General features: G+C 40.8%; 3 protein-coding genes across 8 annotated transcripts in view; all 3 read right to left on the bottom strand.

Moving 5' to 3' along the window:
* Positions 1-13763: 13763 nt before the first annotated feature.
* On the bottom strand, positions 13764-34843 carry LOC104560594 (coagulation factor XI). The gene is made up of 14 exons (XM_061992310.1): positions 34786-34843; positions 30653-30815; positions 29931-30037; positions 28244-28403; positions 27570-27679; positions 24300-24459; positions 23431-23540; positions 23183-23342; positions 22939-23054; positions 22595-22769; positions 17078-17253; positions 16676-16771; positions 15306-15445; positions 13764-13919 (listed from the first exon to the last, which is right to left on the bottom strand). The coding sequence occupies exons 1-14, from the start codon at positions 34841-34843 to the stop codon at positions 13764-13766; spliced, it is 1887 nt and encodes a 628-aa protein (XP_061848294.1).
* Positions 34844-49578: 14735 nt separating this feature from the next.
* Positions 49579-64612, bottom strand: LOC104564114 (cytochrome P450 4V2). The gene is made up of 11 exons (XM_010210805.2): positions 64351-64612; positions 61238-61350; positions 60268-60353; positions 58782-58972; positions 58300-58369; positions 56955-57081; positions 53911-54102; positions 52845-52947; positions 52356-52490; positions 51998-52177; positions 49579-49898 (listed from the first exon to the last, which is right to left on the bottom strand). Exons 1-11 carry the CDS (start codon positions 64559-64561, stop codon positions 49723-49725), a joined length of 1584 nt encoding a protein of 527 aa, XP_010209107.1. The 5' UTR covers positions 64562-64612; the 3' UTR covers positions 49579-49722.
* A 2632-nt stretch (positions 64613-67244) lies between these two features.
* Positions 67245-72089, bottom strand: part of FAM149A (family with sequence similarity 149 member A) — a 19306-nt gene continuing 14461 nt past the window's right edge. For 4 of the 6 annotated variants that reach the window (XM_061992303.1, XM_061992307.1, XM_061992308.1 and 1 more), the window contains 3 exons: positions 69717-69857; positions 69271-69349; positions 67245-68467 (listed from right to left, as the gene is read on the bottom strand). In XM_061992303.1, coding sequence (XP_061848287.1) covers positions 68394-68467; positions 69271-69349; positions 69717-69857 — 294 coding nt within the window. In that variant the 3' untranslated portion in view covers positions 67245-68393. The remainder of the gene's footprint in view (positions 68468-69270; positions 69350-69716; positions 69858-72089) is intronic. The other 2 variants (XM_061992305.1, XM_061992304.1) reach the window with 2 other exon arrangements.

Genomic DNA, 72089 nt, shown 5'->3' with positions numbered 1-72089 from the left:
ACAGAAGATACAAAAAATGTGTATCTAAGGACATATGTTGTATCACCCAGGAACAGATTTAATGTATATCTCTCTGAATTCTTCAAAATGTTTTCTATATTTAAATGTATTTAAACAGCAAACAAATAGTCATTCACTAAATGAACGTCTCAGTCAACACAGACAAGGTCACATGAAAGACAGAATCGCTGCTCAACAAATAGTGATAACAAAGTTCTTGAGCTGAGAATGACAACTGATAAAACCACTGAGGAATGAAGAGAGACACAAAGCTTAGCTCCTGGTTACTTTTGTAGGCAGTGGGAAGGGTTCTGCTTTGTAGACATGCCCATAAGGTTCAATTTGGCACCATGAATAAGCACCCAAGCTCTGAGTAAGCAACCAAGCTCTGAATAAGTACCAACACAAACAAAATAAACAGCAAAAACTCTGCTGTATCAAGACTATGCTGAACCTAGGCTAATTAGCCTTGCTATTCAGCAGAGCTAATTTACTCTGGAAGAGCACAAAATTAATCCTGGACCCCTGCTACAGTACACTGGACAGCCCATGACACCAGCTCACATGCCACTCACACTGACCTTGTTTGGGGATCACTTGCAGGAACACAGCCTGCAGCCCTCTGTTGTGATACAGCAGAGCTTTTACAAATCATTCTATTGACACCACTTTGCAGTACTGAAGGTACAGTATAAAGATACAGGATGATAGCCTGCAGAGAGGAGCTCTGGCCTCACTAAAGAGAGAGGTGAACTACTCGCCTGACTCAAGCCCCAAGCTGTTCAACTTAGCATCAGCTACTTTTGTAGGCATAAGTCTTTAACTCTGAGTTCACTCTGGCTGGAATTTTTTTCCTTAATGTGCATGGATCATCTCAGCCACGTCTGAAATGCTCTGACCCTCAGAGTCAAGAGGCCATGGCATCCATTTCATTCTTGCAACATCCCAAGGCTGTTTTTCAGACAGGAAAGAAAAGGAAAATTCTTCAAAAGAAACTGCAAGTGAAAGGTGGATGAGGAGAATGTAAATGTTGTCCTGGCTGAAATATATAGCTGGGACAGTTCAAGTTGGCATCTGTATATTTCAAAAAAGTGCCAGAGTAATCGTGAACAGTGGTACTCCTTATTCTGCCTCCTTGAACTTTGAACATCCACCAGCAAAGTGTAACTTGTATAGCTACTCTTTCATTTTCTCTCTGTATTATATATTTATATATATATTACATTGTGGTGCTGGTGGACAAAATTAGGCCTTTGTATTTCCTCTCTCTTTAAAGTATTGCTTTTTCTTGTGCTTATGGAACAGTTCAAAGTCCAAAAGTCAGTGGAACTCCATTTTCTCCTTTTACTTGCCTTGTATGTTGGTATGCTTCAGCTGCCAAAGTATATTCAGCTCTCTCAAACTACTCCCATTCTTTTTTCTCATTAGTAATTTTTTTGTGTAAGCTCTTTCATCAATCTTCCCCTGAGCCATAAATTTTAATCTTACAGTTTAAAATTGCACTGGAAGGGTTAGTCTTTCTATGTGTACTGCTTAGCACCAGCATATCCTTCAGTTTCTTCTCACTCTTTTCCTGATGTCAAAGAGTTTTCTGACCTCCCACTTTATCTTTAACAAAAAATTATTCCAGCAGATATTTGTTTAATCCTCTCACAATAAGATTTTTGCTGCACTGTTTACTTTCTCTGTAAACTCCTACAGTAGGGGGAAAGCAACTTAACGTTTCTAGTATAAGGAATTGTTCTGGTAACACAAAAAGTGCTATTTGAGATGAGGCTGCTGGTGCCAGGGGATGAAGTGATGATAATTAACAGCATAGAAGAATGAAAGATAATGTAATGTGATTATCTGGGCCTGTATGTTTATAATTGCATGCAAAGTAGGATGGAGAAGTTTATCAGAGACCAAAAAGGCTTAAAAAGTCTATTTTCCTTTTATAAAAAAAGGTACGTAGTCAAAGCTGAAACTTGATGGACACACTGAGAATCTGATTTTCCATGTAAATCACCCAAGTCTGGGGTTTTTTTTTCTTTTTCTAGAAGTCAGATGCCAATGGCATCACTGTCTGCACCTTACGTGCCCTAGAGGAGACCTGTTCTCAAGCAGGCTGTGAGAGAATTGGCAAGAGAGAGGCCTACCCCCATCAATGAGCAGCTGCTTCATGGTAAGGATTTCAGAAAATTTTGGCATCTATATGTGCCTTGTTGTGACTGAAAATTCAGGGTTTCTTGTTGCACCTTAAATAGCTCATATGTATGCCAGATGTGTGCACCTGACACTTATAGATACAACGAGGAAAAGAAACATCCAAGTAATGATGGAAATTTGACAAGGTGGATTTGAAGCAAGATTTGGATGACATTTTCAAAATGTCAAGTATTTCCTACACTAGAAAGTACGCAGTTAGGAGATACATTTTTTTTCTTATTTCTTTTTTTAATGGAGAGGGAGGATTGAATCCAACCAATTGCTTCAGCCAAAAAACCTAGAGTAAAATGGATAAGGGGTGTTTTTAACAAACAATAATTCACATTTATGAATGAAAATACTCCAGTTTCTCTTTACTTAGAATCTTTGTACAAGTAAAATTGCATTTAATAATGAGAAATGAATGAATGACATTGACATTTTAAAAAATAATTAAAATGTTATGCTTTTTTAATAGTTTTATTTATCCAGTGGCCTAGGAAAAATAAAACTTGTTAAAATACACTGAACCCAGATGTTAAGAAACCCAATATCTTACCAAATTAGTATTTTCTTAATATATTTAATGAAAATATCATAATCTTTACTAAAAATGTTTGCACTCTGTAAATAAAGAGTAACCAAAAATCCCCTTTGTGTTATGTTTGTTTGCTTTCTACCTTACTAGTGTAACTGTGGAATACAACAGTAAAATCTCTTACAATGCCCCCATACTTCTCATGTGAGTATAAATTTAATAAGATAGTCTCTCAAAGAAAAGTAGTCCATAGTTGTTATAAAGTTGTCTAGGTTATGCATTAACTCTACAAATTGCCAGTAAATCCTTTTTTTCTCTCTGCCATGCCTAGAAAAGCCTTCGATTCATGGGAAACACTCCACACTCTAAACATTAATGAAGTAGAAAAAAATGGATTGATGCAACCAGTTAAAAATGTCTGTTGACTGAACATGACAAAGAGGATGCATAAGCAACACTGAACAACAAATCACAGCATTCGAAACACAAGTCTATTGCCTATTTTATGATCACCTAAAAAATGTACTTCTTTCTTTTGTTCCTGCAATCTATCTTAAGGAGATATAATTGCACCTCTGTTTGAAACATCATTTTTACCTCATCAAAAGCCCTCTATTGCCCATTCAGCTGGCCCTAAAACATTTTGCAATGTTTGTAACTAGAGGTGAACAAAATAAGAATAAAAGTTAAAGTGAGCTTTATTCATGGAGTACCCAAGTAAGGTTCAGATACAGACTTCTTCAGATATGGGGTTAGGTCCACTGTAGTCCAACAGTTAAGTTTAGTCCATTCACAATGGTTATGGTTATGGTTATTCATAATTAATTACTGGTTATCCTGTAACACTTAGTACTACTGAGATATTATGTTCTTAACAGCATACTAAATCCTTTCTGTTAAATGCAGAAAGTATAATCTAGATTTTAGGTTGAATAAATCAAATACCATGTGTTAAATTTTTTATATAGTAAACTTTCACTCTGCATCAAAATATACACCAAAAACCAGGCTGCTTTGATGCTACATATGACTGCAAGTAATAAGGTTCTGAAATAAATTAGTTGAAAAAGAAATGTCTCACTTACCAGGCAGGCATGAGTCATTTCACTGTGGGTATCCCTGGTGTTCAGACAATGCGTTTAGGAAACATGAGTTATCTTTCTATAATCTTGTCTGTCCTAAAGTATTGTTGATGGCTATCATAGTGTTAAGTGTGCTGGTGAAACACCACAACTGGGAGTCTCTCCATTAATCAAAGCACAGAAACAGCAGTCAAAAGCATTGCTATAATTTCCTAATGATAAAACAATATTATTGTTCTTTTCTTTGGAGTCCTTCCCCATTCAAGCCAGAGCAAAGAAATGTAGAAAGGCATCATAAGTGATAAATTTAAACAAAGAAAGAATAAGTGACATGCTTCAAATAATCATCTCTTTCAAATTTTATCTGAAAATGGAGGTTTGGATAGTGTTGATACAGAGAGTTCACTTCCAGAATGGAAAATAATACCAAGTCCTGGCATACCACTTCTGGCTTGGCTACCAAAACTGCTCTCAGGTTTGGAGTATTTCTGTAGGGCACATTGAGGAAACAATGTCAGTGAAATACTTTTACAAAAGTCTATGCAATAGTTAAAAGGGAATGCAAGAAGCTCAGGTCAGATTTTGATGAACTTAAATACTGGTGGAATATCTGGCCTACATTTTTAGCTCAGGAGATCTACCTTTCATCTTGTCTGAAGGTTTAACTATTATTGTCAATGCTACACATGTGACATTGAGTCAGATCTCTGAAAATAATGAAAAAAGTTTTAAAATCAGGAAAGTTTTGTTCAGAAAACCTACTTACAAATACTAAAGGTAAGCCTCTGGCATGGCCATAGGTCATCTTTTTCAGCTTTTTTCCCTGCAACCACAAGAGGCAGAAATGTTCTTTCCATATATAAAGGTCACCTTTCTAACCAGCCCTATGAATCAAGAAGCTTCAGCTTTAAAAGGAACATCCAATACATAAAATTCTGTAGAAAATTAAAAAATAATCCATACTAAACGCGTACAAAATCTTTACATGTCAATATCAGCTGTATTTATGAGGATACTATGAGTTATTTATTTTATCAACATTTTTTCATTAGACAGTGCCTGGAGACCAAATGAGATGAGTTTCCATTGTATTATGCAGAGTAATATGAGAGTTCAGAAGCAACAGAAAGACTCAAAAAATGAGTGATTTTCTTGTTTTTCAATCAATGGAAAATACTCCAAACTGAAGTTCTGATATCCCCTGGAGATGGTTTTGTACTCTTTTTTTTGAATGCCCCTATAATCCAAGGTAAATCTCTATTTACCTTATGTCACACTGAAAAAAAATCTGCTTGTGGCCAAAAGAGAATGTATATACATGTACATTCAAAATGTATTGCCAGTCTAGTTGATGTTCTATCAGCTCAATAATCCATGTTGTACATTTAACACAGATAAGCTGTAATACAATACCAATACATTGGTAATACAGGAAAAATAGCTACAGAAAGAAAATAGCCCTTCCTACTACATACCCTTTTTTCTGCTGTGTGCTTGTCCTCCCTATGTTCCCTTGAGCCCTAAGGTCAATGGTTTCAGGCTTCCTTGAGAAGCTATCAGGAGGACAGGGTGGAGGGGTGCTGTGTACAGCAACAGTCAGCATCCTCAGTTCTTCACTGGAAGCTGTACGATGTTCACAGTTGGGAACTCAAAGTCATCTTTTTATGCTTTTTGCTTTTTTGTCTGTTTCTTCCTCATTGCTTCCCAGTTGAACTTTGGAAGATGCCCCTCCCAGCCCTGTTACCCTTGGGCCCCGTTGTTTGTTGCACAGTGATTCCCTGGGGCTCTTTGGCCTTTACCGCATACAGTTTCCCATTGCTTAAGCTAAGGCAGATCAGGCAGCAGTTGTGAGGCCTGATGCCTTCTCCTGGTAAAGATCACACTTACTGGGCTGGCACGACAATCTCATGTCTTTGTATTAGTCATGCTTAGGCCTATTTTCTATTCTATTTTTTATTATTATTCCTTCTTATTTTAAATAGACATGAGCTTTCTAAACAAACAAAGCTGCAGGAAAGGAAAATAAGTCTATAAAAAAATCCTATTTGCAGGAGAGTGAAAGAACTGAACCAGCTAAAGAATGGGTAAGGAAAGCAAAAAAAATATTCTGATGATGATATTTCCAGTTCAAAAACCCCCATATATTACAGGAAAAAAATGTATCACTGCTGGTGATCACAGGCAGCAGCTGAAAGGAAGATTGTCCACTCCATCTCCCCTTTGCAAGGCAGGGCCAGTCCCATCATGGTGTAACTTAGCCCTGAATACTTCCAGTGATGGAAGCTCCACAGTATCCTCAATTGCTCCCTAACCCATTGCTTCACTCTCTTTACCCTAGACAGTTTTTCTCAGCATCCTTCTTGTTGCATATTAAGACCATTAGTTTTTCTCTAATCTACAAACATCTCTGAAATTTTGTTTTGTTCACTGATGCATACAAAGAACATCTCTCTCTTCCTGCCTTGCTGGTGCACATTTTACTAAGACCAATGATCACTTTGAAATGATAGAGCTCAAGATGTTATTTATCCTTCTGCTTCTCAGGAACCTATAGTGCCTGGGATGTGATTCTGCATGGTCTACAAGAAATATTGGAGACTAACAATTCAGATTTTCATCTCTACTGAATCTTGAGGAGTTTATCCATTTCAGATAATCTCGCTGCAGATTGTTCCAGACATGAAAGTCTGACAAAGGAATTTTTGACAGCTATGTTTCTTTTTGGTGGTAAGAACCAGTGATGTATTATTAAAGTTTGCTTTAAGATTACATTGTGCAGTAATTTGTAAGAGGCAGGCTCACACAAAGGTCTTGAAACCGAGGTTTCCCCCTATTCTGTCTTTCCCAGCTCCCTGATTCAGCACTACACAACTGCACTGTCCAAAACTGGCCTCAAGCCAGGTATCCCAGAGGGAGGAGATGTGCTCAGGGCCTTGAATCTCGTTTCCCATGGTTTTGATGTCTACTTATTAAAATGCAAAATCTTACGGGATTCCGTAGGCAGGGAGCTGTAGGCAAACAGTGCTTCCTTAGCTGAATTTTGTTATCTTTAATGTCCTACCCTCTCTTACTGTCCCTGTGCTGTGCAGAAAAGTAGAGATAAACGTATCTACTGGCTTGAATTCTCCGCGTTCTACAAATGAAGATGTTAATTTAACTATTAAATATTCTTTATCAGCTATAAGAATGAAAATATCCTTTTTAGATTTAGTAAACACACTTATTGTAATGAAACCTGTACCAGGAACAGGTTCATTTTCTCACTACAGCTATTAAACACAAGACAAATTAGAGCACAAGTGCCACCTAGTGACAAAACTGTTGAAAGTTATTTTAGAAAGCTTGAAAATGCTTCTCCTTTTTCCCTGAAATTTTAGCTGAACATACAGTGAATATTAAAGAAATCAGAGGCTTACTGAGGCACACACAAAGTTTTTTGTAGGTAAGCAGAATACCTTTACTGGAAAGAAATATGCAACCTCTTTATTTCATTTCATCACCTGTTAACAAGCCAGAATATCAATACCTTCCTATCTCCTCGGATAATTCAAATCATATAATTCTTCACATCACCATACATGACCTTTAGGGCAAAAAATGAGGGAGGATGTAAGTGGGAGACAAAATCTCCCAGACAGTAAAACCAGTGGGAAAAGATGTGGAAGTACAGACATGAGGCTGACAATTTGAACTGGTACATCCATGTAGAGTAGTGAATTACAGCAGAGATGTGTGTCAATACGCTCAGTCCGTGCACAGCACAGTCATTTTAGGGCAACACTGCACTTTGGATGATGCTACAACTTCCTAGCATACAAAGAGCTTATAAGTCCATTTCTGCATTATAACTCATTAATCTGCAAGTCCTGGCGTATTGTTGCATGGAGCTGGAAGAGATAACTAAGTGCTCCATCATGGTTTTTAGTTCCAGATGCCCACACGAGCACTTACCATCTGAGTTGGTCTTTCTTCAATATGCATTAATTCTTTTTTTGTCTGTTCCAGACCTTCTGTCAATAATTTCCCTTCAGCTTTAGTTCCTATCAGCTAGTTTTAATCTCCTCTTGCCTGTCCTGTGTGTATAGTCCTCTTTTTTCTGTCATCAAGCTCCCTTCCTGGTCTTCACAAACAAATCAGCTACTGAAAATGTGGGAACTGGCTCAACATTGGCTAACTACATTGTGATGTGAAGAGTATCAAGTGTATGATGGGTGACTACAAAAAATGAAACACAGAGTTGAGCAACAAAACCCAACCTTCCCTCTCCCATCCTCCATTTCCATGGCAGATAGCACAAGAAATACAAGAATTAAACTGCAGGAAAGGTTATTTAATTCGGTGCCAAGGAAAAGCTTTGCAGTGGTAAAAATCATTGAGTGTTGGAATAGCTTGTGCAAGGTCTGTAGAACCTCTGTACCTGGAGGCTAGAGAAACTCTAGTCATACAGAGGACCTTAATCATGCATGAGGGCAGGATGGCACCCTAGTTAATCTATAAAGACCTTAAGAAACATCAAGAAGATGCATAACAACTGTTTTACATCTCCAATTCATAACTCTCATGGAGAAAACTTGTTGTAACATACTACATTCCAGAGCAATTCTGATACATCTATAAATATCTATACCGTGATTTAAAATATAAACCACAGGAAAATCAATTAATTTACTATTCCAGGAAATGCTTGACTATAAATATGTAACATTTCAGATCAGCTATGACTGTTCAGAGGTAAATTAATGTTGCTCTCTATTAGAAGTGGAAATGCATTTTTAATATATTGTAATGCAGCTATTTCATAAACAAAATGAGCCAGCAACAATTTTCCAAAGAATCCTGCTTATATACCGGAAATTAGTCAGAGGATGAGAATTCACATTTTAATTTACTGAGTTTTCCTACTGTGAAGACCACCACCATGAATTATTTTTGTTCCATCTAATACCTTATTTTTCACCATCTGAGATGCACTTTTGATCACAGTAGAATAATCATTTTTATGGAATAAATAAATCTTATACTAGAATCTTATACCAAGTTTTTCCCTTCCACTCTTCTGGGGAAGCAAAGAAAATGGACATACTTGGTGATCCCTGTGGATGTCCACTGTAAGAATTTTTAATTCTCCTGGGCAGAAGAAATGAAAAGCTTCTTGTCCTCTTATCCCCAGCTCAGGTCATTTTCAAGAAGACATATACTTCAGCCTCAGATATTTAGGCAAAGCATCAATGGTGATAGGAAACATGATGCAATGATGGCTTATATGGGACGTTGGTTTTGTCTTGTTTACACTTACATTACAATGACTTCAGATAAGGCTATTACAAGCTAAAGCATCCTCTTGAGCAGCACCACAGTATGCCTTACTCTGATGAACTAATCACTTCCCAGACTACCACAGCACATACAAAGTGTTTCGTCGGTGCCTGAATGAGACTATAAATTTCTGGGATCCGGGACCTTACAAAAAGTCGGGACTGACTAATGCTGCCATTTAATAACAGCAGTGCTTGTCCCTTGCAAGATTTCTGCCCATCTAGTGTAAGTAAGATTATGAGCTTTATTGATTTTCAGTATAACTAAATAGCAGGATATAAGATAACCAACAGAGATGCTCACTATTAATCAAAGTAACTGCTAAAGTGCTGATTTTTATGTTCTGCACCAACACTAAACACAGGCAGATTTAGTATAAGGTCAAAGTTTTCTTTAATGTGATTGAGGTATGTTTTGTGGTTGTTTTCCAAAAATTATTTTTCCCCAGGGAGACAGAGGAGAAGGGAGAATAAAGAGAAGTCATAAATTTCATTTAGTGTAAGTTACCTATTGATACCAGAAAGCCTAAGCAACATGACACTTTATAACACCAATATCTTTGTATCTATGTGTGTAAAGGTACCAATGGATTACGTACTATGCTAGCGTAGAAATCCACAGAAAGGTCAAACATTCCCTCATGTAGTTGTTCATATATGGAGTCAAAAATACTTTGCATTGCTACCAGAAACTCCTACATTCTCCATATAGTATCTGTTCCTGTTACTCACTTTTAGCTATCAGGAATTTCCTATGGATGAACAGACAATGAAAAACTTCACTGATATATATCTGCTCTAGCTGAAAATATACTGCAATAAGATACTTTATCAGGCCAACAGCTGCTTGTGAAGGATGTGTGCAGTCACTGAGATAGCTATTCCCATGGAAAGGATAAGGGAAGTTCCTTTTGGCATATTGTTGTCACCAGAGAAACAAAATACAGCTCCAGAGGCCTACAGAGCACTGCTCAGCTGCCATTCCTCTTCTCTGGCAGGGGAGTTGGACTAGATGATCTTTTGAGGTCACTTCCAATCCTTAAGATTCTGTGATTCTATGATTCACTACTCCAGCAGTCACAACCTGGGAAGTCTCATGGAAAAAAACAACAAACACACACACACATTTAAAAATAAATGAAAAATAAATAAAGAAAAGCAACAGCATTTTGTGTGCATTTGAAAGAAGTTGATGATAGGATTATTATGAGAAAGCATGAAAAGTAATGACGCTGATGAGCTCCTTAGCAAATACACAGCTTGAGTACTGGTAGATTCAGATGGTCTCCTGATGATTCTTCTTTAGTTTCAGTCTACTTTCATACTAAAGCAATTCCTTTGTCTCTTCAGCAGCTCTTTTCCAGTTGTCTTCATTCCTGCCCCATGAGGACAGAACCACATTTGATTGCTAGGATTCTTTCTCTTCTTTTTTTTTTCCCTGTGTTTTCTATTTTTTCCTATTCTTTCTCAGTCTCTAGGTTTTTGAAAGTATATCTGAGGTTTGCTGATGTTTTAAACCAGCTGTGGATTAAACAGAGCATGAAAGGATATAAGTCCGTACTTTTATCTCCTATTCTGCCTCTGCAGTGCTGGCAAAGCCCCAGCACAGTGATATGTCTTTCCTCTCTCCCTCACTGCATGTCAGACTTTGTTTGTTGGCTCTCTGAACACCTACAGCCACAGGGATTCCCAAAGCAGGAGGCCTTCAGCACTGTGCCTCATTAGCAATGCAAGCCCTCTCCCAGGAGCCCACTGCAGGCCAGAGGAAAGGCATCATCCTTCTTTCCCAAGGTGTGCAAGAAGCAGCACCATTCCACCTCTCCTCCAGTTACATTTGGACTGTTCTCATCCCTGCTTTGAATTTTTATTTGTAAAAACAAACAAAACAAAACCCTCTTTCTTTGAATAAAGCGTTGGAGTTTTAGGTGTGTTGAGTGCAATCAGCTTAGCACTGCATATCTTGAGAAGCACTCTGACCCCTGGGCCAATCTGGACATAGGCACAGACACAAGCTTGTATGCTTGTAGTTGTGGAATTTCATTTTTCCTCAGTGTTATTTGCTATTTGTGTCATGGTTTCACATGACAGCCTTTTCTAGTAAGGGGGAAGGGGCTGTAAAGGTGGCTCCTGTAAGAAGTTGCTCACAACTCTCCCCAGCTCTGAGCCAGACCCACTTCTAGGGCTGAGACAATTAGACACCTCCACAATCATTTTTTAAGAAGAAGATGGAAGAGGAGGTTTCTTCCTCCTCCTTCTTCTTCTTCCTGTTTCTTCCTTCTTTTGTCCCTTCTTCTTCTGGCTGGTGGTGGTGCAAGGAGTAGGAACAGTGAGAGAAACAACCATGTGGACTCCAAGGTCAGTGATGAAAGAGAGGAGGAGGTGTGCTGGAGCAGAGACTCCCCTGCATTCTATGGAGAGAACTGGTGAAGCTGAGATTTGTTTGCATTTCTTTAAAGACCCAGCATCAGCGGTAGAGACTCATTTTGATAATGAGCCCATATCAGGGGCAGAGACTCATTTTGCTAAGGCTGGCCCCAGACCAGGGGCAGCGATTCACTTTATTAAAGGCCCCAAGCCAGGGACAGTGACTATGACCAGAGGAGGCTGTGTCCTGTGGGAGGGACCCAATCACTTCACTACAGACCCCGAGCCAGGGGCAGTGATTTTCTTCTTTAAAACCATGGCCAAAAGAGGCCGTGTCCCGAGGGATGGACCCAATATCCACAGTTGTAACTGTGGGAAGGAATCCACGACAAAGCAGTTCATTAAACTTATGCCCAGAAGAGGCCTTGTCCTGAGAGAGGGATCCTATAACCGCAGAAACTGCAAGCATGGCAAAGAAACCAAGCCAGAGATATTCACCAAGGACTGCATCCCATGTGAGGGACCATGTATCAGCAGAAGCCGCAGCTGCTGGGAACAACCCACACCAGAGAAGTTCATTAAGGACTGTGTCCCCGGGGAAGAACCCCGTGTTGGAGCAGGGGAAGAATGCCAGGAGTCAACGTCACCTGAGAACAGAGAAGCAGCGGCAGAGCCCATCTGTGAGAGACTGACCACATTCCTCATTCCCTGCCCCCCTGAGCCATTGAGAGGGGAGGAGGTAGAGATATCAGGAGCAGTGAACTGGGCCTGGAAAGAAAGGAGGGATGGGGGAGGGAGATCTTAAAGTGCTGGTTGTAGTTTACTCATCATCCTACTCCCTTTTTGCTTTTGTTCTGTTCTGTTTCTTGTAGGTAGTAGAATAAACTTTCCTACTTTCCTCTCTAAGTAAAGTACTGGAGTCTGTTTTGCCCAGAACTGTAACTGGCAGCGAGCCCTCCCTGCCCTTGTCTCAATTCACAACTTATCTTGCTTATCTTTCTCCTCCCATTTTGCTGAGGCCTCTGCCATCCTAACACAGGTCAGGGTGAATGGGGGCATCAAGCGAGAGACTGTCGTGGTGCTGCTGTGCTAGCTGGGCCAAACCATGACAATTTGCAAGTTAAGTACAAAGAAATTAGAGAAGGCATTTTCACCAGCTTGATTGTTTTCTCCTATAAATTTGACATTTAATTTCTAATTTTCACTCTCTCATTTACTCGTAAAGCCACTCCTCACACCCAGTGGGAGTGAGTGGCAATTATGAGTAGTGCTCTAGAACATATTTTCAGCAATTAAGGTAACAGATGAACAGGAAGCAGGCTTATGAAGTGTGTCCTCTGCTTAGCCCTGTGCCTGCCTTCCTTTCTGATTCAGTGTGAAATGCTGCTTCTTATTATGAGTAAGCAATATATTTTTGACTGCTGTTTGTCATGCTAGTGTTAATTTTGACCATGAAATATGTTTGCTACTCGACACAAAATAAGCAGAAAGGTTCCAAGGAAGAAAGGAGAAAAGTGAAAAGGAGAAAGCATTTTCTTTAATCAAGGAGAACAGGAATCTAGGAAATAAAATGGATTGTGCTAATTTTTATATATTCCTTTATCGTATTTCTGGATATTTTGCTTCAAGGGAAGCAGACCCACATTATTGTTCTCATCACAAGGCTTTCTACGTAAATTAGAATAAGTGAAAGAATGCTGCTACCATACTCCCAAAATTGTTCCTGAAGAGCTTTCCAAGGCCCCTGGTTTTGTTTACTCTATTACTGCTAACACATTTTTGGCTTATTCCCTAAGGAAACAAGGTTTACACAACAGTCTCCCTGGCCGAAGTTCCCTTCCCCGAACCTCTTAGTAAGTTTGTAGCCAGTTGGCGTACTTCAACCAAATTCAGACAAGAGAGGGAAATCTCCATTTAGAGGTACAAACCTCAGAAATCAGAAGCACTTCCCAGCTCCCAAGTCTATACATGCCCTGCAACCTCATTCACTCCTATTTTATGCTGGGAAGGACAACAGAAATCAATGATTCACATATATTCTTTTTTTCTTCTGCCAAATCAGTGACCATAGAGCTTATTTTTATTATTGCTTTTTATTTATTAATGGCAAAGATCGTTCTTTTCTACATTTTTTAAATGAGTTTTTTACAGTCCAGGTTAACAAGAAACCCCATTTAAAACCAAAAACAAGTAAACCACCAAAAAAACATCAGTACAGTTCATCACATTGGGTTATTATTCCACGATAACACTTTGAAGCAGTAGGTAACTCTCATGCTATGTAGTTTTTTCTAGAATCCAGTCCAAATAGTCAGCAACTTTTGTGTAGACACCTGGCTGTCTGGGGCGAGCACAGCCTTCTCCCCAGCTGGTGATGCCCACCAGATACCACACTTCCTCATGCTTACATGACAATGGCCCTCCAGAATCTCCCTGTGTCACAGAAGAAAAAGAGTTTGCAAGGAAGAGTTCTCAATATTTCTCTCTCAAAGAAATCCTTCATTAAAGTTAGCATCATTCACTATTAATAGTAGCATCACAGGCTAGATTTCAATCACTCTCAATTAAAGCTAATTAATTGAGTGCTGAAGCAGGTTTTCTGTTTTTCTAGTAAATTAACTTTCCAGTTCCCATAAAGGTCCATAAGTAGTGGCTTTTGGTTTTGTTCTTTTTAAATCTTTCTACACACACTGATTTAATACTCAATGAAGATTATACGTGCAAGTGAGAAAACAGTAACTTTGCCAACATCTTCTCTTACAACTTTGGTCTTAGTATGCAAACCTCAGGTTTCTATTTGGCCTATCTTGTCTGAGTGACTCTTTTCTCCTCAGGATAAAACACCTTGTTTTCTTATGACTAACTGATCTTTCTGAACATAACAGTGTAGCTGTTTGGAGTTGTTGAGACAACAGCAAGCATGTCATTTTTATAAAAGAGCATCTCCACGTTGTGGTACACTGTATCAGGTAAAGAAAACGTGATTGTCATAAAAGTTCCCAGCTCCAAGTATTTTGACTCCTAATTAGTCAATACTAATACTAACACTAAATGGTGGTAACAGTAACATTTTAACAGAAAAATATAAACTGTTAAATGCTTAAAGTGAAAATATTGTATTTGGTAGAGAATTTAGTATTAATATTCACAATATTTCTTCTTCCATAAATTAACTCAGACTATTTACAGTAATGGAAGTGCATGAGTTTACACCCAAGCAGATAATTTGGCTCACAAAACTCATCCTGTTTTGACATTTTCAGTTCTAATAATGAACAGACCGGTTTGTTCAAGTTGTTTTTAGCCTTCTATTATCCATGCATTTTAATAGCATTTCTAACAGCGCCCCCCACCCCCCCGCCCCCCCCGACTCCCCCTTCTGGTTTGTACACAATAGATGCTTTAAAATAAACTTTTGTGCACTGTATTTCCTGTCAAAAAATGAAAACATAGAAAACCTGCTTGTATTGGAGAAATACTTTGAGATACTATACTGTCTTTCTTTGGATTTCTGATACTCCAAACAAACACTGTTTTATTCCCTAACTAGATGAGATATATGTACATACACACACACATTTAGAGTTTCTTATCCCTAGAATCTATCTCTAAAGATTTTAATGTCAAGCACCTGATTTTCAGTGCTTTTGATGTGCAAAAGTGACAAGTTAATCAACAGCTCTATTGATAACCACAAGGGCAGTTAAAAAATAATGGCAGTTAACTTCTAATTGCAGTTAAAAAATAATCAGAGCGTTTAATTATATACTTGAAAAAAATGGTTGGAATATATGATTGTCTACTAGTTCTTTTTATTACCTTACAAGCATCCCTTCCACCTTCATCATAGCCAGCACAGACCACTTTGTCACCTATTCTGCGCTTCCGGTACCTTGCCTGGCATTCCTCTTTTGACATGAGGGGAACAGCAGCCTTCTGAAGAATATCTTGTACACGACCTATATCATAGGCAGTATGAACAGAGAAGTGTTTGCTTCTAGCAAAATAAAAGTTAAAATTAAACTCTAGAAATCCCCATACAGTGATAATTATGCAATTGGAGGCAGCTGCTTTCAGAATGTTGTTAGATATGCCAAACACTTATGTTCTTTTTTTATGTCTTAGTAAACGACAGGAATTGTTTGCTAATTTGAATGTTTTTTATAATGCCATTTTATGTCTCATGACTGAGCAAGCTCCAAAACTCTCTTACGATTTGCAATGAACTTTCACATGAATACAGCTTTCAGGACATTGATCCTCAGACCCTGTCATCCCATTAAGAGCATTGTTTTGTGTTATTAACAATTACATCTTACATGTTACAATAAGTTTGGAATTTCCCAGTTACCAAATCTGTGCTGCTCTATGCCCTGATAGTTTACAGGATGGAGAAATTTGCACATAGAGCAAATAAGAGTATTTGAGAGCAGTCTTTTCTTAGAAATTAACTGAAGAAATTAACCTATACACTATCTGCCTAAATTTATTAGCTTTCACAAGTTCTAACCTTCAAATAGGAAGGTGTATAAAAGGTCACTGTTTAAATAGGTGTGTAGCTATATATACACATACATACAAATATCACATATACAAAAATGCAAACAAATACATGTAAAACCAGACTTTGATAATTAACAGCTATTTGTCCTTCCTGCATTTAAAAACAGAGGAGTTCAAATCCCATCTACTATCAAAACACAAACATCATTGGCATTTTATACAACCAATCTTCGGAATCATAAAAGCAACATTAGTTCAATCTCAGGTTTCTAAAGTCATATGATTACAATCAGGTTTAAAAAAAAGAGGAAAGAAAGAAAGAAAGAAAGAAAGAAAGAAAGAAAGAAAGAAAGAAAGAAAGAAAGAAAGAAAGAAAGAAAGAAAAGAGAAAGCATAGGTTTATATGTAGAGCATAATTCAAACCCTCACAGTTCAGTGTTAAGTCTGTTGGCTTTTTTCTGCTGGGAGCATGAAAAGGAGGATTCATTCTAGATATATACTAGGTTTTGCCAGTAGATTATTGAGAATCTAGGGAAAAGTATTGGAGGGATGTACAGGATATATTTAAGGTTAAATTCTTATATATTTCAAATTATTTAATAAAAAAAAAAGAGGAGGGAGAGGTGGGGTTTTTTAACACGGATTTTACAAATACAAGAACTCACTGTTTAAATATTTATCTGTACCTTTTTCTTTTCTGTAACCCCATCCAATTACCCAACAGTCAGTATAAAGTATGTTAGCATCTTCTTTTGATGGCAGGCAAATGGGTAGTTGAAGATCTAAAATGTGATTAAAGATATTAGTTTGACCACCAGAGTCAACTGCAATGTTACAGTTTTGTGGGCAACTACAAGACCCCTGATAATAGCCTCTGTGTTACGCTTTGTCCACTACACAATATATGTTTCCAGTTACATAGTAAAGGCCACTCACTCTCTTTTAAAAGCCAACTGAATCAGATTCTCCTCAAACTCCAGTAAGTGCATATTAAAGGAAGCCAGCCCAGGTGTCATGTACTGTGATACCAATGCTAGCCCAATGTCATCCTGCACATTTTCAGAATTCCTTTGAAATACACTACGTACCAGTAAAATTCATAGGCTTATCAAGTTTCATTAAAGCAATGTCATATCCAGTCTGTGCATATTTATACTGAGGGTGAACAATAATTTCTTCCACTTTGAAGAAAGGTGTATCCTCATTTATTTCTGATTGCTTTAAAATACCAGCATAAGCACGCCAAACATTGGGATTCCCAAGACTGAGGGAAAAAGAAAAACAGTCAGTCTGTAGCAAAAGATTTGCACATATTTAGAGTTTGTGTACAGATCTTCATCTTCTTTATTCTTAAGTGTACAACGAATGGCATCAATATCATTCTTTCCAATTTTTTATTTTCACACTCCTAAAACTATAAAAGGTTCCTTTTGACCATTCAATTCACCTCTTATTTCTGTTCCTCTCCCTACTCAATTTGCATTCCCACATCACTTTGCTCTTTCCATTATGTTCAGGTTCTCATTGTCCTAATCTTCTCCTTTTTTTCTTTTTATCTTTTTATTTCTTTATTTTTCTAGAGCCAAATGCAAGCTCTAGAGTAGTAACTGAGATTCTTCCCATTCGTTCCAACACAACAATTTTTCTAGTAATGAAAATAGGATTGAGAATATAAATTCAAGTAGAGTTTATTCTGACACTTTATTTTTTTCAGAAAATGACACTAGCCACATAAATATAAATTAGAGAGTGCAACATCATAGACCTATATGAAAAGTTTCAGTTAATCTTTATGATTTCAACTTCATTTTGAGAAGTTTAAGGGATTTTTTCATCACCGTATTCTACCATTAAGGCAGCCTAGAAGTCTTGGTATGTGCAATGAAGATGTGAAATTTGTCTTAAATAAACTTTCAAAGAAATGTCAAGATTTTATATATGAATTCATAAATATCACTTTGCTTAAAAATTGTCAAGTAACAAAGTCTATTTTTTAAACTTTTGTTTTGCAGGTCTATGTTCTACCTTTGCCTTTTATAATACTGGTAACTCCTATGCTGGATAGCAGGTAGAGGTATAGCAGGAATTTTTATACAGGGGTTTTTAGAGAGTTTGACCACTTTTAGTTTGCCACTGGTGACAAAATATTGTCAATACTATTCCACGTGAAAACAATGACTAACGTACTGCACTGAGTAGAAATGGTTGATTTTGGACCATGTTGCTGGATCAACATCCTCTTCTTTGAAGCATTTTATCTGTTACCCATCCCTTTTCTCCCATCAGACTACATTATAGACTTACCCTTTCCACTCTGTTAATGACAGGAGAACCTGTTTTCCAGATTATGAAAATCTAACAAAGGAAATTAATCATCTGCATAATATTTACATTTGCTCTTCAAAACAAGTCAATGGGACCTGATGGGATGCATCCTAGAGTGCTGCAGGAGCTGACTGATGTGGTTGCTAACATTCATGGTGGGCAGACGAGGTGCCTGAGGACTGGAGAAAGGCCAGTGTCACTCCAGTCTTCAAAAAGGGCAGGAAGGATGACCCAGGAACCTATAGGCTGGTCACCCTCACTTCCATCCCTGGAAAGGTCATGGAATAATTTATGCTGAATGTATCCACTAAACATATGAAGGAAAAGATGGTTATGAGGGGAGTCAACATGGATTCAGCAAGGGGAAATCCTGTTTGACCAACCTGATAGCCTACTATGAGTGCACAACCAGCTGGCTAGATGAGGGGAGAGCAGCGAATGTCATCTACCTTGACTTCAGCAAGGCTTTTGACACTGTCTCCCATAATATCCTCATCAAAAAGTTCAAGCAGTGTGGCTTGGTTGAGTGGACAGTGAGGTGGATCGAGAGCTGGCTGAATGACAAAGCCCAGAGGGTAGTGATCAATGGCACAGAATCGAGTTGGATGCCTGTGGCCAGTGGAGTTCCACAGGGATCAGTTCTGGGGCCAGTCTTGTTCAATAACTTCATCAACAACCTCAATGAGGGGACAGAGTGTACCCTCAGCAAGTTCTCTGATGACACCAAACTGGGAGGACTGGCTGATTCTGCCTCTTCTCAAAAAAACTCACTACCCACATTTCAGACCCAGTCCCTCCAACATCCCTCCTTTGGGAATGGACACAAAGGAGTCATTCACAGGAAGGGGCCCCTCTGCCCCTCCACAGCCCTCCTCTTCCTCCCACAGCAGGCTACCTTTCATAAAATCATAGGACTATTTTGGCTGGAAAAGGCCTTTAGGATCATCTAGTCCTAAGCTCACACTGCCAAGCCAACAGACAGATTACCCATGTATGGTCATCTGCATGGACATTTGCACTGACCTCACCGCATGCTGCTGATGTCACGTTGTCTCCAGCCATGTCAGTTAACCCCATTAGCATACCAATGGACACATGGCAGTTGACTCTCAGCAGCAGAGCTCCTGGCATCGTGACCTCCACAGAGCTGGAAGAGGATCCTTAGCAGCAAAGACATCAGTTGCCCATCTCTGCATTGTCAAGCAGGGCATAGGTTCAGGAGAGTGAAGATGTGGCTTCAGAGACTAGCTAAAATCAACAATGCAGCATCAACACCTGCCTTTCCTCCTACAGCAGCACCCGCCTTTCCTCCTGCTTTTCCTCCCGCATCCATGGCTTCTCCTCCACCAGCAACGCTTGCCTTTCCTCCTGCAGCAACAACAGCCTTTCCTCCTGCAGCAACAACGGCCTTTCCTCCTCCAGCAATGCCTGCAACAATGACTTTTCCTCCTGCACCGACGGCTGCCTTTCCTCTCGCTTTTCCTCCTACTGCAACACTTTTTTCCTCCTCCCACAATAGTTTTTGCTCCAACTGTAACAACTTTTCCTCCAGCAGCTGACAATGTGGAGCCAATGGAAGTGGATCCACCAGAGGATCAGGAAGAGCCCATGGAGGCCGATCCACCACAATATGGGCCGCAGCCCTACAACAGCACAGCAGAGCTCCTCTTTGCAACACCACGGCTATATTGATGCCAGAGTGCCGGTCCATTATCAGACTCCATTGCAGCAGAAGACCTTGGACCTCCGTTTTGTGACCCTTTCTGCTTTACGACCCTCTCCACTTCATGACTCTAAGGTACATGACCCTCCCCACTTCACAACCCTCTCCACTTCACGACCCTCCACACTTCCTGACCAACTCCACCTCACTACTTTCCACGTAACGACTCTCTGCTTCACGACTCTCTCTGCTTCACCACTCTCTGCTTCACGACCATCTCCACGACCATCTCTAGTTCACGACTCTCCGCTTGACGACAGTCTCCATGACCATCTCCATGACTCTCTCCACTTCACGACCATCTCTGGTTCACGACTCACTGCTTCATGACTCTCTCCACTTCATGACCGTCTCCACTACTCTCCACGACCCTCTCTACTTCATGACTCTCTCCAGTTCACAACTCTTTCCACGACCCTCTCTGCTTCGTGACCCTGCCTCCAGCATTCCAATAAAATATGCGTTTGTAGCATTAATAATGGTGGTCATGAATGAACAAGGTCTGTGTGGGGAAATCTCAACAACCAATCCACCACCAACTGTTGCACTGGCAACAGGCAGCGGGGCACTGTAAAAAGCGAGGGGTGCTCTTTGTGAGTGACTCGCTGTGAAGAGGCATCAAGAGATCCATCTGTAGATGGGACAATTAGTGGGGAAAGGTGCTGCCTGCCAGGGGCCAAGATCCCAGACATGGCTGAGAAAGAGCCACCTCTCATCAGGAGCATGAGCTACTGTCTCCTACTGTTCTCTCATGTAGGTATGAATGATGTAATGAGACACAACATTACCAAACTGGGAACAAGTGAAAGATAGGGGGAGGACAAGTTATCTCCTCTTCCTCCTCTGTTGCACTGGCAACAGGCAGTGGGGCACTGTAAAAAGCGAGGGGTGCTCTTTGTGAGTGACTCACTGTGAAGAGGTATCAATACTGGTTGATTCCTCAGAAGGCGGTGCTGCCAGTCAGCCGGATCTCGACCGGCTTCAGAGTTGGACAGAGAGGAACCTCATGAGGTTCAACATGGACAAGGGCAGAGTCCTGCATCTGGGAAGGAACAACCCCATGCACCAGTACAGGCTGGGGGTCAAACTGCTGAAGAGCAGCTCTGCAGAGAGAGACCTGGGAGTCCTGATTGATAATAAACTAACCATGAGCCAGCAGTGTGCCCTCGTGGCCAAGAAGGCCAATGGCATCCCGGGATGCATCAAGAAGAGTATGGCCAGTAGGTCAAAGGTGGTTCTTCTCCCCTCTACTCTGCCCTGGTGAGACCTCATCTGGAGTACAGTGTCCAGTTCTGGGCTCCTCAGCTCAAGAGGGACAGGGAACTTCTGGAGAGAGTCCATCGCAGGGCCACCAAGATGATCAGGGGACTGGAGCATCTTCCTCACGAGAAAAGGCTCGGGAAACTGGGGCTGTTTAGTCTAGAGAAGAGGAGTCTGAGGGGAGATCTTATTAACTCTTACAAATATCTAAATGGTGGGTGTCAGAAGGCTGGGGCATCCTTTTTTTCTATAGTAGCTAGCAACAGGACAAGGGGTAATAGGATGAAGCTGGAACACAAAAAGTTCCACTTAAATATAAGAAAAAACTATTTCACTGTTCAGGTGAGGGAGCCCTGGCACAGGCTGCCCAGAGGGGCTGTGGATTCTCCTTCCTTGAAGGTCGTCAAGACCCACCTGGACATGTTCCTATGTGACCTGATCTAGGTGACCCTGCTTCTGCAGGGGGTTGGACTAGATGATCTCCAAAGGTCCCTTCCTACCATTCTATGATTCTATGAATTTAATGAGCTAAAATTGATGGTAATTTGATTAACAATATAGACTATATGTGTCAGTGCAAATTAGCAATGTCTTTAGTATTGGCTGCTTTAAATTTTCTTCTAACAGCTGAAATCTTCATTAAACATAGAGTATGAATTCACTGATTGATAGAATTTGGGAAAAAGAAACTTAACTTTTAAGGAAAATCACAATTGGAATCTGTATGTTTCACATAATGCAGACAGATAGGTCAGGTACCAGAAACAGTCTAATTGGACCCCCACAGAGATGTACTTTATGTCTTGGTAAGTAAGTTAACTTGATGAGGAGCCTTGCTGCTCAAGCTATCAGATTAGTATCATTTCTTAAGTGTCATGGAAAAATCTCTGAGATGGGTCATTTGAAGTTTATGAAATGGAATAACCTAGTATCAGATTCTCCTTGATAGATGATATGGTACCACAGTAAGAAAAAGTTCATATCACATTAGAATGTCTAAATTTCTGTAGGGATTTGATGTCTGCTTTAGAATTTCATCTTCCAGATGCATTACAATAACTTAGCAAAAGTAGTACAATACTATATTACAAAAGGATAAAGTATGGAGTTCCCGTTATGTTAAGGATATGAATAGTTTACCATAGAAGTTCACTTTTTGGTTAGATTAAAATTTTTATTTTACTCTAGTCCCATTTTTTATTTTTCTGAATGACAGATTTCAATTTACATCACATTCTGGATGAAATTTTTGGTTTTATTTGTAGAAATGAATTTTTCATTTACATTTAGGCCTCACCTCATGACACAGTGAGCAGCTGTAAGAATCCACTGGTTGCTGATGATGGAGCCACCACAGAGGTGCCTCTGACGAGAAAACTTCACATGCAAGCTGACTTGCCACGGCCATTCACCAGGAGAAGAGTCTGTCCCTCCAACAATCCTAACAGTTCTTGCAGAATGCTGCATACACACTAAAGAAACATGATAACAAAGTCTATTAAAACCAAGTTTATAGAACTGTTAGTGGTGTTTACAATGTGCAGACATGGCTGACTTCACTATTTGAGAACATCAGTTTCACAAAGCCTTCCTGTACTGAATTCAGTGCAGTCTGTTTCATATGAAAGAAGTCTTACTTACCAGTGCTGGCTTTTTTTTTACATAATCTTAGTGAGTATCCAGAGATTCTTCCTGGCCCGTGTACTATTTCCACTGGAGATCCAGTTGAGGACATCCTTAGGTGACACTCACACTCTCTGCCAATAAATTACTACAAAGACTAAGTTTGCACTTTTTTTTACAGAACACATACATTACCCCTTCACCAAGTCTGCAGAATTATTATTTCATCAACCTTCAAAACGTTTTAAAAAATGTATCTCACCCTTCCTCATTGCATGAATCTTGGAGGGGAAAGTAGGTAAAAAATTGGCAGCGGATCACATCTGTGCAAACCCGCTGACAGGCTCTGTGTCCTTTGGTATAAGTGACGTTTAGTTCATCTCCCAAAAAATCCATATATGTATAAGTACGAGAATTGCAAGCTGTAAGAATGAGTGCATTCCAAGCATCAGAAAGTCTATTCATTTGATTAATTTAAAATCAATATTTTTACTGTAATACATTGCTTACCAGGAAAGGATCTTCTGCAGTTTAGGAGACCAAAGCCTGATACAGCATTTTCTCGGGATATAAGTGCCTCTGGTATCCCACTTGCTGATGTCTTCAGAAGGCAAAGATTTCTAAAATGATTTTTTTTTTTTTTTACAATAACTAAATCTGTTCTCACACCCTAAAATATATTGTTTAGGTACTAGTAAAGGAAGATTCTTTCTTAAATGTGTTTTTCCTCCCAAGTCTCTACCTGTAAAAGTATTTCATATGAAAATGCATTCACAAATTTCACTACTTCACACTAAATTGAGGGGGCTTTTGTATTTTTGTGAAATGGCATATGACTGTACTAGTAAAAGTTATACAGTATTTATCCATACATGGAAGGTGGCTTTAGATGATATATGCCATCTCAGCTTTGCTTCTTCCTGAAATTACTTTGTAACTATATAGGTTTTTAAACTATCTTCACTACTAAATATTAAAGCGGGAAACTCAATAGAAACATTTTTAAACCTGTTAACTTTACTGAAAATCTTTTCAAGTAAATAATTGAACATTGCTAAGAAACCAGATGACTCTTTTGATAATTTTATAAAATTCAGCTATAAATCATCAAAACAATTTGGAGGCTCACTGTCTCTTTGATGTGTATCATTCTTTTCAGATTAACACCAAATACGCAGCTGCACTACAAAACCCCTGACGACACTGGAGAACAGATGAAATGCTCATAGGACTTTATAAACTTATGAATACAAAACAGAAAAAGTTGTGTTTTGATGAAAATAACCTTTTAACATAAATTTCCATAAGAAAATAGTGGTTAAAAAAGACTGTGCTTTTTAAAAAGAAATCTTCTTAGAAACATTAGTTGTAATATTCACCTTTGGGATTCTATTTGCCATTCCTTGGTAAAGAATGTGAAAAACAAGCATTTTGGAAAATATGTACAAATAGTTTGGCAGACAGAGATATCAGGGGTGAAAAAACTTGTAATATTCATTCCTGAAAATTCTTGATCTTCAAAAATGTCCATTTGACAATCTATATAAAACAAGAACAAAATATCAAAATTCCAAATATTTTATTATGGCAACAGAATAGTAAGATTTACAGATTGTTCATTTCCATCCTTATTCACATTTTCCTTCCTTTGTGTCTGATAAACTGGAAAGATAACACCACATTTTAACCAAAAACTGTTTTGCAAGAATATTTTTGAGTGTTTAAACTCATGGAGAAAACTACTGAGCAGGTAGTTCTATCTAACAAGGTTCATATTGACTAGGAATGGCTTTAAATTAGGAACACTGAAGATCAACGTACAAATCCACAGTTAGGAATAAATCATGGTAATCTAGGAAAAGCTTAATTGATAATGGTTAATGGGTATATCTAAGAGGTTCATGGGAAGACTAGAAGGAAAATAATGGGATGATCCTTTTAATGCTTGATTAAATGCTATTTGAAAAGCAGTCAGAATAAGCAGAATGCACAGTCTGCACTCAGACATGAACAAAATAACATTAACAGAGGCTTGGTAAGACAATTCACAAAACCAGACTATGAATACAGAAGTTACAGAAAGTATTAGCATGTTTAGAAAGAGAAGAATGAATTGCCCTCTCCAGGCATATACTTGAAGCCCTAGTCAAAATCCCAATGCAGCAATAAAATTAGGGGAAAAAAAAAGCAGCACAGACTGTTTGTTTCTTGAAACTATCAAGTTGTAAAGGCTGTAAAACCAGTGAAATGTTCCAAAGACAGGAACTTGGCGGCAGCAGAGAACATTGCTGAGATAATACAGCAGCCAAGTTGACACTATCCAATGAGTTCTAGAAAAATACTAGGAACCTCTTACTACAAAAAGGGAAAAACAGTGAAAGGGATAGGTAGAGCTTAGTGTGATGCCTTTTACTTTGGTGAGGCTTTCAAAAAACATAAGCATGAAAAGACAACAATACTGGAAAGTAATTACAAAATATGAACAACAACAACAATAAATAAAATCAGAACACTAGAAAATAAGGATCAATTTACTCTGACAATTAGTAGGTAAGATCCTATATTAACAGGAAACAGTTCAGTAGAATGGATAGCTTCTAAAGGAAACTATATTTAAAGCACAAATGTGGATCTGCAAGATTAGAGAAGCTAACCCATGATCTCAATGATCACATTCAATGATTGCTCAACATTCAATGACCTAAAAGATAGTACTTTGCAAAGAGAAGAAATACAGTCAAATTGCTAGGAATATCTAACAGCATATGTGCAGAAGCACAAAATCAGAAAGGTACAAAATGAAAGGCCAAATAGGAAGGAATAAAACCTTGAAAGAAAAATATGCAGTATCATTAAATTAGCATTAAGAAAAGAGTTCAGGTTCTGCTCAGGGGAGAAGGAAAGCTAATAGCAAAGGATGCAAGAAGGGCTAAAGATCTACTTTCTTCTTTTTTTCCCCTCTCTTCATCATGAAAACAAACTGTAGTTAGATGGTCAACATCATTAGCACTACTAAACAGAGGGGATGAGGGCATGGTAGAACAGGAAACAGAAATACCTTAATACTGACCATTTCAGTGGTCTTAGAATCTGACTGTAGCAAGATCAAAGTTTCTTGGTACATTTAGCTTTTGGTGTGCACAGAAGGGTAAGTATCTGTTTTTTTAAATGATGACATTGGAACATATATCATGTAGGACCAATCAGCCTAAATACAGTCAGGAAAAAAATAGAACAAATATTCAAACGAACACATTTCAAATATTTACAAAGCAGAAGGTGATACTGAGATTTTATGACTATATTTTACAAATCTCTATTTGGTCAGTCTTTGTTTAGGACAGATGACCTCCTTAGATGATCTCTTGATCCAACAGTACTGTCTAGGCTTCTATGATCCCATGATTTATTCCTCCCCTCTCTCTCCTCTTGCCTTTCTCAAGACACAGAAAGCAAGGAAAGACAGGTAGGAACAAGGCTGACCTTCAAATGCTTTCAAAAATTCTAATTTAATTTGTGATGGATCATTACTGCCATGTCATCACTGTTATAAACCATGAGTGTCTGTCATAAAATCTCAAATTGCATTTGATAATCTTTGTTAACTTAAAATCACATTGCTTGTGCCTACGCTACAGTCCTCCGATTTTTCTCAAACTCTGTGAGAGTAGGATCCTGATGAGTACTGTGATTTTTCTTCTAAACATGAATAATGTGTCTTTCTAGTGTAATTCAAGAGTTTGGGAAAAAAAAAAAAGATTTCCCTCCATTCTCTCTCATATACATAGTGAGGGAATAGCTAAATTATTTTCTTCTCCTTACAAAACTTTTTCTTCCTTTATTCTTCACATTTGATTTCTCTTTAAGTGTCTTCATTGTTAAGATCTTATTAAATCTACCTTTTCAATAGTTTCCAAATATTATTTATACAGTAGCACTAGCAGAGTCGGAAGAAAATGTATTGATATAGTTAAAAAAATATGCAGAGTCTCTACAAAATTTGATTTCTATGAGAAAACTAGATTACCTGTGAGCTAAAATAAGGCTACATGGAAGCAGAAGACAAATGAAAAAAGAAGGAAAACAAGAAAAGAAAATGAAAGATTTTTTTAAAATTAAGAATAAGAAGGTATAATACACATTGTTTGATCTTGCACTCTTGAGAGTTTGGGTTGAGTAATAGTTGCAGGAACAAGCACAGACACTGCTTTCATCACAAACCACCCGCAAAACAAGGAATATATTCTTCAAATTAGCTAATTGTATTAGAAAGCTGTAAGTCTTGATTAAAAATTTCTAAGTGCATACGTGGTATACAAAAAGATTTTAGAAAGCTTTCTAATCCTCCTGATCTTTGACTATATTTGTATCCATGGTACGAAGATGCAATTTCATCAAGCTAATCTTACTGAAAAATTCTTTACTTCTTCAAAAGCTGGCAGCTAGTTTTGTAAGACAAATGATTAAATGGAAACATTACTAAAGGTCTGAACCTCCTTAGTTCCTGAAAGTACTAAGTATATTTGCAAGAATCAGTTTAGATTAGAATTATTTTACATAATGAAACACTTATACATGTCAGAGATAGGCTGCACCTTGTCATCCATAAGCCTTAAAACTAAACTGAATCAGAGATCTTAAATAGTTACCTATTTCAGAAAGCTGGCATGGCTTTAAAGAGAATCCAGACACAACCTCATCAAGCACCTTTATGCTGGTTGGAGTTCCTATACTGGTATGTTTCAAGAAGCATTTTTTACTGAGTGATAAAGAATAAAGAAAGTGGTGAGATAACAGGCCATCTTCCTTGGTCTACACCATCCTATTGGCCTCATAAGTCCTACCATGGTACATGTTTTGGCCATGGGCCAGAGCAATCTCCAGTCTCCAGAACTATCTTCAAATCAGGAACAGAACTAGCTGAACAATGTTTAACTTGCAAAACTGAGCAGTTTAGAAGCTCAAAGAATAGGCCTGAGAAAAATGAAATAATTTCTCTGGCTGCTCTGATGATGCAATATTCAGAGCAATAAGGAGAGCAAGATTTAACAGAGTAATAATGCTGCACATCTACCGACATAATTTGCATTTCAGCATTTCCATAGGATTTTAACATTTTTTCAGTGCTATGACAATCAAGTTTGTCTTTCTCATCAATGGACAAATGAAAGTTAATTTACTACAGAATTCCCTACCTGTATGTTTGAATAAACACTGCAAGGATGACAAGTCAGGGAAAAATTATTTCCTAGGATAAATTCTCACACCTTAGACTGCTCTAAGCATAGTATTGTCCAAATAAAGGGATCAAACCTGTATTTACCGAAAGCTTGTATTGTGAAACGTTTCTGAGGTATGCGTAAAAAAATGACAACGGTTGTCATTGGTACATCTTTTTTGACACTGTTGATAGCTGTCAGCCATAATAGCATCATAAATTTCCCCTTCCATATCCAGTCCTATGTGGGTCTCTGGGTCGCAGGCTGTGAAAAAAAAAGAGAGACTACGTTCCGAAAATATGCTTCTATTCTTTTCCCCATCCCATAGATCAAACTGCCCAAAAGAGAACAGTTCATATGACACAGTCCTCATAATCCAAATTTCAAGTCACGTGCTTATTTCAATTACACCATACTTCACATATATTTCTAGTAATAAAACCAGAAGTGTAGGTATACTGTAATACAGCATGGCAGATTTTGCTGGTACCTCTGCCTACATGAGAGAGGAACTCTAACCACTATGGCTGAGCCCACGATGGCATTAATCAAGGTAAGAACTCAGGATTAATACTAAAACATACTTCACCATTTACAAATTCATTGAGTGGTTTAAAAGGCAAATTCTGTCCTCATAAGCAACAGACATCTCCCATATGATTCAAAAGATTTAATTTACACTCCACAGAGGAAGAATTGGAACTGTGAAGTTTGAAACAGCTTTCCCCCATGTAGGATGCAGTTTCTGCCTCATGGTCAGTGGAGTCTCTTCACAGAACATGAGTCAGCCAACAACTGCTGGAGTTTTCAAACACTCATAGGTATATTTTCATTTTAGTGACATTAGTCTGATTCTATCACTCCAGTGATAACAATTCGTCTACATAGCAAAAAGCATAGCATCCCACTGCAATCTATTTTGCTGGGCCAAAGCTACTCAGAAATATAAATGTGACAGGATGTTGGCAGCCAAATGACTTTTAAAGTCTGACTTCTCTGAAAGGCAAAGGACAACAAAAGCAAGCACAAATGATTTGTCAATAGCTGCAATAGAGAACTTGCATAAAGTAAGACCCATTTAGCTCTGGCATATTGAGGTGCTATACGAGTAAAATTGGAGTATTAGCTTGATAACCATAAGGCACTATTTGGCCTCAAAGCGAATTCTTCCTTAATCTGTTTTTCTGCAGTATCATGCTATGCATCAAGCCGATCTCCTCTCAGTGACATTATTATGGCACAAGTTTAAAACAATATATTCATTTAACAGGCTTTAAATATGTCTGCTGACAACTCGCAGGTGTGGCATGCTGACACTAAGACTGCATAGTACACATGCACTAATAGATGAAGCTGCTAATAAATGATTACACAGAATCATGAAGGTAGTAACATCACTTCTGCTTCACTGGGCATCTGCTCTACAAAGTTATAAAGCAGGGCAACACACGCTGTATGAACAGCTTGCTGGTGTGGAATGGTAGTAGCAAATTAACCTTGAGAACTGGAGCTACCAGTTACAGCATTTGCTCCCATCTGCATCTAGCAAATGAACTGGTGACTGCAGGAGCCCAATTTCCCTGTTAACTTGACTGGGGAGCCTTGGTGGTGGATAGTTGGGGTTGAAGGGTGAGACCAGTGGAAAACCTCGCCAGAGATCTAGCAAAGAATATACAGATCACTGCTGGTCTGCTTCCCTGATTTTATTCCTGTTTACAAAATGCTAATTTTCTAACGTCTGCTACATGATGCAGAGTAAAAAATGCATACACGCAAATAATCATATCTTACCACTAATTTGGACGTTACACTGTTTTAAGGAATGTCCAGAGATAACTCCTTCCATGTCCACTTTTGGCAGCATTTCTGTATCGCTGTCTTTTAAGTAGCAGGAAAACCTGTGTTTTAAAATGCAGTGATTCACAGCTTTGCCACTACTACACAGACTTTCATAGATGTTTATCAGATGAAATACATGCTCCACATTAAAATTTAGACAAGTGCAATTTGGAGAAAGGGATGGTAGAGTTGCATCTGCTTTGTGGGCATTGGTGACTGATGAGATTACCTGGTGTATGTGGGAGCTCCAAGATGCATCATTAAAATGAGAAGCAGAGGCCAGAGTTTGGAGGATCCAGAAACATAATGGGCATAGAGAGGGAGGATAACCTCATACCCTCAAGCTACTGAAGTTCTTAATTGTGATAAAAACATAAGAGAAAGAGTGGGAGACAATAGAGGGGAGCACTGGAGATTAAAATTGCTCACATTGTTCCTCGACAATACATATGTGATACATAGGGAGAGTACAGTCAGTTTTGTTTCCTCGGAAGAGTTGACATGCAAATGTGAAAGATTAGGACATTGCCAAATTTAATCTTTTGCATTTAAGCAAACATTTTTAGATCACCAGTTAAAGACATTGTTTTCTTTGGCAAAGCTTTAGCTTTACCTGTGTGCCTGTGTTCTGTCAAAATGTACTTAAAATTATCACAGGAATAGGGATACTTTACCTTTTTGCAGGATCTTTAGTCCATGCTGCTGGAAAATAGCTGAAGAGCAGACAGTTAGGATGGTAAGTACACACTACTTGGCAGTAATTTGCACTTGGTGTAAAAACTGTAACAAGATCTCCTCCTTGGAAGTAAGTATTTTCATAGATATGAGTCACACATTCTAATAGGGAATAACAAAAATGTGTAAATTATTAAGAGACAGCTATGCACAGGGTTCACTAGGAGAGGGCGAAGCCACTGCTCCTCTTTGACATCGACCTTTCTTTTAGGAGTGAGAATGTTGTGTGTAAAGCCACTCCAGATAAGCAGGCACATTCCAGGAGGTTCCTACAGAATGTTGTTGACAACTTCCTGTCACAAGAGGTCAAGGAACCAAAAAAGAGGGGTGTGCTGCTAGACCGTATGCTAGCAAATAAAGAGGATCTGGTTAGGGATGTGAAGGTTGGAGGCAACCTTGGCTGCAGTGACCATGAGATGGTGGAGTTTAAGATCCTGTGTGAAAGAAGCAGGACACCATGATGAGTTGCGACCCTGGATTTCAGGCAAGTTGACTTTGGCCTCTTCATAGAATCATAGAATCACAGAACTGTTTCAGCTGGAAGAGACCTTTAAGATCATTGAGTTCAGCCTTTGCCCCAGTCCTAGCAACCACCAGACTATTTCCCTAAGTGCCACATCCAACCATCTCTTAAACACCTCCAGGGACTGTGACTCCACCACCTCCCTGGGCAGCCTGTTCCGATGCCTGACAATCCTTTCAGTAGAGAAATTCCTCCTCATATCCAGCCTGAACCTTCCCTGGTGCAACTTGAGGCCATTTCCTCTTTTTTATTGCTTGTTACTAGGGAGAACAGACGGACTCCCGCCTTGCTACAATTTCCTTTCAGGTAGTTGTAGAGAGCAGTAAGTCTCCCCTGAGCCTTCTTTTCTCCAGGCCAAACAGTCCCAGATCCCTCAGCCATTCCTCATATGAGACATGCTCCAAATCCTTTACTAGCTTGGTAGCCTGGATCCTCTCCATCAACTCAATGTCTTTCTTGTCGAGAGGGACACAAAACTGGACACAGTATTTGAGGTGCAGCCTCACCAGTGCTGAGTACAGGGGAATGATCGCCTCCCTGCTCCTGCTGACAACACTGTTCCTGATCCAGGCCAGGATGTCATTGGCCTTCTTGGCCACCTGAGCACACTGCTGGCTCATGTTCAGCTGCTGTCAACCAGCATTCCCTCTCTGCCTGGCAGCTTTCTGGCCACTCCTCCCCAGCCCTGTAGTGCTGCTGGGGGTTGTTGTGGCCCAAGTACAGGACCCGGCACTTGGCCTTATTGAAACTCATGGCACTGGCCTTGGCCCAGCCATCCAGCCTATCTAGATCTCTCTGTAAAGGTTCCCTACCCTCAAGCAGATCGACACTTCCACCCAGTTTGGTTTCATGTGTAGACTTACTAAGGGTGCACTCTATCCTCTCATCCAAATCGTTAATAAAGATGTTAAACCAGAGTGAGACCAGTACTAAGCCCTGGGGGACATCACTTGTGGCTGGCTATCAACTCGATTTAACTCCATTGACCACGACTCTTTGGACATGACCACCTAACCAGTTTTTCTCTCAGGAAAGTGACTTGCTTGGAGGAATCTCATGGGATAGGACCCTAGATGGTAGAAGTGCCCAAGAGAGCTGGTCCATTTTCAAGCACCCCTTCCTCCAAGCCCAAAATCAGTGTGTCCCCACATGTAGGAAAGCAGGAAGCAGAGGCAGGAGGCCTCCATGGGTGAACAAAGAGCTGCTAGGACAACTCAAGGAGAAGGCAGACATCTATGAGAGGTGGGAAAAGGGTCTCGTTTCTTAGCAAGAGTACAGGAACACTGCCATAACATTCAGGGGTACAAGCAGAAAAGTTAAAGCCCTTTTAGAATTAAACCTGACCAGGAAAGTAAAGGAAAATAAGAAGAGGTTTTTTGGGTACAGCAGCAGCAGAAGGAAGATTAGTGAGAATGTGGGCCTGCTGCTCAACACAGAGAGTGCCCTGGTGACAGAGGATGCAGAGAAGGCTGAAGTATTTAATGCCTTCTTTGCTTTGGTCTTTACATCCAAGGCCAGCCCTCGGGAAGCTGAGTCCAGCAAGGACAGTAGGATGGCCTGGACAGCAGAGGACTTCCCCTGGGTGGATGAGGAAGAGGTTAAAGACTTGTTGGGCAAGCTTAATGCTCATGAGTCAATGGGTCCTGATGGGATGCATCCTAGAGCGCTAAGGGACATAGCTGATGTGATTGCTAAGCCTCTCTCCATCATTTTTGAACATTCATGGAGGATAGGTGAGGTGCTTGAAGACTGGAGAAAAGCCAATGTTAAGACCCGCCTGGACGTGTTCCCATGCAACCTGATCTAGATGAACCTGCTTCTGCAGGGGGGTTGGACTAGATGATCTCTAAAGGTCCCTTCCAATCCCTACCATTCTATGAGTCTATGACTGGATTTTAAGGTTTTAAAATATTACAAGTCAGTTTAATTTGTTGATGTGATTGTAGATATTTAGGTAATTCTGTATATCCTGAAAATAGGTAAAATTTTTTCCCTAAAAATGGAGAAAGTAGGGAATTGTTAGACAAATGTGCAAGACATGCAAATATATTCTAAAGGTTAATTTTTTATTAATAGAAAAGTTTTGCTTTATAAACATTCAAATTTTCTGATATATATACTTTCAAGAACTTTCTTTAAAAATTGGTATTTATTATGCTCAGTACAGCTTCTTTGCCCAAATTTATCATTAGCAGAAAAACATTTTCTATTACTTAGAACATGCTAAGTGAATTTTAAAGTCAAAATAAATATTGCAATTATTTGTTGTGCCAGCCATTTTGGATCTTAACTACAATTTGTAGTGTAAATTAACACACATACACACAAAAAAATTATGCTGCAAAGCTCTGAACCATGTAAAACTACAGTCTAAAACTAAAATCAGTTTTGAGCATTTTAATAAAAATGCTTCCTCTGCCTCAGAAACATTTCCTTAAATAATACTGCATTTATGAAATATATTTTGCTAAAAAGCTGTTACCTACTTGTCCTCTGTGAAAATAGTTAATACGTTACTTAACATGAATCTGTACTACGTCTTAGTTATCCTTTATCAGCACAGGGTACCTCAGGGAAATGCAATGCAATTTTTGTAGCTTGACTTTTGCTAACCGAACAAGGTAAATCATTAACACAGACTGACTTTGAAAAATGTACACAATCACTCATTTTCCAGCATGTCAAGACAATTCTAAAAAATCATATATGACAAAACAATTTGTTCTGGAGAGATTCACACTTACTGCAATTGTCTTTCAAACATGATGGTGTGTAGGTGCTATACAGGTACTTTTTAAATTGGTAATTTCAGGCAAAGGTGATGTGTGAGTAAGATTGAAAGTTGGTGGGGTTTGCTTTTTTTTTTTTTTTAAATTTAAAAGGATGTTGTCTCTGAAGCTCAGCTGCTAAGCCCCAGTGAGGCTGCTGTGCTGAGTAGTCCCTGTACTGTGGCATCAGTCCTGCTCCTACTCCAAGGGTAGTGCCTGGGCTGAGGCTCCTCTGCAGTGGAGAAGAGGCAGCCAGCTGACTCCAGCACTTGTCAGACTGAGCCTCCAGCAGCTAGAACATGTTATTTGGAGAACTCTAGCTTCTGCTGGTGGTAACCAGTTTAGAGCAAAGTAGGTGAGAAGCAAGGGGACCACTGCACTCCCCGCTAGCCTCAAAGGGTTCTTTTACAAAGCTTCTGCTAAATCTGCTAACCTTGCTGTTGGGTGTAGGACATCGAACATCACACTCATTTCACAGTTATGGGCTGGACACAGCCTCAGTTCAATAGAAAAAGCTGCCCATAGTATGGTATCAGGCACACTGAGAAAGGTGACAACATGGAGGATGGAGGAGGCAGGACAATGTTAGGAAAGCCTCATTAGAAAATTACATGTCAGCAACAGTTAGAGTAATGTGAGTTACTCTAACTCAACCAAATACAACCCAGTGGAATCACAACAGTTCTCTCAGGACCAGACTGTGGTAACTAACATCTCTCTTTTTCGAAGAAAGTGTTGCATGACTCAGTGTGCCTATCTTAGGAATTATATATTCACTTACCACTGTAAACGGAAGCAAGTAAGAAAATGAAATTAAAAGTCTGATAAATCCAAATCATCCTAAAAAAAACAAAATCATTCTTTAGGATATGCTTAATAAAGATGTATAATTAGTTTTATAAAGTACTGCAAGGCGTATTACTGATTCATACTTGTACTGTTACGCCATTAATTTTAAATTACATTGGGAATTACAAATTATAGCTGTGACGTGAAGTTATGACATCTAAAAAGTTGCATGAGAGAACAACAAAGGTCTATCCTTTAATTACAGTTGCAAGAAGCAATAAAGCTTATAAGCACTTAGAAAACTTTTGCTTCATTTTACAGCAGAATATTTATTCTTGCTTAGACGAAGAGTAACATCTATCAAAATGTCATTGTTAATCCCGACTATCTTGGTAGTTAGGTGGATACTACTATCAACGCAGCAAACAAATGACTCAAAGTCACTGCTTTTAGTGTATGTTATATGAATTTTAAGCCTTTCTTTTTTCACACACTGTATCTTAATCTGTGAAAGAATCAAATAAACAAGATATAATCCATAAATAGATCAACACGCACTGCCTTGTTGCTAAGAAAATCTTTCACTGAATATCAGTTTCAATAACGATTACATACCTGAACATACAGACCATCTGGATGAATGGATGAGCCTTTATGCTTTACTGAAAAGAAAAAAAAGTCAAAAGTTTTTGTTAAATATAACTGTGCCTGCACTGCAATGTTATCTTTAATATTTACTTTGAAGGGGTACGCTTTCTGTCAATATTGTTACTGACCTTGGGACACATTGTCAGAGCATACATCACCCAGACTGCACTGAAACTGATGTCTGGTTTTACATCAGCTAGTGATCTGCCTTTTGACAACACTTCAAAATAAAAGGCAAATCCCTGGCTGAGAAAAATCAGAGTCTCTGCTGCTAGCACAAGAACCTACAGAAACAAAGAATGAGATTCATCCCAAGAGTAAATCTTGAGCTGGAGTGTAAAACCACGTGAAATTGGTAAGACTAGCAAGACTCAGAATTGGTAAGACTCAGAATGAATCAAATGACATCATTAGGAAACCACTGTAACTGAGAACTGAATCATCACCCATTTTTCCTTACTATTATAGCATTTTCTTGAGGCATTCCCTTGTCAAATAGAGACAGCTTCACTTATGTAATTACTTTATGCATTCTGTGCTCTTCATAGAATCATATAATTGTTATGGTTGGAAAAGACCTTTAAGATCATCAAGTCCAACCACTCACCTCACACTGACAAGCCCACCACTAAACTAAACCATATCCCTCAGCACTTCATCTCTTAGTGAAGTGGCCAAAGTGACAACTCTTCTTTCCTCCCCAGTCATCTTATCTTTTAGACGGAACATGCTGGAAACACAAATACTTATGTTGTGTTTACAAAAATATCTAGATCAAAACATTTCACCCACTTGTGACCCTTGTGAGCATCCTGATGCCTGAAGCAACTTCTCCATAATTTCTCACAGACAGAAAATTCCCCAGCACTTCCTTCTTGCTGTCCTGTGTATGTATTTACTTTGCCCTGACATGCTTGCAGGTGAAGCCTCAAATGTTTTCAGTACAGTAGCTTTAATTTCTATGTGTTCTCTTCTATTTTAAGTGTGTACCAGTGACAACAGACAGTTCCAGAAAGCTTCACTACAAAACATATTGATGGTTTATTCGTGTAACGTGAAGTGTTTTGAGACTGAGATGCCTGTACAACTCTGATTTTTAGTGCCCGTTAACCACAGGACCTAGAGATACCATTGGGAGTACAGTTCTGGGACAGTACAACATGCCATCTCCAGTGAACACCACTGAAGCCTTCTTTGTAACCACAGATGTGTCAGTCTATCTATATTACAACCTTTTACACCACTGATCCCGCTGAATGGCAGCACAGCCTTCTGAGGAATCAGCCAGTCCTCCCAGTTTGATGTCATCAGTGACATCAGGGTACCCTCAGTCCCCTCATCCCCGTTGTTGATGAAGATGTTGAACAAAATTGGCCCCAGAACCGATCCCTGTGGAACTCCACTGGCCACAGGCCTCCAACTCAGTTCTGTGCCCTTGATCACCACTCTCTGGGCTTTGTCATTCAGCCAGTTCTCGATCCACCCCACTCATCCAAGTCACACTGCCTGAGCTTTCTGATGAGGATGTTGTGGGAGACAGTGTCAAAAGCCTTGCTGAAGTCAAGGTAGTTGACATCCACAGCTCTCCCCTCATCCAGCCAGCCAGTTATTCAGGTTGGTTAAGCAAGATTTCTCCTTGGTGAATCCATCTTAGTTCCCCTGATGACCATCTTTTCCTCCGTGTGTTTAGAGAAGATATCAAGTTTGAGCTGTTCCATCACCTTTCCAGGGATGGAGGGATGGAGGTGAGGCTGACTGGCCTGTAGTTTGCCAGGTCCTCCTTCCTGCCCTTTTTGAAGACTGGAGTGACATTGGCCTTTCTCCAGTCCTCAGCTCACTTGTGCTCCAGAATCATTCAGAAATGATAGACTGGCTTAATAATAACATCAGCCAGCTCCCTCAGCACTCCTGGGTGCGTATCATCAGGACCCATGGATTTACAAGTGTCCAGCTTATCCAACTCTAACCCAATCCCCAATTCACCAACAAAAGGTCTTCCATTCTCCAGACAATCTCACTATCCTTGCTGGACCAGGCTTCCCAAGGGCCAGCTCTGGCTGTAAAGACTAAAGCAAGGAAGGCATTCAGTAGTTCAGCCTTCTCTGCACCCTCTGTCACCAGGGCACCCACGTCATTCAGCAGCGGGCTCACATTCTCCCTCATCTTCCTTTTACTCCTGATGTACTTGAAGACGCCATTCTTTTCCTTTACATCCCTTGCCAGGTTTAATTCCAAAATGGGTTTTATACTTCCTGGTTTCATCCCTACATGCTCTGGCAACATTCTTATATCCTTCCCAAGCAATTAAGAACTTTTTCCACCATCTTTCTCCTTGAGTTGCTCCAGTAACTCCTTGTTCATCCATGCAGGCCCCTTACCTCCTTTTCCTGATTTCCTGCTTGTGGGGATACACTGATCCTCGGGTTAGAGGAAGCTGTGCCTGAAGATCGACCAGCGTTCTTGGGCACTTCTACCATCTTGAATCCTATCCCATGACATTCCTCCAAGCACGTCTTTGAAAAGGCCAAAGTCAGCTCCCCTGAAGTCCAGGGTCACAACTCAACTTGGTGTCCTGCTTCTTCCATGTAGGATCTTGAACTCCACCATCTCATGGTCACTGCAGCCAAGGTTGACTCCAACTTTCACATCCCCTTCCAGACTTTCTTTATTTGTTAGCATAAAGTCCAGCAACACACCCCTCCTTGTTGTTTTTTTAACCACCTGTGATATTAAGTTTTCATCAACACCTTGCAGTAATCTCCTGGACTGTGTATGCTTGGCTGAGTGGCTTTGCCAGCCAATAGCAGGATGGCTGAAGTCCCCTATAAGGACCAAGGATTGTGATTGTGAGGCAGCTCTCAGCTGTTTGTAGAAGGCCTCATCCACTTCCTCACCCTGATCAGGTGGCCTGTAACAAACTCCCACAATAGTATCACCCACACTACCCTGCCCTTTCTCACACATAAACAATCAATCCACCCCTCATCCCCACCCAGGCAGAGCTCAACCTACTCTTAATTGCTCTCTCACATGGAGCAACTCCACCTCCTTGCCTCCTAGGCCTGTCTTCCTTAAATAGTCCATAGCCATTCATGGCTGTACTCCAAGCATACAAGCTGCCCCACCAGGTTTCTGTAACCACAATGAGGTCATGGCCCTGCATCCTTACCCACATCTCCAGCTCCTCCTGCTTATTCCCCACACTGTGAGTGTTGGTGAAATCCTGTAAATAATTACACAGTCTACCACGTATTTGCATATTTATAAATCAAAAAAAAGCTGAACTTACAAATTTTATGTTGCTCGATCTGTACTAATATTTGATTAAAATAATTCTTTTTCCTTTTTTTGGGGAGGGAGGGGCAGACATTCCACTTGGTAGCACAAAGAGATTAGAACTTCTTTACAAGGAGTTTTAATTTCTTCATTTTTCTTTTCTCATCTGGGCTTTCCAGCTCAGGCATTGGGCAGTGTTATTCCATTACTGTATTATTTTTTTAAAAAAAAGTTATCCAAAAAACAAACAAAAAAACCTCCAAAGTTCGAACTCATACACATTTCAGAAAAATAAAGTATTCAGTTCAAACTGGCCCAAAAAAAAGAGCAGATTCATCATAAATGTCAACAAGATCCTGGGTCTCACCATACAATATGTGGTTAGGCCATTCATTCATCAGAAGCTTCTGTAAGATTTCATTTCTATAATCCATTACCTTCATTTCAGAAATCTGTCTCAGGGAAACGAGTATTTTGTTGGCGGCTGTTTGTTTCATAAAGAAACTAGTGGGAAAAAAAATTAACAAAAAAATATTTTTAAGGCATAAGTTCTCAGATTTAGAAATCACATCCCTTCCAAATGCATACATCTTTTCAACTGCAACTATACGGGCATCAACTGGATTTGATGGTAAAGTTGAGAAATAAGGCAGCAATGTTATTCAAAGAGAATCATAATGAACGTGCTCACTTTGGAAAAGAAATGCATTTTATTTTCTTTCCTCTGTTTACACCACTGTACTGTTGCTCAAATCAACTACGTACAGGGAAAAGAACATGTTATGAACTCTATGTTCCTGAGTTAATTATTGTTTATTATATCCTAGGACGTATTTACTACAGGACAAATTATAAATATGCTGAGGCAAACTCTCAGCTGGTATCAACTTACTGGGCTTCATTTAAATTCCAAGGAGAAGAGCTAGAAATTCAAAGTGCATAGAATACCAAAACCGTCTAACACTCCTTAGGCTTGTAAGAACTCCATAAAGTGAACCTACTTTAGCAGGGAGCGGGTGGACTAGTTGATCTCTAGAGGTCCCTTCCAACCCCTACCATTCTGTGAGTCTATGATAAGTAAGGTTACCACTGTCATGAATTCCCTCATATTTATTTAGCTATCAGTAAGATTACAGCAACTAAATCAGCATATTGTAATTAAGACTGAGTAATTCCGATGGCAGGGTTAAAAAAAGAGCTCTTCAAAATATTTTGACAAAATGATAACATTTTTTGATGACACAAGTGCAAAATTTAGATGATCATCTGAAACAAAATGAAGCACTCGCTTCTGAGTGTTTCATTTTGACTTGGCATTTAAAACAACCCAAAACTCCATTCAGCCTAAGCTGTCAACGAATTCTTTACAATGAAATCTCCCTGTCAGTCCACTTGCCTACTAGCTTGAGACTGCTTTCTGCTGATTTCCGTTATGATTTATGAAAAATCTCATTCATCTACAAAGGCAGCAGGAATTACTGAATTGTTTCACCAAGGGAAATTAATGACTGGACACTGTTAGTCTGATTTATGTCTAATTCTGTCTGCCAAAACAAAATCCCACATTTCTTATGACAATCCTATTCAAAAAGCAGCTTCAGCGTGAGGGAGGATCTACACTCAGTGATGAGACACCCGCCAGTCTGTCATGGATGGAGTAATGCACTTCACTTGTAAAAGAGAAGTAGTAATATGTTTATTGATACAGAAGTGATTTAACAAAGGTTGGTAGTAAATGTGACAGTCATATAACAAGATCCAATGGCAAAGTTCACTTGATATTCACCACATAGAAAACTGTTAGGGAGACCCTCCCATTAAGTCATGAAGTTCAGAAAGAACCCCCCTGCATTCTAAACTTTTCAAAAGGAAGTTTAGGTGGGGCTGCATCCAGACTTAGTCCCAGACTTGGTCAATGGTTTATGTCTAAAGAATTGTATGTGCACAATCGATCCTTTCAAAGCTTCAGCATGCTTTTCCCCAATTAATTTACCAAGTATCTGACACGGTAAGGATTCTCTCAGCCTTCAGGAGACAGATCACTGCTGTGCAGGACCTCAACAGGCCCCGGGTTGTCCACTGTTTATGGAGCAAGATGATTATAGTCATACTTGTGTACCAAGTGTTCTTATATGTCTCCTCAGAGTTCAATTTAAGCCAGTCTAGCCATCACCATCACCACTGGTGGCTACTGCTTAAGCAGAAAAAGAGCATGGGGGGAGGAGCACACTGTTACACAGTCATGACATGAAACAAGAGGAAGAGCATCTCAGAAGGAATGAGGAAAGGCAGTTACCTGTAAGACTGGAGCACCATAAGTTATTATTTTGATATAGCTCTGTGGACATTCTTTGATCTGAATGAGGTGATATCATAATACCATGAACCTGCTTCCAAATGCCCCAGTCAAAAAAAAAAAAAAAAAGTCACAAATATCCTAAAGTATTCTCTGTGTATCTTTAATCCTGCAAGGTTATCATTATGTATAAGATAAATGCTGCTAAAACAAGTTCTCAAAATTAAATCCTGATCTTTCATTCTTACAATTAACAATCTGGTACCTTTTCATCTAAGTCCAAATGACATTATCTGAGTGAAGATTCCACGCTCTCATTAGGCCAAAATCTTCTTGACTTGATTCCAGGCAAGACATCTCTAGAAAGATGTCTAGAATTGATTTGTAGAAAGTGCTGGATTGCATATTCTATTGAAATAAAAGCAGTATGGTATTATAGAATCATAGAATCATATGGGTTGGAAAAGACCTTTAAGATCATTGAGTTCAACCACTCACCGCACACTGCCAAGCCCATCACTAAACTAAACCACATCCATTTGGAGGCCTGTGGCCAGTGGAGTTCCACAGGGATCGGTTCTGGGGCCAGTCTTATTCAACATCTTCATCAATGACCTAGATGAGGGGACAGAGTGTACCCTCAGCAAGTTCGCTGATGACACCAAACTGGGAGGACTGGCTGATTCCCCAGAAGGCTGTGCTGCCATTCAGCGGGATCTCGACTGGCTGGAGAGCTGGGCAGAGAGGAACCTCATTTTCACAACAGGATCTTTGATCTCAGAGGTTTTGTTCATTAATATATTATTTAGTAACATCAGTGTGAGTAGTCTTGCATAAATTCTCTGAGATATTCATCATAAGGATGTGCTCTGTTCTTTTATCCACTTATTACTGCTTCACTGTTTGAACTATACAGCAAAATAGAAGTGTAAATTGCAAAGTCTTCATTTTATAATTTACTGAAAATAAAGACCAGAATGTATCTTCAGAGAGAATGCTGGATAAAAAAAGAATTTATCCAGAAGACTGAATGTCAAAATAAAGCATCCAAGCTTCAGCTGCCACAAGACACAGAAGAAGTATTTCTTGGAACAATAGTTGCTTTTGAGAGGGGAAAAAAAAATATTTTTTTCAGTAGAAATATGGACCTGCTTGAGCAGTTGGGTCAGACTAGATGATCTCTAAAGGTCCCTTCCAACACCTACCATTCTGTGATTCTGTGAAACTATATTTGTACTTTATGCTGATTGTAACATTATCCTTTAGGAGAAAAACAATTGCATTTGGTTATGAGAGATGTTACTCTGTAGACTTCACACAAATCATAAAAGTAAAGTTGGGTCTTCAAGGAAGGGACTCCAGATATATGAAAATTAAATCATTATTTGCTTCTTAGGTTGACTTTAACTTTCTGGTTATCCTAGAAAAATTCCAATGGCATTTACCTGTCAAGGATCCTCATTAGTAGTGTTTTTTTAGTTCTTCTAAATCTGATCTAAATCTGTCCAACTAAACATGATCATGTGGTTTCAGTGAGGCAGTTGTATTACAGAAAAAGATGAAGATACATCATAGATTTACCAATGGCATCCTCAGCTAATACGAGTAGAGTTATAACAGAAAGTTAAGTGCCATCCATTTTTAGAGTGAAAAAACTCAAAACCCTTGCCATCTTTTTAAGCCTTGGTAAATGGAATGCATTAGAGAAAATATTGGTTAGCTGAGGATCTCAAAATATCTTTTCTATCCCTTAGGCAAAAGTGCAGTCTAATTACTATAAGCAGTGGGTGAGCAAATGTTCAATTGTACAATTTTAGTATGATTTCTGCAATTCTCATTTTGTAAGAGCGGCTTCTTTTGTAGAGTGTTCTGTGGTCATTTAGAAACAGCTCAGGAAAAGTATTGGTGAACTGAACTCCATCTCAAAATAATGAACAAGACAGACTGATGGTCTGTGTTGGAATACTAAATTAACAAAATGGCTCAAAGTGTGTTGTCTATTTCTGGTTACTCATTCCTCCTGCATACAGTAACCCCAAGAAAAAAAATGCAAGAAGAGATGATCACAAAAAATGCAAATTTTGCAAGCATCTGTTGAACCATTTGATTTATATCCCTAAGGACTTCATATTCTAAAAAGGAGAGTTGCCAGTTCTGTCAAATGTTACTTCAGTGATATGCAGTATGATAAGTAAAATGTCCTTGCTTCTACTCTTTTATACACTTTGTGTGCAGATGAATGACATGTAGTGGTACTTTAATCAACTTATCAGCATCATTAAACATAACTGAACAGAAGCTACTATCAGCAGTGAATATTCTTCAGCATAAGAAGGTCAGTAAAATGTATTTCTTCACTGTCTCCAGACATTTTTTAAACTACTGTTGGTTAAGTGGGTTTCTGCAAACCGAGGAAGAAAACCATTTATTTGCTGAAAAGAATAATCCAAGCACCACTGAAGGTCAGCTAAAGGGATCTCATTGACGTTATTGGACTCAACCCAAGGTGTCAGGACTTTTAAGGGAACACAGATGTTGGGCAAACAATAACAAACCTTACACTGCTCCCAACTCTGTCTTCTCTGTTGAAAGTCATAGATCAAAACTTTAAGACTTCAAAGAGTCCCTCTCCTGGCTTGCTTTTGCAGCTCCCTATTTTGCCTGACTTCCTATTATTGAAAATTTCACTTCAGTCTCCATTCACATTGATCTGGGCTGCTGCTGAAGGAGTAACTGACAAGTTTGGAACAGGAGATCACAAACCAAGACAGACATCAAGTCAGCACAAATATCTTTCCAGAGGCCAGAACTACTGAGGAACAGGCTGGTGAAGCAGAGCATAGAAAATAAATTAGACGTGCAGTGGGTGTTAATGTGGGACTCTGTCCCTGGTTTTTTAATCGCATTATCTACAGAAGAGAATGGGAATACTGAGGGGTCTGGTTATGAAGACAGTTAAGCACTTTGCATTAAGGTCCTCCTGCAAAATTAGGGCAAATTCTACAGTTCCAGATTAAAAAATTTAAGTCCTTTTAATTCTTCCAAATATTTGGTGCATTTGACACATAATTACGCAGGATTCAATAAAGTAGCTGCTAAATAGCTTGACTGAATCTCTAGCTGCATCTATCTCAAACTCAACACTATAAAATAGCTAAAACAGGTGAGGTGCCTGAGGACTGGAGAAAGGCCAATGTCACTCCAGTCTTCAAAAAGGACAGGAAGGACAATCCAGGAAACTACAGGCCGGTCAGCCTCACCTCCATCCCTGGAAAGGTGATGGAACAACTCATCCTGAGTGTAGTCACTAAATATATGAAGGAAAAGATGGTTATCAAGGGGAGTCAACATGGATTCACCAAGGGGAAATCCTATTTGACCAAACTGATAGCCTTCTATGAGTGCACAACCAGATGGCTAGATGAGGGGAGAGCAGCGAATGTCATCTACCTTGACTTCAGCAAGGCTTTTGACACTGTCTCCCATAATATCCTCATCAAAAAGTTCAAGCAGTGTGGCTTGGATGAGTGACTCTCGGCAGCAGAGCTCCTGGCATCGTGACCTCCACAGAGCTGGAAGGGGATCCTTAGCAGCAAAGACATCAGTTGCCCATCTCTGCATTGTCAAGCAGGGCATAGGTTCAGGAGAGTGAAGATGTGGCTTCAGAGACTAGCTAAAATCAACAATGCAGCATCAACACCTGCCTTTCCTCCTACAGCAGCACCCGCCTTTCCTCCTGCTTTTCCTCCTGCATCCATGGCTTTTCCTCCACCAGCAACGCTTTTCTTTCCTCGTGCAGCAACAACAGCCTTTCCTCCTCCAGCAATACCATCTCTAGTTCACGATTCTCTGCTTGACGACTGTCTCCACTTCATGACCGTCTCTGGTTCACGTCTCTCTGCTTCATGACCTGCTCCACTTCACGACCCTCTCCACTTCACAACTCTCCAGGACCCTCCACACTTCATGACCATCTCCACTTCACGACTTTCCACTCTTCATGACCGTCTTCACTTCACGACTCTCCACTACACGACCCACTCCATGACCATCTCCACAACTCTCTCCACTTCACGACCATCTCTGGTTCACGACTCACTGCTTCATGACTCTCTCCACTTCATGACCGTCTCCACTACTCTCCACGACCCTCTCCACTTCATGATTCTCTCCAGTTCACAACTCTTTCCACGACCCTCTCTGCTTCGTGACCCTGCCTCCAGCATTCCAATAAAATATGCGTTTGTAGCATTAATAATGGTGGTCATGAATGAACAAGGTCTGTGTGGGGAAATCTCAACAACCAATCCACCACCAACTGTTGCACTGGCAACAGGCAGCGGGGCACTGTAAAAAGCGAGGGGTGCTCTTTGTGAGTGACTCGCTGTGAAGAGGCATCAAGAGATCCATCTGTAGATGGGACAATTAGTGGGGAAAGGTGCTGCCTGCCAGGGGCCAAGATCCCAGACATGGCTGAGAAAGAGCCACCTCTCATCAGGAGCATGAGCTACTGTCTCCTACTGTTCTCTCATGTAGGTATGAATGATGTAATGAGACACAACATTACCAAACTGGGAACAAGTGAAAGATAGGGGGAGGACAAGTTATCTCCTCTTCCATCCTGCACACCCCTCAGGAAAGGGAACAGTCAGTAAAAGGAAAATCACATAAATTTACTCCTGGCTTAGAGGTTAGTGCCAATAGGAAGGTTTCAGTTTCTATGAGAACAGGACCTTTGATGTCATTTGATAGGGCAGGATGGAATACACCTGTCTCACAAGGGCACTGGTATCTTTGGGAATAAGCTGGCCAACTTGATTAAGGTGCTTTAAACTGAAGGACTTGGCTGGAGCAGGGCGGCAGGGGAGTGCAAAATGGCAAAGTATGTGCCATCCTACCTAACAGAGAAACAGGTTAGGGAAGGAAATGCAATGATGCAGTCTCACTCCAAGGTGAGAAGTGGAAGGCTGACTGGCCTGAGGGAATGTTTAACAAGGGAGGATCACCTCGCACCCACCCAGGGAAACCCATCTGCTGGAGTGAGCTCCTGTGTTGCTTGTACATCAACACACACAGCCTGGAAAGTGAGCAGGGGGAACTAAAGATGTGGGTGCAGATATAGGGCGGCCATGATCTCACAGCAGTTACGCAGACATGGTGGGCCAGCTCACGTGGCTGGAGCACAGCCAGGAATGGCTATGTGCTGTTTAGGAAAGACAGGCAAATGAGGCAAGGGGCTGGAGTTGCTCTTTAGGTGAGAGAGCAGTTAGAGCACATTGAGCTCTGCCTGTGTGGGGATGAGGGGTGGGTTGAGTGCTTGTGGGTGAGAACTAAGGGACAGGGTAGTGTGGGTGATACTACTGTGGCAGTTTACTATAAGCCACCTGATCAGAAAGAGGAAGTGGATGAGGCCTTCTGAAAAACAGCTAAGAGCTGCCTCACAATCATAATTCCTGGTCCTCATGGGGACTTCAAGCACCCTGATATTTGCTGGCAAAGCCACTCAGCCAAGCACACACAGGCCAGGAGATTCCTGCAGAGTGCTGATGACAACTTCCTGTCACAAGTGGTCAAGGAGCCAAGGAGGAGGGGTGTGCTGCTGGACTTAGTCTGGTTGGGGATGTGAAGGTTGGAGGCAGCTTTTGCTGCAGTGACCGTAAGATAGCAGAGTTCAAGATCCTGTGTGGAAGAAGCAGGACACACCAAGCAGGATTATGACCCTGGATTTCAGGCATGCTGACTTGGGCTTCTTCAAAGACCTGCTTGAAGGGATCTCATGGGATAAGATCCTTAGAAGGTAGAAGTGCCCAAGAGAGCTGCTTGATCTTCAAGTGCCACTTTCTCCAGGCCCCGGATAAGTGTGTCCCCACATGCAAGAAAGCAGGAAAAGGAGGCTTGAACATGGATGAACAAATCTCTGCTATGAGAACTCAGGGAGAAAGCAGCCATCTATGAGAGGTGGAAGCAGGGCATGGTTTACATTCCCAGGCTCACATTACCAGGTACCCAAAGGTTATATTAAGTCCTTAACTAAAACTCTCTTTGGAAAATATGTGTATTTTTTACATGTATTAGTGCCAGAAGGTAGTCTCAAAAGTTCTCTCATTATAAAGAAAACAATTTTTACAATCAGTCCTGTAAATTGAAATTCTTAACAACAAAAGCTATCTTTGAAAATGAAGGCTGAAGAATGTAACCTTATTATCATTGGTACATGACTTTAGTTTTCTTAATGGCAAAAGAAAGGTAGCAATTATAATGAACGATTTGTCAAGGTCAGTGATTTCATTTATATGAGCTAAGCAGTTAAGCTTATATAAGCTAAGTCCTTTCTTTTTATAAAATCCTCAGAAAATGGTAAAACCTAGGTTTATCAGAATACAAAGAACTCTACAGTTTCAAGGAAATCTCTAACTTCCTTGGAAAACATAGGAATTATTTTCTCTCTATGATGTTCTAAGCAGTGCAGCAGTACTCCAGGTATTAAGCCACTAAGTGTTATTAAAAGGGTATAAAGAAACAGACAAAGAAGAGAAATGGTAAAGGTCAACAAGGCAGACACAGATGGATTACTCCTTTCTTCTCTGTATCACATTAATCACTAGGGATGGACCAGTCCATGTTCGCCATATCAGCTTCTCATCCAGTTCCCCTCTGCAGGTCGCTCACAGCCCCAGAACAACCTAAAGGCGACAGCGCATCTAAAACCCTCACCACCAACCATGGTGGCAACTGCTGTATCAGCAGATAAAGACAGTGTATCAGCAGATAAAGACAGAGGTGTGGCTCTCAGTGTGTCCTTCTCTGTACAGTGCCAGGTCACACTGGTGCAATGTGCACCAGCCAAAAAAAGTGTTGAAGGGAGGAGCAGAAAGGTAGACAAGCTAGAGGATGTCAGCTTGGTCTAGCACCAACCAAGTACCTTCAGTGTTTACAAAAGTTTGCTCTCCAGCTATGTGGCTTGCTGCAGATTTTGACCTGTCCTGAAAGTACAATCAGAAACTGTCACAGATGCTTCACTCCACCACTGCAATTTCTCTTTAACATCAATTAGCAAGAAATTGTCTGTGTTGCCTTCAGGACCCCAGAAGGCAAGAGGCAGCCTGGCACGCTGTTTCAGCTTGGATTAACGATGTAAAATCTGGCCGAACTGGTGATAAGAAATAATTATGCATCAGTAATTACCTGCACCCAGGTATGTAATTTTATCTGGTACACTCACTACTTAAGAACTATTGTAAATGCTTACAAAAGAATGAAATTAATCAGATTTTTGCTTTGTCTTCATAGATAAATTCATCACCAAACAAACAAAAAAAAAAAAAATAATGTGCCCGGTAGAAGAACTGATGCCTTATAGCTTTCAGGATGGTATACAAAGATTCGAGACTGTGACTTCGAAATACTACGGAATATAAACAGATGACGCCACCACAGGCATTACTATTGTCAGAAATTTTTTGCACTGTTGCAACAGAATAGGTTCATCTGTGTCATGGTTTATCAAGGAGCCGCTTTTGCTTGGTAACAGGGGGAGGGGGAGGGAGTTGCAGTGCAGACCCAGTAAAGAGTTCTCGGACTTTCCCCCAGCTGTTGGGTTCAGACCCACCTCCAGCCTGACCGGGCCAATCTGGCGCCTCTGCCATCACTATTTAGGGATGGGAATTTGAAGTGCTGGATAGGAGGTGTAAGAGTAGTACAAGATGGAGGTGACCACGTGGACCCCACAGTAAGAGAAGGAGGAAGGAAGGAGAAGTGACAGACCAGAGACCCCTCTGCAAGCCGTGGTGAGAATGCAGGCTGTAACCCTGCAACCCATGGAGGGCCATGGCAGGACTAAGAGCCATCAGCAGCTCTGTGTGAGTGTGCCCAGATGGGCAAGAGATTGTGAGAGGAGGCGGCCATGGCGCAGGCCATGCTGGAGAGCGTGTGTGCCACAGAGCCGCCCCACAGGAGAGGCAGAGAGGAGCTGCAGCTTTTGGGATGAATGCACATTGGAGTGGCCTATGCAGGACTGCTGAGTGTGTAAGGGACCCCACAGAGGTGCAGGGAGATCTGGTGCAGGGCCTGCCTGCCATGAGGAGGGACTAACAGAAGCCATAGGGAATAGACTGACTGAAACCCCCACTCCCTGCCTCCTGAACTGTTCAGCAGGGAAGGAGATAAAGACATAGGGATCAGGACTTTGAGCCCAGGAGAGGGGAGGGGTGGGGAGAACATGGGTCTTAAAGGGCAGGTTGGACTCTTCATCATTGTACCACTTTGTTGTTTTGTGTTGGTTATGTTTTGGGGTTTTATGGTTATGCTTTAGTTGGTGTTGATTATTTTCTTCCCCAAGCTGAATAGCCTGGTCTGTTTTGTCCTGGATCTTAAGCACTAATTAAGCTCTCCCTGCCCTTTGGCAATCCTCAGGTCTTTGGTACTTGAGGCTAATCGTGGTCTTTTGTCCCTTGATGGGCTGAAACCAGGACAATCTGAGTAGATAAGGCACCAAGATTTAAACACTTGCATTTCAAAAATTAGCATGGTCACATGTACTAGAAAAGCAGAGCAATTTAGGGCTATTACAGTATCTTCTTTAATGAAACAATCTGTAACAACTTCACTTTCAACAAATTGCTGGCCTGCCATCAAAACACCCGATTTAATAGCATATTTCAGCCTAAATAGCTTGCATTTTTTGGAAAAAATAAAATCTTGACTTTTCTTTCATTTTGATCCAGCACTTGGCCTCGTCTTCAGCTTAATCCAGATGCCATTCTTTGGACGAAGAATCAGTTCTCCCGTTAGACCAAGCTCTTCTGGCTTTTGATACGAGTCCACCCAAAAGCGCCGCAGGATAAGGGCTAGAAGAGTTTTCTCCTCCACTAGTGCAAAGCGCTGACCTACAAATTACAGGGCAGCGAAAGGACATTATTATGCCGTGGTTTAACCCTAGCCAGCAACCAAGCACCATACAGAATCCCCCCAACCCATGGGATGAGGGGAGAATCAGAAAAGAAAACTTGTGGGTTAAGATAAGAACAGCATCATAACTAAGATAAAGTAACAGTAATAAAATATAATAAGGATAATGATGATTGTAGTGAATGTAACAAAAAGAGAGAGAAACAAAACCCAAGACAAGTGATATACAACACAATTCCTCACAATCTGTTGACCAAGGCTCAGACTGTCCCCAAGCAGCAATCAGCCAACTCCCTCTTGTTTGTATACTGGGCATGCTAGCCTGGAGCATGGAATAGCCCTTTGGCTAGTTCAGGTCAGCCATCCTGGCCATAATCCCTTCAAGCTTCTTGTGCATCTCCCCACTAGCAGAGCACAAGACAATGAAGAGTCCTCCCCTTAGGATAAGGAGTACTTACTCATAGCCAAAACATCAGTGTGTTATCAACATTATTTTCACATTAATTCCAAAATATAGCCCTGTATTGGCTACTGGGAAGAAAATTATCCCAGATGAAACACACTGTTAGATTGCATCAATCATTGCTGCATCTGCTTGCTCACAGTGATACCCCTAGGACCACAGGACAGCAAGGACTGTGCATTTGTCTCAGGAATAGAATTGGCTTTAGGTTATATGGATACTGCTGAAACTAGTATTTTTGTCTCCATGACAACTCTGCCCTTCCTGGGACAATTCACACAATCTCTTCCATCACATTGTGCACAGAACTCAAACAGCAAAGAGGAAACAATCAACATTTTACACAGAACTCATGCAAGACAGTCTTGTCATGTCTCTTGGACAGACTAGGCAGGGGGCAATGGATGACAGACCACAGAAGTTGCAGCACAGGGACTGCAAGGAGAGACAACTACCACTGTTCCATATATGCAGAGAGGATCAAAAGAGATACAACTGCAACAGAATGACAGAGTCCTTCCTTCGAAGGACACTAAGCATCCCATGTGCTGGTGATTTGCTAGCATAGAGGGCAAAGTTCAATTTACATTTCAGAGAAAGGTGGAGGAGGAAAGTGGATAACAGAGAGAAACCAAACCAGATGTCACAATCTAGGCGGTTCACTCAAACGGAACTAAAAATGGTAACAGGACACAAAACCCAGCACTCAAAACTTTTTCTGTGCTCCCCTCTGTATAGCCAGCACAGGTGGATGTCTGTACACATGTACACACTAACATCTTTCTACAATGATAATAACAAGCCATCTCTCTTGCACATGTTCCTGTACACCCAGGAACTAGCTAGACGTGTAACATTAAATATGGAATTAATACTAAATATTAATTATAGGAAAGACACCTATTACCAATGAGAGAAATTAAGTACAAACAAACAAAGAAACCAGCTCCACCCCTGCAAAAGAAAACAAAACCAAAAACCCAGAAGCAGCCCTATTTCCCAGTCTTGTAAATGGCATAAACAACAATGCCTCTGCTTTGAGCACTGATGAATTCTAAGTGTCTCAGAGGCACTTGAAAAGTTAACAAGTTCTGAGAAGACAGTGAAAGCACCAAAGCAATAACAGTGTCAGAAAGAGGGAAAGATATCTTGGTCGCAAACTGTAGATTCAGAATACCTAGCTGATGTCATGAGATACACAGATGAGATGCTTCCAAAGAAAAACAAGTATGAGACATTTGCCCTCTCTCACTCCATCTTGCTGATACTGAGGATCAGAAATTTGGAAGCAATCCTGTCTTAACATGTAAGCCCATTATTGTGCTTGCTGTCAGGCTGCATAGGCGGTGAGGAGGAAATACCAGCACGACAGACATTGGCCCCTGGAAAGAAAGGAAATCCTTGGGAAGAAGCAAAATGTGGCAGCTCAAGAATCAAGCTTGCAAGAAAGATAGTGCCTAGAATTCAGGGAGGAAGGGGTGGTGGTGGGGAGAGGGGGGCAGACAACCAGCAGGCACATCAAGACTTAAATTTCTTATACACTCACTGTTGCCACAGTTAGCACACCAAAAGCAGCTTTGCCATATTAGGAGGGCTTCCTCTTCAGCTACCTACCAATGCAGTTTCTGGGACCAGCTGAGAAGGGCACATAAGCATACGGGTGTCGCCCCTTACAGTTTTCAGGGAAGAATCGCTCAGGCTTGAACTCCCCTGGGTCAGGGAAGATCTCAGGGTCTCTATGCAGGGCATAAGTTATGACAATAACATTTGTGCCTTTTGGTACTTGATACCCTCCTAAAGAGAAAGGGAAAGTGAGAAGAAGGGTGAAAACAACTGCAAATATGTCATTTTGTATACACAGTAGCACAATAAAGAATAAATAAATAAAAGAACACTGCTCTTCACTTGGGATACACTTCTGCTGAGTTGATGCTGGCAGGATAGAAAGTGGCAAAAGCAGGACACTACTTACTAATAAAGCAATCCTCTCTCAAGACACGGGCAAACATGGGAACTGAAGGGAAGAGCCGAAGGGTTTCCTTCACAACACACTCAAGGTATCGAAGCTTCTTCAAATCATCCATTGTAACAGGACGCTCAGTATTGCCTGTCCAAAACATAAAACAGGGGAATGAGCAAGACCAAAACACTCCATTTTTGGCTTAACAAACTCATCCCAGCTCCTCCAGAAATTCTCATCATCCACCAAAGACCACGCAGGAGAAGGTGCTACATGTACATTGAACATGTATGCCTTGCCTCAAAGACGTAACGTTGCCTGTACCCTACCTTCCAGCACCCATCCCAATCACCTCCAGCTATTGAAAGCTGCAGAAGAGCCACAAGGCATGTTCCTACCTCCCCTTCTTGTAATGTACCCTGGCTTGTAATGTACCACATCCCCACTCACAAATGCAACCAACACCACCGTAACCCCAAGGAAGGGGGAACGGAAACGTACCAAACACTTCGTCCAGTTCTCTGTGAACCTTTGTCTGGGCTTCAGGATTATGTCCAAGTAAGTACAGGACCCAGTTCATTGCGGCTGCTGTTGTATCATGGCCCTGGAGATTCAGATTTATAAAGACATTCATGTCACCACTATTCCTGTGCACAGTAGGCTTTGTAAATACTTAGAGCTGCAGGTAGTATGGAAAGTGAGAATTTTCGTCCCATGACCATGAGAAAACCAAAAATCAAGAGGGAAGAACTCTAGTCAACATACTGGTTATCAGGAGGTAATATGACTCAAGATTCTGTCAGGTGCCTGAAAAATGACCAAAACCAAAATAACCCAAGCAAACATCCCTCTCCTCTGCCTTCCAGAAGCTGTATGAACTATCGGTATCTACACAGTGCAGCAGATGTGTATTCATCTTTTTGGTACTAAAAAAGTGCACTTGTGAAGTTCAGGCTGCTGCATTTCTTCAAAATCCAGATATGGAACAGTTCAGGAATGGTAAGATAGGAAGAGAGTTTCTCTAGGTTACAACAGCAATAATATGACTGAATTAAGCTCTTCTGAGATAGAATTCAGGTCTGCCTAATGGAGGTCTGTGGAAAACTTGTGAAAGTCTTGTTTAGATTGTTCATTGGACAGGGAACCAATGAGAAGACTGGTGTTGACAGAACAAGGAGGTTACAGCCAAAGTGGCAAGGGACAAAATGTGAGCTCTCTTTAGCTTTGCAAAAGCAGCTGAGAGTCCATGGCCCGCATCAGCCATTAAGCTCTTATTAATCACCTGTTCACACAGACAGGGCCTACCACACACGTATTTGCCCAGCATTTTGCCAGGGAACACAATTCTGGATCAAATGTTTCTATCCTTCAATAGTTTCTATCCTGGAACGAGTTCTTCTGAGGCTTCCAGGGCTAAAATGACTTCATACTAAAAGCAACCTCCTGAGCCTCCTGAAAATGAAGAGTCACTGCCTGTAAATGGTGAATTTCAGTTTCTGGAAAAAAATAACCACCCCAAAACAAAACAGATAAAAACCAACGACAAATCAATGGCTTCTTTTGATACCTCAAACATGAAAGTATCCACTTCCTCACGTATGTCCTTGTAACTCAGATTGTTCCCTTCATCATCAGTTGCACTCAGCAGAATGTCCAGGAAAACTTTTCTCTTTCTGGGACCACGTTCTTCAAAGTTGCCATCAGTGTCAGATTTTGTTTGCCTGTTGTTTTCATATTCTGCAGCTTTTTCTGCAATGACCTGAGATTAGAACCATTGTATCAGACATGACGCCCACAGCACACGTGCAGTCTACAACGCACAGGTTTGTCCCAATCTATTAGAACAACATCTGTCTGTAGGAGCCTACATGAGCTAGTGGACATAGCTGTCAGCATCAGCTCATGAACTTTTAACTGTCTTTTTGTGTTAGTAGTAAAATAAGACCAACTCCTCTTGTCCCAAACAACAGAATGAATTTTGAACAGAAATAAAGATAATCAAACTACTCAAACAACTTGCTGATCATTAAGAAGTGTAAACACATCTAGAATATCTGGAACAAGCCAATTGTGAATGTCAACAACAGTGACAGCAAATAAAAAAAAAATCACAATTTTAACAGACTGATCACCAAAAAGATACTCTCTACCCTATCCAGTAACTAAGGAAGGGCTCACATTTCTAACCTCTGGGAAACTCAGAAGAATCAAAAAGAAACCAGGGCACCCAAAACCCTGTATCACAACTACACACAGCATAGCTGGAATCACTACACCGCAGCTTCCCAAACTTCCAAACTTTCTTCAGTATCAGAGCAATGGTTGAACTTCCAGCACAGCCCCAGCAACAGAGAGAGATTTCCTGATGTCACCACCCTTCTTGTACCAGCAAGGGAGAACCCTTCATTAAACTGGCATGTCTCTCAACAACAACAAATTAATTAAAGGCTGTGGAGTTTGTAATCCTCTTTAGAGGAAGCACTGAATGTGAAAAAAACCTCCACAACTCACTTATACACACACCATCTTTTGCCTCAGTGCATTCTGACAGCATCTACACTAGCTGATATTATTTACTGTTCCTTTGCCATCTTCTAAGATTTGCCTTCTTGTATCCAGTGCATCAGTCCAGCATAGGAAGACAGCAAGTGTTATGTCAGGTCCCTTTAAGAGGATGTCTCACTGCTGCAATTCCCAACAAAAGGAAGCAAAATGTGAGCCACTTAATGCAGTCAACGTGGTTCACTATATGCAGTGAAAATTCAGAGATTATTCCCGTTGTTGTGGACATTGATAGAACAACACCATGGGTACATACACCTATTTCAGGGAATGCAGCCTTCCTCGGAACATCCTAAAAGTAGACTTGGGTAGGAAACCATTGGCAAGATCAGCACAGAGGCTATTTGGTGAGAGAAAGGAATGTTACAGTCTAACATGGTAAGACAACACTGCATTTTATGCCAAGTCGGTAATGTATGCTTAACGGTTTCTGTGTGTCACGGCTTGACATGACAGCTGTTTCTGCTAAGGGGGAAGGGGCTGTAAAGATGGCTCCTATAAGAAGTTGCTTGAAACTCTCCCCAGCTCTGAGCCAGATCCACTTCTGGGGCTGAGCCAGTTAGATGCCTCCACAATCACTTTTTAAGAAGAAGCCGGAAGAGGAAGGTTTTTCCTGTTTCTTCCTTCTTCTGTCTCTTCTTCTCTGACTGGAGATGGTGCAAGGAGTGGAAAGAGTGAGAGAAGCAACCATGCGGACTCCAAGGTCAGTGAGGGAAGAGAGGAGGAGGTGTGCTGGAGCAGAGACTCCCCTGCATCCTGCAGAGAGGACTGGTGAAGCTGAGAATTGTTTGAATTTCGTTAAAGACCCCGCATCAAAGACAGAGACTCATTTTGCTAAAGAAGAATCTGTGTCAGGGGCAATGACTATGACCAGAGGAGGCTGTGTCCCATGGGAGAGACCCAATATTCACAGAAGCTGTAACTGTGTGGAAGAACCCATGCCAAAGAAGCTCATTAAACTTATGCCTAGAAGAGGCCCTGTCCTGAGGGAGTGACTGCAGAAACTGCAACCATGGCGAAAAACCCACATCAGAGATATTCACCAAGGACTGTCCCCCATGTGAGGAAATGCCAGGAGTCGTTCTCATCTGAGAGAAGTGGCAGAGCCCATCTGTGAGAGACTGACCACATCCCCCATCCTCTGCCCCCTGCTCAAGCCATTCAGCAGGAAGGAGGTAGAGATATTGGGAGCAGTGAGCTGGGCCTGGGAAGAAAGGAGGGATGGGGGAGGGAGATCTTAAAGTGCTGGCTGTAATTTTCTCAATCATCCTACTCACTTTTTGCTTTTAGTCTGTTCTGTTTCTTGTAGGTAGTAGAATAAACTTTCCTACTTTCCTCTCTAAGTCGAGTACTGGAGTCTGTTTTGCCCAGAACCATAACTGGCAGCGAGCCCTCCCTGCCCTTGTCTTAATCCACAATAACCTTGCTTATCTTTTTACTACCATTTTGCTGGGGCCTCTGCCATCCTAACAAGGGTGAGGGTAAATGGGGGGCACTGAGCGACTGTTGTGGTGCTTCTGTGCTAGCTGGGCCAAACCACGAAACTGTGTCAAAGTGTCTTACTGCTGATGTGGGGACCTGTATGTGTTTGCTCATCTCAGCAGTTCTGCTCTAAACAAGGGAAATGAATACAGGCTTCCATTTCTGAGGGCTGGACCAAAGTGACACTACCAAGCAGAGAGCTCTGTGCTTACTGCTACAAACTTGTCACTGAGCTGTTGCAGGTGACTCAAACCTGGAGGATCTGAGGCAGAGCAAGTTAGTGAACTCCTGTTGCTTGTTTTGGTTGTCAAGGACCTGTAAGTCCTTCTAATCCCTTGGAGTAGTATACTCCTCTGATTAAATATGACAGTGCTCCTGACAGATAAGTCAGCTGTTGTTTTCTTTTCAGGGAATTCCTTGGGATTCCAAGATAGTTCTCCTCTTAATAGATGCGTATGAAGGGGGTTGAACCTCAGCCCCATTTGGAAGCTCTCTACAGAGTGCAAGACATTGCTCCAGCAGGCTCTAACGGTACATTCTAATTAAAACATTAAAAAGAATCTATACCATATCTGTAAAATTGTGAAGAATCTTGAGGTTCCTCTCATGCTCTCGTCCTTCCTTGAACAGCATATAGAAAAAATTAGGCCAAATCCAAGGGCTCTTCTGTCGTCGTTGGATTAGATCGCTCATCCTAGGGGCACAATAATTATACCATGTAATTTCTTGACAAAAAAGTTAAAATTACAGCACATTTTCAAGAACAACAAAAAAAAGTCTACCTACCCCAATGAGATGGAAATTAACTAATGGTGTGAGTTTAAATCCACTCATCTGAAAGGAAGGCTGTTCATATTTGCTTCTTGATTTTAAACAGTCTCAAAATGTTTCTAACTTGACCGAGCATGACCATGATTTATATATCTTTAAGCGCTAATCTCTGAGGAGGAGGGCATACTCTCCTTCTCCTGGGAATCCTCTTGAAACATATTAGGTCATCCTGTCCAGTCCCATTCCACATCAGCAAAGTACTGACCATACTGAATGGATATGGACAACTTGAAAAGACTACTCATGTCAGGGTTCCAAAATATCTCCATGACTTCAGACAGACATTTAGAAGCATTACATTCCTATTTGACTGGGTAGACACCAGATATGCCCAGATAGGACATTAAAAGTATTGGAAATAAAGATTATGAGACCTCAAGGATAGTCAAACACAACTGGACTACTACATCTGGAAGGGCTGATTTCAATTGCTTTGCAGCTCTTACACATTCTAGCAGCTTTTGACTGCAGAAAGAGACTTTGAGGATTAATTAGTCCACTTAGACCAATTACTTGTGCTACCATTTGGGAAAGTCCAAGGAACTGATGAAAACCAAACCCTCTAATTCCATCTCTTCTTTTTAGCATGTCTCAACTAACCCTATCAAAGGCGAGGGGTGAGATGTCACAAGCAGCTAAATGTCATTTAGGCTGACATATCAGTGTGGTAGGAATATAGACCATGCTTTTCCTAATCCACTGGACAGTCAAATATAGTTTCAATGATGTAAATACTGCCATGAGCTGCAGAGCAGCAGTGCCTCAGCTTTAACATACTATCTAAAACACTGCCTTCCTAATTCTGCCAGTCACGTTGATAAGAAAAGTTGCAGCCCTATTTTTTAACCTCCTTTACCAATGGATTAACTGAATGGCAACTGACACCTCTTTGAAGTATCAGCCTCAACATATACACATATCAGAAAATGCATCAAAATCTGCAGAAGTTTTTCCTGCTTTCTCGGCCTTCTACCTGCATCTGTGGCTCCACACCCCACCCTCCTTACAGCAGATGAACTCCTGATACCAGCCCATTAACTTCAGCCCAACTACAAAGTAGGCAAACAAAATGTCCACTTACCTGTAGATAGCATGAACATACTCAGAATCCTTATTGTTCTGAGCACCCATATTTCTGCCCATTGCTGTTTCTAGGAGGAGAAAATCATCAATGGTTCACAAGTACAAAGTAAAACGCAGAGTTCCTGTACATGATAGGTTAACCACTGCTTCCAGTCTCTGACTTTCACCACACCATCTCTTCAACAGGTATACACACATCCTTTTCCAGTTAATAAGCTCACTTTAATTTTTCATGCCCAGGAACCTTACTCTTCAACATAATCTCACTTCAAGATTGCTACCTCTGCCCTGCCCATCCTACAAACTCACCTGCTCAAATATACCCTAGGAGGAAGGATAGCCTTGGAAGGACGGAAATGGTTTCACACAATATGCAGGGATATTTCTCTTGTAAGTGTCTCCTCACAAAACACAGCACAGTTGTACTCAGGAGTCTCTGTGCCACTAACAGTCCCGCTACAATAACTGAAGAGGACTCACCACAGATGATATCAAGGGTACACAGAGTGATGTCTAGAAAGACATCAAATGGTTCTTTGTCAACATGCTTTTCAAGTTTCTCCAATAAAATATTTCCTTGTTCATTCATAACCTCTAGAAAGTCAGTTAAGATTGTGAAGTGGAATGTGGGAGTTATCATCTTCCTCCGTGACCGCCACTTGTCTCCAGTGCTGGAAAATTAACAGAGAGAAGGAAGAGTTAAAAACTCCAAGTCAAGAAAAACCCACCTTACTATCATAGGAAGTACACAGTAAAAACCGCAGCCTGGAACACATTCACAGATGGTCGCTGTAGGTGACTCCTCATCAAGCTGTCACCAGCACTCCCAAAGAGGAAACATTTTTCACTCTAGTTTCCTCCAGGGCAGAAGCCACGATTTCTATAGCTGCTCTCAATAAAAGAGAATGCTAATAATCCTTCAGGCAATGCAGCCTCATGGTTGCTTAGCTTTTCAGCACCAAGGCCTGAAGTCTTCATCATACCTGTGAATCACCACCACCCTCAGGCTGGGCAATGAGGACTGCAGAGAATTAAGAGTTCGCAGACATTTTACTGCATAAAAGTCTGGCTACAAGTACTTCCTTGGAGATAGGCAACTACCTCTCATATGTCAGTAAAAGAGCATGGAGCCACAACTGGTGACAACAGCCAGAACCAGGAAGTTTTTGTTTGCTTTTTCTTAAATGCATGCCCTATAGGCATGCAACTGGCAGTTCTTCTTACAGGGTAAACCATCATACCACTTCTCCTGTTAACCTGCCATTGGGACACACGTCAAGCCAGCTTATGTACTTGCTGTCTACCACTACTGCCCTTAATCAGCAAAGATAGGAACTTTCTCCTCCATTATGTTTTTGCCAGTACAAGGAAGTAAAAACACCTCTGAAAGTCCACTGGAGAAAAAACAACCAGTAAGGAAGAAGAGTGACAATGAGGATATACTATTCCTAACACCCCCTTCTTATAAGCCTTCACTTCATGAGGGAAATGGACAGGGTGTAGATACTCTTCCATCCTACCCCAAAGCACCACCAGCCCCAGGCCCATCCTCCTGGTTTGCAGCATCACAACAGCTGAGATCAACAATGCACACAGTCACAGTTCTGCCACAGTCTGATCACTTGACAAACATCACAACACTCAGAATACCCATCATGTAGCACTGCAGAGTAAAAGACACCACTTGTCAAACAGACAACTTCTGAAAACACACATTCATTTCAAGCCTCTGGGCAAAAAAGTAACAATGGTCAAATTGACCAAGAAACTTGATAACAGCAAAAGCTTTTTATCAGACGTTAGTTACTAGAGAGCGACCAAGACCATCGCTAGGAATAAGACCCCTTCAGCTACTATCTACACCTCTATCCAGACAAACACAGAGCTTTCCTGCCACCAAACCCTCTTCCTAGTGTATACCCTGCAAATTTCAAAAAGACAGCACTGCACCTGCATTTCACTGTACCTTGTCAGAAGTCCAGTGCCCAGCCACGGCTGCAGGAATTTGTACAGGTAGGATTTTTCTATATGTTTTGAACTGCTCAGAATAACCTGCCAGAAAAATGAGAGGAAAAAACACTACTTGTTAGATATAGAGAGATTTCTTCAGCTGAGATTACTTCACACAACTTCAGTTCCTCAAAAACAATGTTCTATACCTCAGTAAATGCACGTTTCAGTACAAGTTGGTATACAGGGGGAGCAATGAGTTCACACCCTCAAGTCTTTCAGTAAATATCCCAATCATAGAATGGTAAGGTTGGAAGGGAATTTTAGAGATCATCTAGTCCACCCCCCCTGCAGAATTAAATGTTTGAAAACTACCACTAGCACTCTCCTTATCTTCCTGAAAAAATTGTGTTACAATGTCACAGACAGAACTTAGAGAAAATCCAACAGTTTCCAGCCTTAATCAAACTCACGAGAAGCACAACCTCATCAATAAACACTCCAACACCTCTTTCTTCCCAGTTCAAGGACAATCACTGTCAGTAGCAAAAGTAACAACTACATTTCATGACATCCAAACAGATCCACCAAGTTCTAACCCACAAGTGAGACAGTCACAAGCATTGCAACCAGCATTTCATTATCTTCTATCCCTATTTCCGTGGTCCTATCTTCCCTGCTGTCTGCTTGTCCATTCTGATCCATTCTTATCTTTGAAGCATGTATGAAACAAAGCTAAAGATTCTTTTTTGTATAAAATATACTGAGTCAGTGCTTTCATTTGCTGTATTCTGTATTTCTCTTTTTTCCAAAGCTAGGCTTTTTACATTCTTCCCCTTTCAGCCTTTAACTAGCATTGAGTCAGAGAACAATCTCAAGGGAAATCAGTCCAAGCCTTTTTTTGCAAAGATTAAATTGAGAGAACAGAAACAGGTTGGACACTGCTTTGCATGACAGTAGAATAGATAGGAGACAAACATACTCACTTCCACACTCTCAGGGTGATACAAAATCATGATAGGCAATGGTCCTAACCAAAGTTTGAACAGTGGCCAACTCCTGAGCTCTTCAACGTAAAACTGTAATTGTTTAAAAAATCCTGGAATGAAAATAGTAAGTTAGAATTTTTAAAAGACGTAGAATAATCAAGGCTTCTGGAAGTAACTCTTTTTCACCACACATCCTGTAAGTATACTTCTACTGCAGTTTTATCTTGATACTGTGGCCAAGCAGCATATTTTGCACTTAGCTATTTAGCTGCATTGCTGAAGCATTTATTTATGCCTGTGGTCTTGAAGGCACTCCATTCTGGAAAAGCCCCTCCCAGCTGTAGAGAAGGCAGCTTGACTTAGCAGTCTCAAAGCACTGCAGCATGCGCCTTCTGTACTGTGATGCACTTTTGCAACCATTGGAGCCAGATCAAGCTTGTATTACACTAGTCAAAGTGTTGTATCAAGACATTTCTTTACTTTCCACATACAGCATGAAGCCTTTTCCCATCCAAGACCTCACTGACAAGTGTTACATTTGTGGTGCACACACACGTGATGCCATACATAGTAATGGCAGAGCACCGCACAGGAATTAGAATCACTTGAAATATCTGGTTTCTGATAGTTGCACACTTGAAGAAAATCTTTGGAGTCCTTACACCATCACTGCTTGTCTGCAAACAAATTACTTCTTCCTACAACATGCTGAAATCCTCTCACAGCTCTAACCATCAGTGACTATTTGCAATGCTAGCAGGGGCTTTTGATGGCCGACTGCTCCAGGACTGAACTTCACTCTTGGCCTTTTAGAAACTTTACTGCAGGGTAAGCGACCGTTTACAGAGACACATTGGATTTGGCAATTCAGATGTCCCCATCTTTAAGGGCACACAGATTACCTGAGAGATACCACTATTATCCAGGTATCAGCTGGACTTCATGCCACTGAGCTCAGAAACCCAGCCAATTCTCAACCCATATTATTATCTACTCATCCAGCCCACATCTTGTCAGTTTAGCTGTAGAGAAAGTACAGCACGGGAGATAGTATCAAATTGAACACTGTCTACTACTCGCTCACAGATCCCGCTATCTCAACACAAAGGGCAATCAGGTTCATTCTGTAATTCTAGAGGTGGCTACTATAGGGATGTTCAAGGATTAAACACATCTTTGCCCTTTCAGAAACCAGATTAAACAATAAGACTCCCCTTGCAAAGTCTCTATAGAGCTCAATATTCCAAAGTTCTGAAATCAAAAGGAGAAAAAAAGAGAAGAGAAGAGAAGAGAAGAGAAGAGAAGAGAAGAGAAGAGAAGAGAAGAGAAGAGAAGAGAAGAGAAGAACAAAAAAGAGGAAAAAAAAAGAAGAAAAAAAGAGGAAAAAAAAAGCACCCTGCTTTTAATATCCAAACACAGCATTCTTTGGGACAGTTCTAATGACATCTCATCCAAAAGTCTTAGGAGTGTCAGATTATTTTGTGACTTTTAAAATACGTTTTTCCTAACATCACTATCATTAAAATATGACAATTTTCCAGTATTTGTCTACCAATATCAGTAAATACAATCACCATCAGAAAAAAAGACATTTTTCTTCTGATAGAAAAGCTTATCCTGATTTCTAAAAGCTTTTTTCTAAAAGGGCATATCTGTAATGAAAAATATTATAAACCACAAATTTAACTCACCTTTACACAAACTATGGATGGTCATGGACTTAACTGGACATGCACATAGCACAGAGGCTATGTGACTCCTTAACAAAGACTGTGACTCCTAACAAAGGAAATTAGACACTCCATAGAACATAAAGAGTCTCCATCAAATTGATTTCTGAGAGAGAAGCAAGATTGTTCTTTGGTTTCTTTTGGTTTTTAAGACTTAAAAAGGGTAAAAAAAAAAAAAGAAAATATTTGTCTCTCAGTCAGGCTGATATACACATCTTGACTGTGATCCTGCTATTGCTTCCCCAGAGTCAACTGAAAGGAAAGCTGCCTGCCATTGCTTCCACCAAGGAAAGGTCTCTCTTTTCTTTATTTAGATATGGAGTTGGATGCAGAGGAAAGATACAAGCATGTACATTCACAATCAGAGAGACCACGTCTCAGCATGTGTCAGCACTGGGCAATGCTGTGTGTCCATGCTGTAACTTGTCCTTGGCTTCACCACACACCTGTGACCCATTTGCTCTCTGCTGGCCGCCTATCCAGCAGCACAGCCCAGAGTGCATGTGCCCAGAGCAGACTGGCATACACAGGCATCACAAACCCATCCAGAAGAGTCTGCTGGTCCGCTGACAGCAGAGAGAGCAAGATGCCCTCACACCAGACTCCTTCAGAAATATGCTCCTGTCCAAAACCAAGTACCAAACTGAAAGAGAATGTGTAGCACATTCATGCTCTCTTAAGCACCTGGCAAGAAAGCAGCACCACTGATAACTACAAGAACAGAAAGTTTGCTTTTGAGGGATATACTGCAAATAGTTGCAAAAGAACTTGCCGAGTAACACATAAATTTAAGGCACAACTAATTCTGAAAAAGACCCAGCAACTCAGCACGCTGAAGTCCCTTGCACATGCTCACTTGGGGAAGATAACTGTTTAAAGAACTAATTTTCCTTCACAATCTAAAAGCTTTGTTTGGATTGCAGCTAGTAACCATAGGGACATAGTGCTCCCCATCATGATACAGGACTCCCTGACAGAACAGCCAGCACGTCTCCCTGTTGCAAAAAAACATTCCACACTGTCCAAGCTCCACCTCACCAACAACTGGAAATAGGTCCAAATCCAGTGTCAGTATTTAGAAGCCACTGTCTGAAAGGACCTTCAGCTAGTCTTCGACTAATAATAATCCCACATTTAGGCAGTTCCTCTCCTGTCCCCTCCACTGATGGCTTCTCACACAGTTTCCCTCTGCATGTTGTCCACAGCCCCAGAGAGATACAAAGGTGATGACACACGCGACAATCCCTTCTTAGTCAGCCACAGCTGGGCCACTCAAGCACTTCACCAGCGCTGGCTCCTCCAGCAAAAGCATCATATAAGTGCAGGGACCTCACAGATGCACTATGGCATAAGATGCTCTACAGCATGAGCTGTCCTTACCTTCTCCATCCCTATCCAAGAGCAGAGCGTTTCCCAGAATAGGATAGCAGGGGCTGACACCCGGGATCGGCTTCAGCACCCACCATCGCCTCCAGTAATCCATCAGAGAGGGCAGGGAGCACACGGCCACAATCAACACCAGCAGTGCAATGACCCCCGACCCTAAGTGCAGCAGCTGGGGTCCCCCTGTGGTGGGTACCACAGCCTCCATTGCCACCTCCCAGCTTCCTGCTCCAAGCCTGATCCCTACCGGGGATCCAGAACTGCCTATGCCAGGCTATTTGTATCCGCCACGGCTGCGCTGCAGTGAGCCAAGTCTGCTGGGACACAGGCCATGAGAGTGGGAGGCGGAGCTGTCACATGGGCCCAACATGCAGCTTCCTGATAGGAAAATAAACAAAGGCATATAAACCACAAGCATGGAGAGGCTGCCTGCAAGCACTTCACAACAGCAGAGCACAGGGAACTGCCCCATTTCCCTGCTCAGTTATCTTCTCTGACTCAAGGGAAAAGTGAGGAAGTTCCTCACAGGCCCATGTAGTTTCTCAGAAGGAAAGACTGCTGCCAAGAGGAAAAAAAAACCACACCTTTTTGCTGATTTGAGAAGGATGGGCTTTCTCAACACTTTCTCCACCTGTTTCCAGGTGCTCAGAGAATACCATTTTGCTATACAGATCTACTCTAGTGCTCTCCAACAAGATGCCTGAAGGATTCCAAGTGCTTCAGATGGCGAGTATCTTCCTTCAGTTGGGTTGACAGCTTCATGGGGTTACACAAACCAGAGCCTACATAAAGCCAGGATCAAGCATAGCACTCCAGAGAACATTGATGCTTCCCAGCTCAAACAACCTTTATTGACCTCATGCTCAGTCACAGGCTGAAGGGTGCCAGTAACACAGCTGGCAGCACCAGCACCTGTGTCACAATGTTCAAAGTGCTTAAGTAGAGGTGTGATACCCACTACATACCCTGTTGTCCCTCCTGCCAAAGGAGGACCCAGAATCTTTTCTCACAGCTCCAGGACTGCTAAGTGCCTGCTCCTTAAAGCCTTCAATACTCAGAAATCTTGTGGTCAAACAAAACTAGTGAAAAGACAGCACAGCTCAAACTCAATTTGCAAAACTTCACCTCCTGAATATACCACAAAAGCTTCTTATAGCCATTGTCATGTTTCTCCTGTCTGTTTTGTATCAAAATTGACTGCACTGGCATTTTTAGTAAACTAACAAACAGCATAAACAAGGCAGGTAGGATAAGAAACACAAATAGAGAAAGCTCAGAACATAAGCTAATGCAGGGATGATGCCCTTCAGCAGCAGAGGGGAGTAAACTTGGGCACTTGGGTCTTGCACACTCCTAGAAAACACTTTATTATTGACGACTTGCATTCTTCTGCACAGTAAACACCTGGAAATGAACTTTGATACTGTTGTTGTTGGTTGTAATGATTTGTGACTGAAAGCAGCAGATACATACCCTGTCTTGCAAACACAAAAGGCAAGCTACACAGCCATCAGTTCCCTCTTTTGTTCAGCTGACATCCCAAGAAGGAAGCAAGCATGCAAGATTAAGAAGTTAACCTTTTGTCTTTTTAACACAGAGATCAGATGGGTAATTATATTCTCCTCTTTATAAAAAAAAAAAACCCCAACTTGCAGTTGCCTTCATGGAGCTGATAATTAGATGAAGTGTTTGTGATTCTGAGTCAAAATCTCTGCTTCTAATTGCACATCATTCCTGCAGGAAAAAAACTGAAACACGGTGAAACAGCAGGGACGGGGTTAAAAGCCACAGGGAAAGCAGTAAAGACAGCAGAACAAACATTGCACAATCCTACCAGCAGCTGGCAGTGGTGATTCGGCTAACAAAAGACAGCAGCTACACTGGAATGAGATGTGAAAGATGCACACTGGGAGGAAGTGAGAAGTCTGGCATCTCTTAAGCCTAATTACTCCTAAGAAGACTCCGACTGCACACAAGAGGAAAATTTTTCACAATGAGAACAATCAGTCATTGGAATAATCTCCCTAGGGAAGTGGTGGATTTCCCACATGGGACACTTTTAAGATTCAGTTGGACAGGGTGCTGGGTCGTGTCTAGACAGTGCTTTTACCAAGAAAGATTGGACCAGATGATCTTTGAGGTCCCTTCCAGCCTGGGATTCTATGATTCTGTTCCGTGATTATCAGAATATAAGATGACCCAACTGTATGAACACTGACCAAAAGGGAAAAGTGGTAAAACACAAACAACAAACATCCCTCTTCCCTCTCCTCTGCCACCTGACTGCTGTTCTAGTAATTAGCAGATTTTTTGCTTTCCTTTGAAGCTGCAGAAGCAGATGATTGGTGCTCTGCCCTTCGTTCAGAAATTCAGTGACCAAGCTCCATCACTCACAGAGATCGGCAATCTTCTCTCTTTCACAAAGTGCCAAATGATGAATTACACTGTGCAGTTTCCACTTTCACTGTTACAGAGGCAAACCAGCACACAACCATCTTTTCATTCAGTTCACAACACAAGATCTGGGTTGCCATGAAGTGCCACAGATTGTAAGGGACACATTTTGCCATCATTTCTCTCCATTTTTGTCAATGTCTACATAGTATAGGAGAGACATTCATGAGAGCAAAAGTATATGTCGAACACAGCACTGAAGAAGATTTAAATGTGAATTTTGAACATTGGGTCACCTTTGACCTGAGATTTCTAAAGAAACCGCATTGAACTGGCCTGCAACTTCAAAGCAAAAGCATTCTGCTTTCTCAGGTACTATACCACAATATTAACAGTAAGTAAACTTAGTGTAGTGAAAAAAGAAACATACTAAGCCAACCAAGTAATTTTAAAATGCTTTCATTTACTCAAAAGAATGCATCTCTTGATGACCATTTACAAAAAACAGAAATCTGATCAACAGTGCAGATATCAAGTATGCGTTACAAATGCTTTGCATGGATTACCAATTCTTGAACGTTCATAATGAAGTGAGGAGAACTGGTGTTAGATCTCAAGTAGAAGGAACTGATTCTATCCTTAATTGTACAATTTGGACAACTAATTCCATTTTTCTCCTCTCCCTTTTCCCTTTCAATAGCTTTTCAACCACATCTACTTGAACTGCTGGTTCTCTGATGAAAGGATGAATCTCTGACTGTGAACATACACAGTACTAATAGCCGGGCTGTGAACTCTGGGCAGAATGCAGTCTCAGTCTCCTCTTTGATCTTCCTACTTGAGTCAACACAAAGAGGTATGAAAAAGTGCTTTCATCAGTTAAGTACATATTTCCAGGCTTGCATATTTCAAAATATAATTCATTTGTATAATACCAGGCAATATTTTAAAAGAAATCTCAACAAGTGGGAATAACCTTGCCAACTTGTCAACATGCAGATTCAGCTGCTCAGCATCTATAACAATGTTTGGCCTGGCAGGGAAAATACAGCTTCCTGTAAACAAAGTTTATCTCAGCAATTCCCACAGTTACTAACATCCAAATAGTAAACAGAAGCAATGTATAATTCTTTTCAGGTGGAATTCAAAGGAAGAAGAAAAAAGTAGCAACAGACAGTATTTAGAAGAGAACAATAACCAGACTGAAAAATGGAGAAATGTTAAAACAGCAGTTAAAGAGGAGACACCACAAACTCCTGTTTAAAGTATAAATTTTATATATGACTGATGTCTGGATAGACATCTTTAACACTGAGAAAGCACAAGAAAGTGGGAACAGCACTTCATGGCCTAAACATAACTTATTTACTTCTACAGGTAGAACAATAATTCCCTAAGGAAAGGAGGAATGCCTGAGAAACAAAAAGTGCAGCAGTGGCAGCTTGATGCTGCAAACAGTGCAGATTTTGCTCTAATTTTTACTCTAACCTCTGGTCAGACAACTTTAAAAGAAGGCAATGCAGGCATCCTGAGGATTGCAAGGCTCAGCAGAAACCAGTTCTCTGTTACACAAGATATCAGCTGGCAAATTTAGTGCTCCAGTGTTCCCATCAGTGTAGGTGATTTCCATTTCTTCCTAAACAGGCTTAAGAAGCAATCTGAAATCTCTTTCTTAAGGTTGGAGGATTTCTCTGAAAGGATCTGTAGTGATGCTGTGAACCTAGAAACGATAAAACATTGTTAACTGTCTGAAAGACACTCAGTGACTATGTTTGAGTTACTTCTGTCAGTCTGTCCAGATCAATGTTTGTTAACTTGTCCTTATTCTTAAATCACTTTTTATACTAATTATGCCAGTCACAGATTTATTTACACTCAAGGGACTTCCAAACACGTAACAGTTTACAATCAAATGCCCAAACACCTCAGGTACTAACTGGTTTGCTTTACTATAACAATGGAACTAAATAAGACACTTGGGGCTGCTCTCTTTTTGGTGTTCTAAATGAAAAACATAGCTGCAAATCATTACTATTTTTTATTTCTTTAAGAGAGCTCTATACTCACATTAAACACACATTTTCAATTTTATTTTTCCACACATAAAAAGTTTACTAATACAGGAGAATTTATATGGGTTCTAAAATTAAAGGTTGTCATGAAACAGTTATTAAATACTCATTTGTGTTACTACTCCAGCAGCTGCCAAATACCTAGCCTGTACACCACATACTTCTGCCATAATTGTAAATACGCTGAAATCTTAAAAAATAAATAAATAAAATGAAGGAGAATCCTTAATCCTTTACCTTCCAGATCAGTTTTGCAGGATTCCTAATAGTCAGAGAGGGCTATTTCCAACCAAGTGAGAAGAAACATAAAAATCAAATTAAAGAAATCTTACCAAGCACACCAGTTGCTCTTTTATGCCAAGATGGCTCTCCTTGAGCCTTCTTGACTGTACTATGGGTTAGTAGGTTTTGTTGGCTTTTGGCCTTCCACAATGATTCTTCTTACACCTACCTATTAAAAATCCTTGACCTGTTCCTCTGTGGTTAGCAAAATCCATGGGAGTCAGAGAACTCTTCTGAGGTGTGTCTGTCTGTAAAAAAAGAACAACATCCTATTAGCTAGGATGGCATGTTTATCTACTGAAATGGTTTGAATAAAGTTTTTACAAATCTAGTGCAGTAGAGTGAGTCCTACCTAAGGGCAAACCTCCAAAGGAACCTGCGCGCTTCTAGTGCATGGGACATCCTTAAAGAAACTGATGAATTAAGATTGAAAAGTATCTCCCATACTGCTTTTCAAGGTCCCACACCCTCCCCAAAGCCTTTTAATATTCTCCTCTACAGGCAGCAGGAATCCCTGTACCTCAGAACTCAGGAGAGACGCAGTAAACGAGACCTTCTGTAGGCTAACAGTAGGCATAAACAGAAGTTTCTTCACTTTTCCATGTCTCTACTTACATTGTAACGTACCCTGAATGTATGAGTTGTGTTGGGCCTCGAAAATTGACGTTTAACAACAGTTTTTTCTCGGAGTGGCCGTTGCTCTGTAGTGCCGGGCACTGCACTTGATACTCTGCTGTAAGCATATTGCCCTCGCTGCTGAGAAAATTAGAGAATGCAGCAATTGAATTGGTTATAACAGTAACTTTTTTTTTTCTGTATGGCAATGGAAAGAGAAAAGAAAAACATGTTTTAACTAACCAAAAGCACTGGTTTAAGACAATTTAAGTGTACTCTTGTTTTTCAAACAGATTTAAGACTGTTTCCAAACATTAGTCTGTAATCCCCAGAGGCTTATATTAGTTAAAGTAATACTAGTATTAATAATAATACACTTCAGATTTGTCAATTCAAAATACTATTGAAAAGCAAAACAACAGCAATATGCTGATTTACTTTCTGTCCAGTGATTTATTATGTCCCTCTCCTTCGAAAACAGACTAGTATCAATAAGATTTTTCTCTTCTGTCAGTATCCTTTTTTACTTCAGTCAGCATAATTTTTTATAATTTTTACTTCAGTCAGCATCAGGAAGCCCAGTCTGGCAAGGATAACAGGATGGCCAGGACAGCAGAGCACTTGCCCTGGGTAGAAGAGGAAGAGGTTAAAGACTTGCTGGCCAAGCTTAAGGCTCATAAGTCAATGAGTCCTGACGGGATGCATTCTAGAGCACTGAGAGAGCTGGCTGATGTGATTGCTAAGCCTCTCTCCATCATTTTTGAACAATCATGGAGGACAGGTCAGGTGCTTGAGGACTGGAGAAAGGCCAATGTCACGCCAGTCTTCAAAAAGGGCAAGAAGGACGACCCAGGAAACTATAGGCCAGTCAGCCTCACCTCCATCCCTGGAAAAGTGATAGAACAACTCATCCTGAACGTTATCACTGAACATATGATGGATAAGATGGTTATCAGGGGGAATCAACATGGATTCACCAAGGGGAAATCCTGTTTGACCAACCTGATAACCTTCTATGAGGGCATAACTGACTGGCTATATGAGGGAAGAGCAGTGGATGGCATCTGCCTAGATGTTATTCAGCAAGGCTTTTGACACTGTCTCCCATACCACCCTCATCAGAAAGCTCAGGCAGTGTGGCTTGGATGAGTGAACAGTGAGGTGGATCAAGAGCTGGCTGAATGACAGAGCCCAGAGGGTGTTGATCAATGACACAGAGTCGAGTTGGAGGCCTGTGGCCAGTGGAGTTCCACAGGGATCGGTTCTGGGGCCAGTCTTGTTCAACATCTTCATCAACGACCTGCATGAGGGGACAGAGTGTACCCTCAGTAAGTTGGCTGATGACACCAAACTGGGAGGACTGGCTGATTCCCCAGAAGGCTGTGCTGCCAGTCAGTGGGATCTTGACCAACTTGAGAGTTGGGCAGAGAGGAACCTCATGAGGTTCAAAAAGGACAAGTGCAGAGTCCTGCACCTGGGAAGGAATAACCCCATGCACCAGTACAGGCTGGGGGTCAAACTGCTGAAGAGCAGCTCTGCAGAGAGACCTGGGAGTCCTGATTGATAATAAGCTAAATATGAGCCAGCAATGTGCCCTCGTGGCCAAGAAGGCCAATGGTATCCTGGGGTGCATCAAGAAGAATGTGGCCAGCAGGTCAAGGGAGGTTCTTCTCCCTCTCTACTCTGCCCTGGTGAGGCCTCATCTGGAGTACTGTGTCCAGTTCTGGGCTCCTCAGCTCAAGAGGGACAGGGAAGTGTTGGAGAGAGTCCAGCGCAGGGCCACCAAGATGATCAGGGGAGTGGAACATCTTTCATATGAGGAAAGGCTGAGGGAACTGGGGTTGTTTAGTCTGGAGAAAAGGAGATTGAGGAGAGATCTTATTAACATTTATAAATATCTAAAGGGTGGGTGTCAGGAGGTTGGGACATCCCTTTTTTCTATAGTAGCTAGTAACAGGACAAGGAGTAATGGGATGAAGCTGGAACACAAAAAGTTCCACTTAAACATAAGAGAAAACTATTTCACTGTGAGGGTGAGGGAGCAGTGGCACAGGCTGCCCAGAGGGGTTGTGGAGTCTCCTTCCTTGGAGGTCTTCAAGACACGCCTGGACATGTTCCTATGCAACCTGATCTAGGTGATCCTGCTTCTGCAGGGGGATTGGACTAGATGATCGCTAAAGATCCCTTCCAACCCCTACCATTCTATGATTCTATGATAATTTTTCCAGTGCTTAAACCTAACTGTGAGTAAAACACTGAAAAAAAGCTACTTAAACCCAGATGCACAGTAAACCTGAACTTCTATCTGGCTGTCTGATTTTCTCTTGTTTTTGGTTTTTTTTTTTTAAAAAAAAGTTTTGCCTATTGTCAGCA

Source organism: Colius striatus, chromosome 3 (assembly GCF_028858725.1).
Source record: "Colius striatus isolate bColStr4 chromosome 3, bColStr4.1.hap1, whole genome shotgun sequence".
Classification (NCBI taxonomy): Eukaryota; Metazoa; Chordata; class Aves; order Coliiformes; family Coliidae; genus Colius; species Colius striatus.
Note: the sequence above shows the minus strand (reverse complement) of the source record. Positions and strands in the feature narration are given on the sequence as shown.

Excerpts from the sequence above, each read along its gene's own strand:
- LOC104564114 (XM_010210805.2), bottom strand. The coding sequence starts at position 64,561 with ATGGAGGCTGTGGTACCCACCACAGGGGGACCCCAGCTGCTGCACTTA. Across the intron at positions 60,354-61,237 it reads ATCACCCTGAGAGTGTGGAA|GTTATTCTGAGCAGTTCAAA; the intron begins GTGAGTATGTTT and ends TTTTTCTGGCAG. Across the intron at positions 58,973-60,267 it reads GGCACTGGACTTCTGACAAG|CACTGGAGACAAGTGGCGGT; the intron begins GTACAGTGAAAT and ends TTAATTTTCCAG.
- LOC104560594 (XM_061992310.1), bottom strand. The coding sequence starts at position 34,843 with ATGATTTGGATTTATCAGACTTTTAATTTCATTTTCTTACTTGCTTCC. Across the intron at positions 23,055-23,182 it reads GATTCATGCAATGAGGAAGG|AGAGTGTGAGTGTCACCTAA; the intron begins GTGAGATACATT and ends ATTTATTGGCAG. Across the intron at positions 13,920-15,305 it reads GTGGAAGGGATGCTTGTAAG|GGAGATTCTGGAGGGCCATT; the intron begins GTAATAAAAAGA and ends TCTGTGACACAG.